A 71,158-nucleotide genomic window follows, 5' to 3' on the forward strand; every position below is an offset into this window, starting at 1 on the left:
CTGACTTAGAGAAGAAGTGGAAGAAGGGGGAACCTCCATTAGCACAGAAGTGGATGGTTCTAACACAGGAACAGCCAGACTCCTTTCAGCTGCCTCTAAGTACTCAACAGCCTGTAGAGAAAGACACATTTCTACTCTAAATAGGAACTGGATTCTCCAACAAACCGGACCTAGAATAGTACTTAATCAATGTTTATGTAGTTCAACAGGTAACATTTAGTAGCCCTTGTTTAGTAACATTTTGTATAAATATAAAAACCTCAGGTCTGTGAAATGGTTTTTTTTTTTTTTCCAAATCAGGCTTCTATTTTTTCACAGCATCACAGGTAATTACAATTTTCAAGCTTCAAATATTCCATGTGATTAGACAGAACTGTACAGAAAGAGTCAGATAAAAAATTCAGTGAGATTAAATAGAGTTTGTAAAAATTGATTTAGGACATTTGTGTGCCCTTGCAAACAGTGCATGGACATTTGTGCAGCAATCAGAACAGTACAATCTTTCTAAACTCAGATTTCAATTTTCATCCCATATTTCTTTTAATTCTAATCCTGGGAAATACTTTCAAGTTTTGATTTCTTGATGTAATGTATTTTGTTACATATACAGTCCACCTGTGTATTTTCAAACCATTTTAAAAATCTGATCAGATTTAGCATGATGGTACCGTCACAGAATCTGTAGAAGCCCTGTGTGCAAGATTAATGTTGAGATCTCTAGTGCACCCTTGTGAAAAACCAGTTAAAGACAGTTTTTGACTATGTTTTAGTGAGATTTCCTGCAGGCTTGGGATCATAACCATATAAGAAAGTAGCTGTTATTACAAGGATGGTTCCAAGGAAAAAAGACACTGGTTGGCACAAAACCTCATAGCCAAAACAGGGTATCAGTGTTGATAACATTATAGACAAAGATGTTGCAAACCCTTTTAAAATATCATCCACGTACTTAGTGGATGAAGAAGAAGAAGGCACTTACAAGTGTCTGAAGAACAACTATCCTGGTCCACTGGTTATATCCCTGAAAAAAATCCGTTCTTTGACACCAATTCTCCATCATAAATGTATACAGCCATTAATCCAACTGGACTCCCAGACAAACCAAGCGCAGTGTTTCTTATCCATACTGTCTAAGATTTTCTCAAAATAAGCACCAGCAAAGCCACTTGGAAAACATGCCGAGACAGTGGAGGATGGCCCAAGTGCTTGGGCCCTGCACCCCATGGGAGACCAGGAGAAGCACCTGGCTCCTGCCTTCGGATCAGCGTGGTGCGCCGGCCGCAGCACGCTGGCCGCAGTGGCCATTGGGGAGTGAACCAACGGCAAAAAGGAAGACCTTTCTCTCTCTCTCTCTTACTGTCCACTCTGCCTATCAAAAAAAAAAAAAGAAAGGAAAGGAAAGGAAAGGAAAGGAAAGGAAAGGAAAGGAAAGGAAAGGAAAGGAAAGGAAAGGAAAGGAAAGGAAAGGAAAGGAAAGGAAAGGAAAGGAAAGGAAAGATGCCAAGAACTGCCATGAGGCCGACAAACTGAGAACAGCTCAGAGTTCCTGGGAACCAAGCTCCTGAGAATCTGCGGGCACTGAGCAAATGCAACTCCCATCATCAGAATTAGCAGGGAAAGCCGCTGGCACACACCTCATTTTTTACTAAGCCCAGACACAGAAAATACGCTGTTGTAAGACCTTTCAGCTGATACGTGACCTGATAAGTAGCTGCATCCAGATTTGACAGAGCCGCAGAGAATAAATTATTCTGAAGAGTAGATACCCCTGATGGAGTAGCAAGTTCAAGTGTTCGCAGGGGCTTATTAAGAATCCCATCGTGTGCTGCGCCTAGACTACGTGTGTTGTCTTTGCAGAAGCTCACCAATAACCCCTGCTGTGGAAGACAGGGAATGTGGGCCCTCCTCTTTTAAAGTCCTAGAATAACTCATAGTTAGAACCAAACCAGTTGTCTGCAAGACCAATATTCCCAGGGAAAGGTATTTCAGGTTGGCAGACGTTGTTTTATCTCCATCCAACTTCCACGCAGCTCCTTGGGCTGTGCACGCTGGGGGCCCCAGCTCAGCAATGCTGGGGGGACCCAGACTCCGCCATGACCGCTGACCCGCAGCGCTGCCTGCTCCCGCCACATAACTGCTCTTAGTAAGTGTAAAGGTGGCATGCTCACGGATGGGAGAGCCAAGAGACAAGAAACGCACCAGCCAGCTATCGCCGCCTGATAAGCCATCCAAAGCTCAGAGGCATACACCACGAGTGACTATTATTACCACACGCCACTGCGGAAGCTCCACTCCATGCCACCGGGCTGCAAGGCCCCGGCAGGAGCTAAGTGGACGCTGCTCCGTCTGTCTTTGTTTCCTTGGGGACCTGCAGCTTCCCAGTGCCCATCTGCATGGCTATGATGGCCAGAGAGCAAGCCCATTGCAAGCCTTCACTCAGGTCAGACCACTGGCTACTCTGAGTCCCAAAGTCAAGTCCAGCATCAATGGCATGGGGCAGTATGTTCTGTCCACAGTGGGAGAGAGGGGGAAGAAAAACTTAATGAGAAATATTCCCAACCCCAGCAGGCACCAGAGAGGGGAGACTGAGGCGGCCTCCCATGGCCTTGCTATGCCCAGTGAGGTCCAGACACCGGCAGCATCCTCAGGGACTCAGGTCCCCCTGTGCACCTGCTGGGGGGGGTGCATCATCACAAGACTCCCCAGCTGACCCATATGCACACGCAGCGCTGGTCTAGCTGCGATCACGCCCGAGCAGGGTCCTGAGGCTTTAGGAAGAGTTAAGTGGATGGAGAAAGGTGATGAGGGCCTCGGGGAGGCAGGTGTGCGAAGGCCCTCGCTGGAGCCAGGGGCTGCAGAGGTGGGCAGGGGTCTTAGGTGCCCACAGGGCCAGACATCAGTGAGCGCTTACAGACTGCACCACATTTTCCTGTTAATCCACCATGCACGGTCTACACCGCTCTTCCCTGCCCTATCCCATGCCTGGTAGCTCCCCGGCACAACCACCCCTCCTACCCCCATGCCTGTGAAGCCACCCAGACTCAGGGCTTCCTCCTTCTTACCCTAAACCAGGTGCTTCCTAAAATTTCAGAATCCAACGCTCTGCCAGCATCTACCGGGGCCAGCTCTCCGGGGTGCAGTCCTGCAGTCTGCACGTTTAACAGGCTGCTGGGGTCCTCGTGCACATGAAAGTCTCAGCACAGCACGAGGGTCCCTGGCGGGTCCAGCTCAGCTCTGCCACCTCCTCTTTCCCTTCCGAGCTGCCTGGCAAGGCCCCTCCGGCTCCCCCAGGGCAGCCGAGCAAGCCGGGATGTTTTTGTGAACTGTGTCCTGCATTGCACCGTGGGCCCTTCTCATCTCAGCCTCTGACGTTTCCATTTCTGACACCTGTGACCCACCCGTCTTCCCAATCTAATACATCATGGGGTTAAATCCCATGTCAGTCCCCCATTGCTTCTTGGAATAACAGCCTGAGTCTTCCAGAAAACTCCCACAGCATCCTGCATCCAGGTTTGGAGGGTAGATTTTGTGTGTCAGCTAGACTGGGCCCTGGGGTGCCCAGAGTTTTCCTGTGCGTGTGTTCTTGGATGGCATCATCATCCACTCGTTATTTATTTGAGAGGCAGAAACACAAAGAGAGCTCCAACCCACTCATTCACTCTCTAAATGGCCGAAACAGATAGGGCTGGGCCACGCCCAAACAGGAAGCTGAAAACTCAACACAGATCTTCCCCATGGGTGACGGGGCCCGATTAAGCCATCACCTACTGCCTCCCACAGTCTGCATGAGCCAAGCAGAAATGAAGCACCACAGCTGGAAATCAAACCCAGGATCTCCGATATGGGATGCAGGTGTCCCGAGCAGCATCTTAACCACTAGGCCAAAGCAGGTCACTTAGCAAAGCAGGTTGCCCTGGGGCCTGTGCTGTGGCGTAGCGGGTAAAGCTGCTGCCTGCAATGCCAGCATCCCATACGGGCGCCAGTTCAAGTCCTGGCTGCTCCACTTCTGATCCAGCTCTCTACTATGGCCTAGGAAAGCAGTAGAAGATGGCCCAAGTCTTTGGGCCCCTGAACCCAAGTGGGAGACATGAAAGAGGCTCCAGACTCCTAGCTTTGTATTGGCACAGCTCCAGCAGTTGTGGCCATTTGGGGAGTGAACCAGGGGTTGCAAGATCTCTCTCTCTCCCTCCCTCCCTTCCTCCTTCTCTCTCTCTCTTTCCCCCATCTCCCCCATCTCCCCCATCTCCCTCTCTCTCTCTCCCCGTAACTCTGCCTTTCAAATAAATCTTTAAAAAAAAAAAAAAGGGCAGTGCTCTTCCCAGCCTGGGTGGGCCTAATCCAAACCGCTGAAGACTCAAATGTAACAAAATCCCGAGTACCTCCACAAACCAGGGAGATCTCCTGCCTGCCCGCTGGAGCCCAGCCAGCCAGGCCTGGGATGCCAGCCTCTTCCCGCCTTAGAAGCTAAGCTGGACTTCCACTCTCCTGCGTCTTGAGCCTGCTGGTCTTTGTACCGGAACTTACACCCCCAGCTCTCCCGGGTCTCCATCCGGCCGCCTTTCACCCTGCACACTGGGGAACATCTCCATCCCCATTCCCCCACGATCCAGTTCCTATCATGAAGCCTTTTCCCTCTGCGTCCTCGTCCCACAGGCAGAAACACAAAACCCTCACCTGCCGTCCATCAACAGATCATTGTAAAACGGTCCCGTCAATGCGCCTTATTTTCCAGGAGCAAAACAACTGCTATTTGGCCCTTTACATCTCGAATCAGGCACTCCTCCAGCAGTCCTCAACTCACTTCCAGGACTTGTAGAAAGTATGCGCGATGACCACACTCAGTGTTCTTAGCAAAACACAAAACAACAATGAAACCTTAACTTACCTGATTCTCCCTTTTCGTCCGGATGCTGACAAGCTGCGGTGGGTGTGCTCTCCTGTGTGCGTGGGAAACACCTACCTGTGTGAACTCCCTCGGGCCTCGCGTCCTCAACAGCCAACCGACCACCTCTGAATCCAGGTTCCTTAGCCGCGGACTCCGGCAGGCCGGCAACAGCCCGAGTCCGGCTGGTTCCGTGGAGCCGTGTCTCCTGCTCTTCAGTGCACGTGTAGCAAGGGCGCCCAACGGACTGCAAAGGGGCCTAAATTGAGTCTCCAGGTTCTTGCCTTTTACTTAAAGAATTCTAATTACAGGCCCAAACATGGCATGCAGTGTGATTAACTTTATTTACAAAGTGAGAAAGCACACAGGCTCATCAGGGCTTTATTTAGGGAGAAAGGGGACAAAGAAAGGGAATGACCATACCCGGCTCCGTGCATCCCGAGTCCACGAGGCAAGCGTGGGCTTCGAGCGCCCTCGCTTTTTATAAGCTTAGAAAACCAGAAGTGCTTACGCGGTACCCGCCCCCCATGACCCGGATAAGAGGCGGTACTTTCTGGGGAGGGGTCCCCTGATTGACAGGTAGATGAACATGATAACACAAAACTAAGAGGGTGTGGCTTCCAGCTCATGAACTTAAAATTATCTAAGCTTCCCCACATCAGAAGGATCCGTTCTATTCACAGCAAGTCCCATGCTGTAGGGTAGAAACCCAGACACGGCTCCACAGCAAACCCCTTTGCTGCAAGCTGACCCGGCGTGCCAGGGCAGGGGTCCCCTCAGGAGAAACCAGGAAGAAGCAGAGCCAAGAGCTCCCCTGGAGGGGGTCACGTTGCGTTTTCACAACTCCCAGCACAAGTGTAAGCCAGAGGTCATTTGCTGGAGTCGGGGAGGCCGAAAGAACCCAAAGCCCAGATTTCTCTCATCTCCGAGCTTCTGCGACAATTGCCTACTGCTGACAGAGCAAAATCCTACAAATTCCAAATCACCCAGGAAGAAGGCAAAGTCTCGTATCCGTCAGAGAAATCTTAAGTTCTTAAAATGTATTCCAGAAATGCAGCTTGCTCTCCCTTTCAAGTGCACGCACTGGAGATAAACAACAAAGCTTCGCCAAGTGGGAGCTGCCTGCTCCGTAATAACCTATTTACATGTAACTGATCTGTCCCACTTCGCCAGAGTAGAGTACAAAACGAGGGCAGAGCCCTTTTTAATATGCAAGTTAAATTACTGTGGGAACACAAATTGGTTCAACCTTTTTGGAGGGCAGCTTGATAGTACCACCCAAAACTTGAAATACACTTACCTTTTAATTCAGAAATTTTACGTCTAAGAATCTGTCCTACCGATACACTCGCACAGATCTGTAAAGACCTAAGCGTCAATTGTGCTTGTTTCATGAAAAAGAATCGGGAATGATTTCCTCTCCAATTAATGGGGAAGTGGTTCAAACAAATGTGCAGGCATAGTCATCCTGGTCCCAGAAGATCCCCCAAAACAACTGCAGAGCGACAGAAGAAAGTCAGCAGACCACACAGGACAATAGCATTCACCTTGCAAAATGCACTAAACCAAGGTGGGCGTTTGGGGCAGCAGCTGAGGCACCGCTTGGGACACCCGCATCCTCCACTGGAGTGCCGTCCTCCACTGCACTCCCGGGCCACAGCAGAGAGCTGGACTGGAAGAGGAGCCACCGGGACTGGAACCCGGTGCCCAAATGGGATGCTGGCGCTGCAGGCAGAGGATTAACCTAGTGAGCCACGGCATCGGCCCCTATAACCATGTATTTGTCTTACCTGTGTCTGCCTAGGTCTCTGTATGTCTGTACCTAAGCGTGTCCGTATCTACATCCAATCCACATCTGCAGCCATGGCTGTACACCTGCAGCTGTGCCCACATTTGCATAAGCCTGAGGGAGGAACATGGCCAGGAGACACGGCGAAGAGGAGCTTCTGCTGCTGACTCCGAATGCGCCTGGGTTGACTTTTTCCATCGCTTCGTTTATTACTGGTGCAATTTTCAAAGCTCAAAGACCCGAGGCCCACCGTGCCTCTCAGGGAGGAGGCCTGCCTTCCTTTGCCAGGGCTACTGTCTCCACCTGTTTCCAGCTGCTGTATCTGAAAACCACAGACTGGGTGATTCAGAGAAAAAGGAATGCATTTCTCACAGCTCTGCAGGCCGGGAAGTGCAATGTCAAGGTGCTGGCGTCTGCTGGGGGCCTCCTGCTGGCTCATCCCTCGGCACGAGAGATCCTGCTGGCGGCTTAAGTGTCCAACACATGAACTCCTGGGGAATGTATGCTGTGGTCAGTGCTGACCAGGGTCACAGCAGGGACACTTGTGTGGCCTGTAGAGATCTGGACCCCACCGCCAGGGCCAGCTGTGTCCCCTAGAGGAAAGCACAGACAGGGCGTGCTGAGCCCATGTGGGTTTCCTGGCTCCTGAAAGGAGCATCCAAGTGGCCACTGGCTTCAGACAGCTTCCGTGTGTTTCTCGGGCCCCCGAGAGCAGTGACAGAGCCACTGACGAGGACCTGGACCTCAGAGCTGGACCAGAAAGACGATGCTTTGTTGCCCTGAATGAGCCAAAACCCACAGCCCAGAAGGAAGCAAGGGCATGTGGTCTTGCCTGGGCCTTGGCACACAGGTGCCCCTCAGCAGGAACTTTGGCACCACCTGGGCAGAGGAGCAAGTGGGGACCCCACAGCCAAGGGCAACTGCCCACCAGCCCGTGTGCCGGGGTCCAGCCCGGGCAAGAAGCTTTCCTGACCTGCCCACTGGGGTTTGTGAGCTCAGAGCTGTGCACACAAGTGCACAGCGTGTGCACACCAGGGACACAGAGGGGACAGCCAGGGAGCTGGGGTCGTTCCCCACCAACTCCTGTTGATGGCTGATGCAAGGGCGTCCCCTTAGGGCTGCCAAAACAGAGTGGCATGAACCAAGTGACTTAAACAACAGAACTGTATTGTCTCCCAGTTCTGAAGGCGGTGGTTCAAGATCAACGCTGGAACTCTGTGCCATGCCCAGCCGCTAGCTTCTGGTGGCTTGCTGGCCATCTTCGGGCTCCGTGGCTTCCAGCTGCGTGCCTCCAATCTCCACCTTCGCCTCACATGGAGTTCTCCCTGCATGCATGTCTGTCTCTCTGTCCAGACGTACCCTTTTCATAATGACACCAGTCACCTCGGCGTAGGGCTCACCCTAACTTGATCACCTGCGAACCTCCTGGTTCCTATGAAGTCACGTGGACAGGCACAGGGTTAGGATCTGAGAGGACGGAATTCAACCCACAGCTCCGCCCTCCCCAGCACGTCCAGCCACGCAGGTGCACCAAGGAAAGCCCAAGGCAGAGCTGCAGGAGAGAGCAGGGCCTTGCGATGGAGGATTCTGGGACCAGGGCAGGGACACCTGCTTCAGCCCCTGCGCTCAGACGGCGAATTCTGCCTGCGCTTCCAAGGCAGAGCAAATTGGGTGGAAGCTGAAAAGGCCTTCAACCTCGCCAGCACTACCACAAGATGAAGAGTCCTAGCTGAAAGCCCAAAGCCCAGGGCTCACTGCGGCCACGGCTCCGGCCGGCTCGGCTGCCAAGTGGTTACGGAACAGCTGAGCCGCCTAATAACGGGAAGTGCCTCCGAACAGCCCCGCAAATCATCCCATTAACAGTTGCTGTGAGTCTGCGGCTCAATCTGCGTCGTGCTGGGCAGGCCATTAGGTTAATCAAAGCACAAGAACAGCTCGCCATCTACTCTTAATTAACAAAGTAGGTCCCGCTGCCAGCTCAGCAAAACGGAGAGCTGGCCAAGGACCCTCGGGGCGGCCAGAATGCTCAGAGCACCCCCACTCCCATCCGGGAAGCCGTCAGCCCCAGGGACCGCCTGTCCTCACCGTGCATGGATTTGGAGAGCTCCAAGACAGCTCTTGGTCCCACAAAATAGCTGCCATCTCCCCAGGGTGGTCTGTCTGCACCCTCCCCACCTCCGCCAACATACACGCTCCATCAGATGACAGCTGTTTTCTGTTGGTCCAAGACGGAGAGGTCGCCCGGGACGCCATTCCTGCAGGACTCAAAGCAGGACTGTTGGTCACTCTAGCTCCATGAAAGCAGAGACTCGGCCTATTCTGTCACCTGCCACATCCCCACGGCTCACGCAGCGCCTGGCACAGAGAATACCGTACACACCAGCCCTTGAAAGAAAACACGATTGAATGAATGAGTGATTGAGTCTCTTCCAATCCTACAAGCAGCCTGGGCCAGGGCCAGCACTGTAGCACCGAGAGTTAAGCCACTGCCTGTGATGGGCGCCGGTTTGAGTCCCGGCTGCTCCACTCTGGTCCACCTCCCTGTTAATGAGCCTGGAAAAGCAGCAGAAGATGGCCAAGTGCTTGGGCACCTGCCACCCACGTGGGAGACTCTGAAGAAGCTTCTGGCTCCTGGCTTTGGACTGGCCCAGCCCCAGACATTGAGGCCATTTGGGGAGTGAACCAGCAGATGGGAGATCTCTCTCTCTCTCTCTCTCTCTCTCTCTCTGCATATGTGACTCTGCATTTCAAATAAATAAGTAAATCTTTATTGAAAAAAATAGACAGCCTGGGGTACGTTGCTCTAAGCTCAGCCTTCTGCACACAAGTGAGCTGGCACAGCACAGGGAGCCCTCTGTTCCTCAGGGTGAGTACGAGGAACCACAGTGCAGGCATGACTCAGCATGACTCAGCAATTTGCTTTTCCACTTCACATGGAGCACATCTCGTCTCAGGTCAGCCCGTACAGATCCACCTCAGGGCCTTTCACGCCTCACGGCGCTCGGTAATACTGCATGTGCTATCATTTATTCTGTTATCAACCCGCTGTTCAAGTTGCGTTTCCATTTCCCTCCCAGGACGCACATGCAGCAATAAAGACCTTACACACATTTGTTTTGTTTGTATCAGGATAGATTCCTAAATGTCAAGGTGAGTTTGGGCATTTTTTATTTAAACGGACATCAAGGCTCACTGGATTTATGAGAAAGCAAAAAAGATCACCCTAACTGTCAGGTTAAAAATCCAGTAGCCTGGGGCTAGAGCCGTGGCATAGTAAGTTTCGCTGGCCACCTGCAACGTCAGCATCCCACATGGACGCCAGTTGAAGTCCCGGCTGTTCTACTTCTGACCCAGCTCTCTGCTATGGCCTGGGAAAGCAGTAGAGGATGGCCCAAGTGCTTGGCCCCTACACCCATGTGGGAGACCTGGAATAAGCTCCTGGCTCCTGGCTTTGGTCGGGCCTAGCCTCAGACATTGTAGCCATTTGGAGAGTGAACCAGCAGGTGGAAGATTCTCCCTCTCTCTCTAGCTCTCGCTCTCGCTCTCTCTCCATCTCTCCCTCTCTCTCTGTAATTCTGACTTTCAAATAAATAAATAAATCTTTAAAAGAAAATCCAGCAGCTTGGGGTGGGTGTTTGCCATAGTAATGAAGCTGCCTCTTGGGACGCCCCATCCCATATCAGAGGATCCGGGTTTGCGTCACTCAGCAAAACGCCCAATCCAGCTTCCTGCTAATGCACACACTGGGACGAAGCAGTGACTGCTCAAGTACTTGGGTCCCTACCACCCACATGGGAGACCTGGGTTGAATTCCAGGTTCCTGGCCTGGGCCTGGCCCAGCCTCTTGAGCAAATGGAAGATTCTCTCTCTCTCGATCTCTCTCTCTCTCTCTCCCCACTTCAGCACTCCCCAGGGACGTGTAAAATGAGACACTGATTGTTCCTGGGGGATGCAGAGGGGACTGTGATGTGGTCCCATCTATTGGAAGCTCATGGGAATGGGACCCATCTGAAAGGAGCCAAGAGCCACCATAAAAAAAATGGGGCTCCTGAGACAAACCGTTCCAGAGACGGCCTTGGGAAATGGGGAGTAAACCGGTTCACAGAGAAAGCAGTCAGCTACTAACCAGAGATACACAGAACACCTGCCTTGTAGATAAGCCCCTTCCCTACGCTTGCTCAAGGTTAACAAAGAAAGCTGCAAGGCACGTAGCAACCTATTCCTCTCTCCTAGAGACCCCCTCCCCTAATGTATCCCTTTGACCTAGTACTTTTCCACCGACATTACCACTTTTAGACTGCCATACAAGGCCTGCTACTGAAAATTATCCAATGAACTTACGCCAGCCTATAATATGTTAATTTTGTGGTTTTGCCCTTTAAAAGCTGTGTGAGATAGCTGCTCGGGGCTCCTCTCGCTTGCTTGCTGCTTGCAGCAGTAGAGGGCCCATTTGTACAAATGAAATAAAAATTACCTCCTGTTCTATTGCATCGTCTGGTCCGGAGTCTGTGTTTCTGGGGTCGTCACAAGAGGACACCGCTTTTGGGGTCCTACACCATCCTGCACAAAACACCTGCCAGGCACCAGGGTGCCCCAGGAGCATCCAGACACAGGACATGCACACACCGCCCCCACTCGCTGTGGGAGCCATTCTGCAAGGGAGGAACGGTTATCTTGATTTTAATAGAAGAGGACCTTTGGTGTGTCTGGTTTAAGGTCAAACAATCCATAACTGACAAAGCTGGGACTTGAACTTGAGTCTGTCTGACTTCAAACCACTTCCCACAGCACCAACAGGTCTTGACCTTGGCTGTGTTGGAAGCATCATGGCTACCTTGGAGCTTTACACACACACACATACACTCTCACGCTTACACACTCACACTCACACACATACTTCTCACACACACACACACACTCACACATTCTGATCTCATGCCCCACTCAAGAGCATGTTGTCATAATTGTCCTGGGATGTGGCCTCCACATCGGAGCTTTTAAAAACCACATGAGCAGCCGGCATGGCACCAGCATCCCATATGGGCGCTGGTTCGAGTCCCGGCTGTTCCTCTTCCGATCCAGCCCCCTGCTATGGCCTGGGAAAGCAGTAGAAGATGGCCCAAGTCCTTGGGCCCCTGTACCCACATAGGAGACCCAGAAGAAGCTCCTGGCCCCTGGCTCCTGGCTTCGGATCAGCCCAACCATGGCCATTGTAGCCATTTGGGGAGTGAACCAGTGGTGGAAGACAACCCCCTCCCTCTGTAACTCTACCTCTCAAATAAATAAATACAATCTTTAAAAAGGGGGGGGGGGGCAGCGCCACAGCTCACTAGGCTAATCCTCCACCTTGCGGCGCCGGCACACCGGGTTCTAGTCCCGGTTGGGGTGCCAGATTCTGTCCTGGTTGCCCCTCTTCCAGGCCAGCTCTCTACTGTGGCCAGGGAGTGCAGTGGAGGATGGCCCAAGTGCATGGGCCCTGCACCCCATGGGAGACCAGGAGAAGCACCTGGCTCCTGCCATCGGATCAGTGCGGTGCGCCGGCCGCAGCACACCGGCTGCAGCGGCCATTGGAGGGTGAACCAGCAGCAAAGGAAGACCTTTCTCTCTGTCTCTCTCACTGTCCACTCTTCCTGTCAAAAAAAAAGATAGAAAGAAAGAAAGTGAGGTGCTTCCAATGCCAACCCAGGCTGGAAACAGGGCCGGGGTTCCCAACATGAGGGTGAACTTGGTGCACCTGGAGGACTTGTTAGGGGCTGGCTGCTGGCTCCAACCCCAGACTGTCAGCTCCAGGCCTGGGAATGTGCATTTCTAAGAAGCTCCTGGGTAATGCTGATGCCGCTGGTACAGACCCCACGTTGTGAAAATTCTGCCCGGCACCAGGGCCCTCACGGTGACCCTGTCTCCCTCCCATGCTTCAGAGGGGGACACAGAGGACCGTGAGGAAGCCCACCCACTAGGAGAGCAGAGGCAGTGAGGGCCCCCACACCTTGCAGCTCTCCCTCGGTTTTAGCGACTGAGAGGGCGTCATGTGTGGGTCCTCAGTGCCCAAGCCCAGCCCAAATGACATTTCCTTCCTTGTCGGTATTTGTCATTAACACTTTCACTAAAGAAAGCCCTGACTTTTCTTCCTATCAGTTCTATAAACACCCACGCAGTAACCAAAAGGAGTGGTGGATAAAACACCAGTAACTCCAGGATGGCCATGGCATTGTCATTTTCTGCCGGCTCCTGCAAAGGGCCCCCCTTATCCAGCGAGATCTGGGCAGCTCACCAGGGATCATCTCAGCCACCTCCCAGCATCTCCCTGGCTCCCAGGCGCCCAGACACCCAGAGGAAAGCGATCCCCTGGCACCCCCTGCTGGATGAGTTGGGAATGACGGGGAACTGGAGCAGGTGGAATTTACAGACTTTTCTCTGGTCCCTCTGACTCACCAGCAATCCCTGCCTCCCCTCCTGTTAGATGCAAATTTTCCCGGAAGCCGAGCCAGCCTCTCCAAAACCACCTGGGACTCTGCAATCTGCCTGCCACAAGAGTTCACGGAAATGGGATTAAAATATACGTTTATTCTGTGCAAAAAAATTTGAAAACCACGCATGCGAGTCTTCCAAAAGTTCATGAGCAAAACATATGTAAGCAACGGCCAGCGCCGCGGCTCACTAAGCTAATCCTCCGCCTTGCGGCGCCAGCACACCGGGTTCTAGTCCTGGTTGGGGAGCCGGATTCTGTCCCGGTTGCCCCTCTTCCAGGCCAGCTCTCTGCTGTGGCCAGGGAGTGCAGTGGAGGATGGCCCAAGTGCTTGGGCCCTGCACCCCATGGGAGACCAGGAGAAGCACCTGGCTCCTGCCTTCGGATCAGCGCGGTGCACCGGCCACAGCACAGCGGCCATTGGAGGGTGAACCAACGGCAAAGGAAGACCTTTCTCTCTGTCTCTCTCTCTCACTGTCCACTCTGCCTGTAAAAGAAAAAAAAAGAAAGAAAAAGAAAAAGTAAGCATGGGTTTCAACTATTTGCGCCAAAATAGACATTCTCATTTCCCATGAACTTTTTTTGATTCCCACAACTGTAGCTGAGTGGCAGTCACTCAACACCTCAATCATTCATTCACCGGCACCACAAGGAGCCTGGCTGTGCAGGAGGCATCAGACATGGGGACATTCGGTTTAATACAGGCGTTGGCAAACTACAGCTCCAAAGCCAAACCCACCTCTCCGTGCTTTTGTATGAACACAAGTAAGAGTGCATCTGACATCTTAAAACTGCTTAAAAACCTAAAGAATTATATGTTTTTAAATATTTATTTATTTATTTATTTGAAAGGCAGAGATACAAAGAGAGAGAACTTGAGAGAGAGAGAGAGGTCTTCCATTCGGTAGTTCACTTCCCAGATGGCTGCAATGGCCGGAGCTGGGCTGATTAGAAGCCAGGAATCAGGAATTTCTTCCAGGTCTCCCATGTGGGTGCAGGGGCCGCAGCACTTGGACCACCCTCCACTGCTTTGCCAGGCACATTAGCAGGGAGCTGGATTGGAGGTGGAGAAGCCAGGAATGGAACCAGCACCCATATGGGATGCCGGCACTGCAGGCAGAGGCTTACCCTTCTATGCCACAGCACCAGCCCCAAGAATAATATTTTATAATACATGAAAATTCCATGAAATGCAACCTTAAGTGTCTGCATATAAAGATAAAAATCTTTTTTGTCTTTGTACAAAGAGTTTACTAAAGATCTTTACAGAGTAGCATCCAGACTCAATACAGCTGCTGTGAAGACCGGCCAGGGCTTCCCACCCCTCTGCTCCAAGATGGGGCAGTGGGCAGGGCACCATCAGTGGGTTGCACAAGGCTTGCATGGTGGTCAGGCAGGCGCTTCTGGGGCTGATCTCACACTCGGGTCCCAGGCAGTGTGATCTTCACTTGGGCGCCCGGCACGTCCTGTCTGAGCAGCACAGGGCACACGGCGGGGTCAATGTAGGGTCCCCAATGTGGGTCATCGGGCCATCAACAAGCCATGGAGTTAGCCCCCCGTCCTCGCAGCCCTTGGCTCTGCTTTCCATGGAGAACCAGGCCCTCCCTGGAGCTGGTAATGCGAGACTCTGCCTGGGTGGTAGCACACACACCTCCTATAGCCACCTCTTCAGCGTAAAGGACACCCTCTGGGAAGCCAAACCTTCACCGGTCCTCCTCGCTGAGGACGGTTGCATCCTGGTGGCTAAGGTAAGGATTTCTGCCCTGGATGGTGCAACTCAGACCTCAACTCCAGAGCAGGGCCAAAGTCAGGAGCCAGGAGCTTCTTCCAGGCACTGCTTTTCCAGGTGCATTAGCAGGGAGCTGGATCAGAAGTGGAGCAGCCAGGACTCGAACCAGTGCCTATATGGGATGCTGGCACTGCAGGTGGCAGCTTCACTCGCTCCGCCACAATGCTGGCCCCCAAGGCAGTGGTTTTTAGTGTCCTCCGTGGCCCTCAGAGGCCAGGTGGGAATAGGAAGTCACCACCAGAACCGACGGGACAGCCCTGCTCATCTCTGCTTCCTACACTGGCCATGCCATAAGATTTTGTTTGGGAATGAGGACCGCACTGATAAGAAAGCAAGTTTGGAGGGGCCGGTGCTGTGGCGCAGTGGGTTAAAGCCCTGGCCTGAAGTGCCGGCATCCCAGATGGACACCGGTTCTAGTCCCAGCTGCTCCACTTCCGATCCAGCTCTCTGCTGTGGCCTGGGAAAGCAGTAGAAGATGGCCCAAGTCCTTGGGCCCCTGCACCCATGTGGGAGACCTGGAGGAAGCTCCTGGCTCCAGATCAGCTCTGGCTGTTGCGACCATCTAGGGGGTGAACCAGCAGATGGAAGTCCTCTCTCTCTGTCTCTACCTCTCTCTAACTCTTTCAAATAGAAAGAAAGAGAGAGAGAAAGAAAGAAAGAAAAAGAAAGAAAGAAAGAAAGAAAAAGGAAGAAAGAAGAAAGAAAGAAAGAAAGAAAGAAAGAAAGAAAGAAAGAAAGAAAGAAAGAAAGAAAGAAAGAGAGAGAGAAAGAAAGGGAGGGAGGGAGGGAGGGGAGGGAGGGAGGGAGGGAGGGAGAGAGAGAAAGTTAGTTAGTTAGTTAGTTAGTTAGGAGACAACCAATGGGCTGGGCTGAGTCACCCTGGCTGGTTCTGCGACCGGGACCGAGACAGAGACTACATGTGCTTGGAGTAGGGTCCACCCCACCGACCTCATGCCAACTGATCGGTCTCTCTGCAGATCCTGTCCAAAATACCTCCAGGGTACCAAGGACCCTGGGTTCAACACAGAAGTCTGGGGCAACAGCACCCAGCCCAGGCAGCGTCACCCACTCCTGTCTCCCATGGGGCTCATCGGGAGGGAGAAGAGGACACGCACACAGGAGAAAGTGCCAGGGTCCATGCAGAGCCCAGCTGTCAGCGGCAGGAGCAGGCGGTGTGCACGTGGCGCGGCAGATCCTCTCCACCACATTCCGGGCACCTGGGGTTCACTGCGTGGGACTCAGCACCACAGCCACGGGGTAATGGGAGAAAAGCAAGGCCATCAGGCACGGGGGCTCGCCCACGCACTCCGTGAGTTATCCATTCATCTCCCCAAGGGGCACTTCAGGGACGCTGGGCTGCACTGGCTGCCGGCTCCCTCGTCCTCTCCAGGGAGAGGCTTCCGCAGGCTCAGCCTCCCGATCAGTGCCACCGTACTGCACAGCACCTGCCTCCCGTGATTCTGATGTGAGGGGTCTCAGGGAGCAGCTGAGAGCGCTCTAGCGGCCGAGCAGGGCACTTCTCCCGTGATCCCAAATGCTGATCTGAGATCGTGGGGTCTGCCTGTCGCTAAGCTCGCTTGCTCACTCCTGCATCACCAGCAAGCACTAAATGACAAAGTCCTCAGTTGTCGCTGGGTCTCTATCCCAGCCCTGGGCCCCTCGCCCTCGCCCACCTGGCCTCTCTTCTCATCCCCACCCCAGTGAGTAGCCAAAGCTCAATGCTCCGGCCCCGCCTCTCTTGCACCTACTACCGGATTGGGAGCCCTCTGGCTGCACTGCCCTTGTCATCCTGCAGGGGGCCACCAAGGAACACTGGGGTGAGGATCGGGACAGGTGCAGCTGCCTGGGCTCAGCCGTGTCCCCCAGAGCCCCGCCTCCTTGGAACTTCCGCATATGACCTTGTGTGCACATAGGGTCTTTGTAGATGTCATCAGTCAGGGTTAGATGACCAATGACTTAAGAGAAGAGGGCAGTTTGTAAACAGATACAGAGCCTCACGCAGCAAGGGAGGTAGGGGCTGGAGTGGAGCAGCCACAGGCCAAGGAACGCCCAAGACCAGGGCAGCACCCCACAAGCAGGAGAGGAACAGGAGCAGACTCCCCAGGAAGAGCCGACCCTGCCTGCACCCTAGCGTCAGACGCTGGCCTCTGGAACCCAGACGGAGCGACCTCTGCTGTTTTCAGCCACCCAGCGTGTGTCCTCCATTATGCAGCTCCAGGAGACGAACACAGGGTTGGAGAGCAGGTGCAGTAAGAGGAGAGGACGAAGCCAGCCCCAGACTTCTGACACCCAGGAGAAGAAGCCTGGGGAAACTGGCCAGGTGTAGGTCCCAGGGACGCGCGCGCGCGCACACACACACACAATGCAAATATGCAGTAGATGCTTGCTCACTTAACCCTCACAAGCTCTGTGTCTCTGTTCTGGGCTGGAAGAAAGCTCCCACCCCCGAGCACAGGGTGGGCAGAAGGCAGAGCAACACCTGCCCGTGCTCAGCACGACAGGCAGGCGCCAGGGTGACGACATGGTCTGAGGGTGTCTCCCCAAGGTGCAGTGCTGGAAACCGGGTCTCCAGGGTGGCCGTGTGAGAGGCGGTAGAATCTGTCAGAGGTGGGCCTGCTGAGTGCGCCAGGAAGCAACTGATGGATGGGTCAGTCAGCCCCTCTTGTCTTTTTTTAAAAGCTTATTTGAAAGGAAGAGCAACAGGGTGGGGTGGGGGGAGATTGTCCATCTGTAGTGAACCTCTTCTTTATAAAGGACCCAGCCTCGGGAGCTGCATCTGCTGGAGCAACAGGAAAGGGACTGACACAGGGGTATAAGACACAGCTCTGGGAGAGCGAGCGGAGGCAGCACCTGGCGCCGCCACTCCTGTCTTCAACCTCCTGGCGGTTCCCACGCCGTCTGCAGCATATGGACTCATGGCCAGTGGAATTTACTTTCAAGATTTTAATAAAAAGGAGATCTGGTGTGAGCTCCTACTAATACCCCCAAAGCAGAAGGCTCGGCGCCCTGAGAGTTACTCTCCCTTGCCCAGCAAATCACACAGGAGACAAGCACAAAGTTCTGATGTTCAAAGTCCATTCCTCCTTCCCCCGGGAGAGGGCTTCCCCAGCGGGGAGAGAGAGACAACTTCTGCTCAACGAGGGCCACGCCCAGGACCGGGGTGCAGACATTCCTGGAGAGGCAGCGTCTCTATGCAAAGAGCCACGCTGGCCCTCATCACAGCCACATGCATGGAGAGCAACGGCCACGCCTCCTGCACCTGCTCATCCTCCCAACGCCAGTACAAGGCAGGCGCTAAGTCGCTATGTTGTCCACACAGAAGTAAACACAAGACATGAATGTGAGAAGAATAAAGCATCAGATGGTTTAAAAATAATGTTTATATATTATTTATATATTTAAATTTAAAAATATATATCTCGGGCCAGCGCCGCGGCTCAATAGGCTAATCCTCCACCTAGCGGCACCAGCACACCGGGTTCTAGTCCCGGTCGGGGCACCAGATTCTTTCCCGGTTGCCCCTCTTCCAGGCCAGCTCTCTGCTGTGGCCCGGGAAGGCAGTGGAGGATGGCCCAAGTGCTTGGGTCCTACACCCCATGGGAGACCAGGAGAAGCACCTGGCTCCTGGCTTCCGATCAGCACGGTGCGCCGGCTGCAGCGCGCCGGCAGCGGCGGCCATTGGAGGGTGAACCAACAGCAAAAGGAAGACCTTTCTCTCTTTCTCTCTCTCTCACTGTCCACTCTGCCTGTCAAAAAAATTAAATTAAAAAAATAAAATAAAAATAAAAATATATATCTCATGTAGTTAATGCTAACTTTTGTTAGTTGTTTGTTTAAAAAGACTTTTTAAATTTATTTGAAAGGCAGAATTACAGAGAGAGGAGGAGACACAGAGAGAGAGAAGTCTTCCACCTGCCGGTTCACTCCCCAAATGGCCACAATGGACAGGGCTGGGCCAGGCCAAAGCCAGGAGCTTTTTCCCAGTCTCCCATGTGAGTGCAGGGACCCAAGCACTTGAGCCACCCTCCGCTGCTTTCCCAGGCACGTTAGCAGGGAACTGGATTCGAAGGGGAGCAGCCAGGTCTCCAACCGGAGCACATATGGGAGCCGGAGTCGCAGGCGGAGGCATAACCTGCTGTGCCAGCACGCCGGCCCCAGTGTGGTTATTCTTTACATGTTGAGGGGGAGCCCCCTGCTCTTACCCTCTCCTTCCTTTCATTCGTTGGTAATGAAACTTGCAGTGGTTTTCTTTCTTCCACGAGGCTGTCCACGCTGTCTTTCTTGGGGCTCCTTAGGAGTGGACGCATTGCTCCAAGACCAGCACTGTTTGTGTTTTATAGGAGCTGATCCTGAAAGTCGGACAGGATCTTAGAAACCTCTGTGGGCCAGCATGGAGGTTTGGCAGGTAAAGCGAACACCACCAATGCCAGCATCCCATATGGGCGCCTGTCCGTAACCCAGCTGCTCCACTTCTGACCCAGCTCCTTGCTAATGTGCCTGGGAGGAGACCTGGCTGTTGCTGCCATCTGGGGAGTGAACCAGCAGATGGAAGCTCTCTCTGTTACTCTGCCTTTCAAACAAAATAAATCTTAAAAAAAAAAAAAAAAAAAAAAAAAGGAAGCAACAAATCTGTGTGCCAACAAACCCTGCCCAGACATGAGGGGAACAACTGAATATTTGCTAACTGGACGCCCAGGGGTTACTGCAGAGCACAAGGCTAACCTGGGGCCACCGGCTCCAGAGCAACGCTCAGACATGCCCTGTGCAAAGGGCTAACGGGATGTTTCGAAAGGCTGGCTTGCAGGCGGGGGCAGTTAGCTCCGTGTGTGTAAACACGCTGCTGAAAAGAATGTTCTTCCAACTCATCGCCTATTGGCAAGGCTGAGCCTTGTCAGCTACAACCAGTAGACAGAACGGAGCGCTCAAGGGATATAGGGTTTCTAGTAGGCTTAGCTGGTTACCATCAGGCCAGTTTCTTTTTTATATAATCGCTTGCAATGAAAAAAAAAAATGAATGACAGAATCCTGATCCGTTTTCTTTCCGGAAGAACTGGTCTCTCCAGTCCTTACTGGCATGAGGGACAGCCCTGTAACTTGATGCTAGAGGGGTGCTGACCAGGAGCTGCTCCTGCAAGCAGCAAGGGCCCCCTACCCCCCACAACCCACTCCTCCAGGGCGTAAGACACTGAGTTCAAGGGCAAGTAACAGACGCCGAAATGACAGCAACCCACGTGAGAGAAAAGTGCATTTTTCTGACTTAAAGAAAATTCGGTATTAGGTAGTCCTGGGGCTGGCATGGTGGCTCCAGGGTATCAGGGAAATGAATTTCTGTTCTGTCCTTAAGGCTTATTTGTTTGAACAGCAGAGCTCCAGAGAGAGAATCTTCCATCCTCTGCTTCACTCCCCAAATGGCTGCAAGGGCTGGGGCTATGCCATGCAGAACGTGGGTGCAGGGGCCCAAGCACTTGGGCCATCGTCCACTGCTTGCCCAGGTGCATTAGCAGGGAGTTGCATGAGAAGTGGAGCAATCAGGACTCATTGGGGATGCCAGTGTCGTGTAACCCTCTGTGCCACAACGCTGGCCCCGTAAATTAATTTCTTTTGTTTTCTTGGTCCACCACGCATGCCCTCATGTCCCAGCCCAGGGGCTCCATCCCTAGCTACTACCTCCAGAGTCCAGCTCTGTGGAGGGCAGAAAGGGGAGCAGGGCAACACCCCCAAAAAGCTCCAGACACCACTTTCACTCACGTCCCATTGGCCAGTATAGAGCCTTGGGCTGCACACAGCTGCCAAGGAGGCTGCGCAAGTTACAAATCGGGGGACAGCGTCTGCCGATGCGCACCCTGGGAGGCAGCAGGTGACAGCTCAAGTGCCTGGGTCCCTGCCACCCACAGGGAGACAAGGATGAAGCCTCTGGCTCCAGGCTTCAGCCTGGCCCAGCCCTGGCTAGTGTGAGCATTTAGGAAGGGAACCAGCATATGGAGATGTTTTTCTACCTCTCTCTCAATAAATCAGAGAAGTGCCTCTTTGAAATGTTTTCTGCTTATATGAACAGCAGAGAGACACCTAGGAAGATCTTTAATCCGCTGTTCAAGAGCAGGAAGCTGGAATCACAAGCAGAGTTAGGAAGGGGACCCAGGCTACTCTGACAGCGGAATGCAGACATCCCAAACACCAAACACCTGCTCCGGGATCTCTGTTGCTTACCATCTCCCACCAGGGGAGTCTGCCACAGGTCCAGGAGTTGCAGATTAAGAAATGCTGTGGGGCCGGTGCTGTGGTGTAGCGGTAAAGCCACCGCCTGCAGTGCCAGCATATGGGTGCTGGTTCAAGTCCTGGCTGCTCCACTTCCCATCCAGCTCTCTGCTATGGCCTGAGAAAGCAGTACAAGATGGCCCAAGTCCTGGGGCCCCTGCACTCACATGGGAGACCCAGAAGATGCTCCTGGGTTCAGATTGGACCAGCTCCAGCCATTGTAGCCATTTGGAGAGTGAACCAGCGGATGGAAGACCTCTCTCTCTGCAACTCTGCCTTTCAAATAAATAAATTTAAAAAAGAAAAGAAATGCTGCCCAGAAAGCCCCTAAGGAGCTTGACCTGAGGCCTCTCCAAGGCTCAGTGTAGCGTGATGCTCTCAGAGGATTCCAGAAAATGAGTCCTGTGTGCAGTAATGAGCCCCCTCCCTTGGGCAGGAGCCCAGCATCAGGCCAGGGATGAAAGGGTCAGGTGCCCTGTGGCCCAGGAGCCTCTAGATGGCAGTGTCCAGCCAGAAACAGAGCCAGCGGCCGGCCAAGGGACCGTCCAGGAGGGGAAGACACCAGCAACAGTGCTGCTCTCTAGGTCAGGAAAAGCCCAGGGACCATGGCTCCCCAGATTCCCCCACGTAGCCCAAATATTGGTACAGCCAGGCAGGGAGCCAGCCACTCCCTTCTTGTCAAGAAAGGAGGGCAATCCTTCGAGGGTCTGACTTATCAATGGCTAACACTGATTGAACACTCGCTGCCATCACAGTTCTCCCCAAATCAAGACCATACTGCTGCAGGCAGGCGCTTGGTGCACCCTGCATCCCTATCAGAATGTCCGGGTTCAAGTCCTGGTTCTGCTCTGGATTCCAGCTTCCTGCTGATGCGTGCCCTGGGAGACAGCAGGTGATGGTCCCTGCCCTGTGCACAACCCAGATTTGAGTTCCAGGATCCCACCTTTGGGTGGCTCTAGCCCTGTCGCCAGAGGCATTTGGGGACCAAACCAGAAGAAAGGAGATCCATCTCTGCCTTCCAAAATCATACTGTATTTATTTCTCAGTGTATTGTATGTCCCTACATCTTGACATCTTCAAGAGTATGTATTTCATTTTCCAATGAAACTTGTGTTTAATCGATTCCCTATCATTAGGTTTTTGGGTTCTTTTGTCCATGCCAACAAATACTACATTTTACATTGGCACGTAGGAATCATTGTCTACAATTTGATTATTCCCTTGGAATATATGCTTAGACACAGGGTTATAGGATTGAAAGCCCAGGCCATTTTCAAAGATATGGCCAACTTATTTTCCGGGATGTTTTCACATCTCTCAGGAGCACACGTGAGAAGGAGCATCCGAGACTTCCCAGCCCTGAGGAATGTCCATTTCTCCCTCCAAGTGTGTATCGAAACTGTCTCTTGGTAAAATATGGCTTTCATAAAGGCTGAACCATTTTTCATATATTAGTTGGTCATTTGTATGTTCCCCACCTCCATAGGACAGAGAGATACAGACCTCCCATTGGCTGATTCACTCCCCACACTCCCCCAGGTACTGCAACAGAAAGGGCTCAAGTTGAAGCCGGGAACTGAACCCAGGGCTCTCACATGGGAAGCAGGGGCCCTACCACTCAAGCTGCCGCCTGTGGCCTCCCAGGGTGTGCAGCAGCTGCCGTGGGAAGCAGAGCCAGGACGTGAACTGAAGCGCTGCAATACGGGACGTGGGCGTCTTAACCACCACACCAAACACCGACCTTTGCCATTTATAGTTTTACTTCCGAAAACTCCCTGTTCATATATTCATGTTTCCTTTTCAGCACATTACTTATTCCCATGGAAGAACTGTGTGTGTGTGTGTGTGTGTGTGTAACACAAACTTGTCACACTTGTCACACTTCCAATTTTCTTTCAATTTTGCTTACATTGGTGATGAACAAAAGGTTACATTTATGTTCACAATCTTTTACTTTCAAAACCATGGTCCATTACCATCATCCTTATAAGGTTAAATATTCTCACTTTTCCTGCAAGTTTACAAGTTTTATGTTTCACAGTTAGCTCCTTAATCTCGATTCTTGATGCAGGAGGTGACATCCTAACAGTACATTTTTGCCTCAACTTTTCCACTCTCATTAGTTGATGAACCCATGCCTTTCCTGTGTCATTTCTTGATGCAATACTAACTTCTTTTTTCTTTTTATTTTTATTTTTCTTACAGGCAGAGTGGACAGTGAGAGAGAGAGACAGAGAGAAAGGTCTTCCTTTGCCATTGGTTCACCCTCCAATGGCCACCGCGGCTGGCGCGCTGCTGCCGGAGCATCGAGCTGATCCGAAGCCAGGAGCCAGGTGCTTCTCCTGGTCCCCCATGGGGTGCAGGGCCCAAGCACTTGGGCCATCCTCCACTGCCTTCCCGGGTCACAGCAGAGAGCTGGCCTGGAAGGGGGGCAACCAGGACAGAATCCGGTGCCCCGACCGGGGGACTAGAACCCGGTGTGCCGGCGCCGCAGGCGGAGGATTAGCCTGCAATACTAACTTCTTCTACAGGACAGACTATCTTCTGGAGTGTCTCAGCTGTTTCACTTTTATGCTACCACCTAACTTGTAACTATTACCATCTTATTAAGTGTAACTTCTATGCTTAATATCAAATTTTTATTTTAAGATTTATTTGAAAGGCAGAGTTACAGAGAGGTAAAGGCAGAGGCAGAGAGAGAGGTCTTCCATCCACTGGTTCACTCCCCAGATGGCCCCAACGGCCAGAGCTGCACGTATCTGAAGGCAGGATCCAGGAGCTTCTTCCGGGTCTCCCACGTGGGCCATCTTCTACTGCTTTCCCAGGCCACAGCAGAGAGCTGGGTTGGAAGTGGAGCATCCAGGACTAGAACCAGCACCCACATGGGATGCTGGTATTGCAGGCAGCGGTTTTGCCCACTAGGCCACAGCGCCAGCCCCTCAAAATTTCTGATTTAGTCTCAGCTGTGAATTCTTTCAACTGAACATAGTACTTCTGATAAGCTTCCCCAAAAATCTCTGGCTTTGTAACAGAATTACAAATTAGACGACCAATTAACTTGGGAAGAATTAACGTTCAAGTGTGGAAAGGGTGTAGGAGAACAGGTATGCACAGACACTGTGGGAGGGCAACATAATTGGCCTTTTTGGAAGGCAATTTGATCATTTCTATTAAATTATCTTTAAAATTTATTTTATTTGAAAGGCACAGTGACAAAAAAAGAGAAACAGACTATCTTTCATCTACTGGTCCACTCCCCAAATGGCCTCAAAAATGGAGACTGGGACAAGTGGAAGCCAGGACCCTGGAACTCCGTCTGGGTCTCATGCACTTGGGCCACCTGCTGCGGCCTTCCCAGCCACCTTAGCAGGGAGCTGGATCTAAGCAGAGCAGCTAGACTCAACTGGCACTCCGATATGGAATGCTGGTGCTGCAGGCAGGGGCTCAACCACCTGTGCCACAATGCCGGCCCCTCTATTAAAATGTATGTGTGCTTTCACCAGGAACGTCCACTTGCTACCTAGAAATCCTACACCTAAGACAAAAAATGCACACTGCGGCCTAATTAAACCAAACGAGCCCACCGGAGGCTGGTTCCTAAGTGACGGCGCAGCCAGTCCCCGCACAACTCGCAGAGGAGCAAAGGGCCCCGGATTTGACGTTCACTGGGGCAAGAGCAAACTGCTCAGGAAAGGCCAACACTGATTCCATCTGTATTTTTAAGAACTACAAATACCGGCCGGCGCCGCGGCTCACTAGGCTAATCAATCCTCCGCCTTGCGGCACCGGCACACCGGGTTCTAGTCCCGGTCGGGGCGCCGGATTCTGTCCCGGTTGCCCCTCTTCCAGGCCAGCTCTCTGCTGTGGCCCGGGAAGGCAGTGGAGGATGGCCCAAGTGCTTGGGCCCTGCACCCCATGGGAGACCAGGAAAAGCACCTGGCTCCTGGCTTCGGATCAGCGCGGTGCGCGGGCCGCGGCGGCCATTGGAGGGTGAACCAGCAGCAAAAGGAAGACCTTTCTCTCTCTCTCTCACTGTCCACTCTGCCTGTCAAATAAATAAATAAATAAAACTACAAATACCCCCCCCACACACACACACACACACAGGAAATGGTCTAGAGCAGAGATCAGCAAAGCGTTTTCCATGATGGACCAGAGGGCAAAAATGTTTTGGATTCCTGAGCCAAGTATTCAGCTCTGCCACAGCAGCACAAAGGCAGCCGCAGACAATACATGAACAAGTGTCTGTGTGCCGATAAAACTTTATTTACAAAACAAGCAGTGAACTGAATTCGGCCCGGTTCAGAAGCGATACACAGCAAGCCGATACCAGAAGCCCCTCTGAGGAGAGAGCCAGAGCTGGGGCCTGGGGTGACTCGGGTAGCTCACCCCACGGCAAGTGCTGTTCCAAGACCTTTCCAAGTATTAAAGTCATTACATTAAGTAAGCCTAGCAACAACCTGAAATAGAAACTATCACATGGCCCGCGCCGCGGCTCACTAGGCTAATCCTCCTCCTTGCGGCACTGGCACACCGGGTTCTAGTCCCGGTCGGGGCGCCGGATTCTGTCCCGGCTGCCCCTCTTCCAGGCCAGCTCTCTGCTGTGGCCCGGGAAGGCAGTGGAGGATGGCCAAGTCCTTGGGCCCTGCACCCCATGGGAGACCAGGAGAGGCACCTGGTTCCTGGCTTTGGATCAGCGCGGTGCGCCAGCCGCAGCAGCCATTGGGGGGTGAACCAGCGGAAAAGGAGGACCTTTCTCTCTCTCACTGTCCACTCTGCCTGTAAAAAAGAGAGAGAGAGAGAGGGAGGGAGGGAGAAACTATCGCCATCCACTTTTTACAGATGAGGAAACCGAGGCTGGAGAAGTTAACTGGGTTCCCTTAAGGCCACACAGCTCATTAAGAGCTGCAGCATTATTTTGTTTGATCCTGCTGTGTTCTTTACCTGGTGTTACTATTTCACTTAGTGCAGGAAGAAAAAGCATAACCCCCCCCCTTGGAAAAATGCATACACGAGAAATGATGTCCCTCTCACGAAACACTGCATTTACAGGGAGAGACTAAAAACCAGTTAGATGACCACGGGACACTAGAGGTCACACTTCCCCCTGGGTCACAGGCAAGGAAACGTCACACGGGGAGGACAGGACTTCACTCACAAGAATCCCAAGTCCTCCCTGGCCGGGCAGCCTCAAAGAAGCCACTCGACGCCTCTGGACATCAGCCCGTTCACACGTGGGAGGGGCTGTGCAGGTGAAGCACCGTGATGGCGCTGGCACCGCACCTGGGGCTCTGCATAACCCTCTGCAGGTCCTGAGACACAGAGGCTGGAGCCCACGCCGCACACGGCCAGGGCCTGTCTCCTGCCCAAAGCCAGCAGGAGGATCGCGGCCCCAGGTGGGATCCAGGGACGATCAGGCCAAGGGCACCACTAGAGTCCCAAGAATGGCCAGATGCTTAGGCTAGCATCAATTCTCTGCTCCCTGAATGCCCAATCCAGAACCCCAAGTCCAGGACGGCCAACAGGGTCCATCTTTAACAGGTGAGGAAGGTGAGGCCCAGAAAACTCAAGAGCTGGTTCCGAAGGCAGGGCATCCACCCATTCTCCTAGGCATCCTGACCCCAGGGAAGCCAAGACTAGCCCTGTGCACAGACCTGCTCGGCTGGGCTCAGGGGTCCTTAAACAGAATTCACTGTTGTCCTGATGCGGCTCTGCTCACTTCCCTGCCCAGCAGGCATCTCAGGGTGCAACACTGCTGAGCAGGATTCTCAGTTTGAGCAGACCCTGCTGGTCCTCACAGCCCAAATGGTCCAGGAAAGCAGACCAGGCACAGGGTGTCAGGGACAGTAGTGGGTCCTTGGGAGAGCGAGGAGGCACCGGGACTGCAGCAGACTCCCTGAGCTCAAAGCCTAACTCCAGTCTGGTCCAGGCCCACATGCCCTGCCCTGGGGAACTGTCGCTTTAAGACTGGCGGGGGCGGACCCAGCCGTTCCCAGGGAGCTGCTGGGGTAGTTGCAGTCTTCCACATTCCACTGCCCAAACAGGAAGTGATTCACCCAGCAGGAATGTAGGGCTCCCGGCCTTAGATGCCCCGACGAGGGTCAGGCCTTTGTAGGTGTGGGGAGAGCTCAGCCTTGCCCACACCCCCTGAATGCTATCACTGAGATGGTGTTCACCCCACTGACCAGGCTCAACCAAGTCCCAGGCCGCATGCTGGGAGCCAGCTGTCTAGGAGGCAGTCCTATCTTGGGTCTGAGATCTGCCTAAGTTCCTACAACTACACAGTCTCCAAACTCCCCGATTTTGAACCCAAGGAGCGTTCACCAACACCTCCTGGACCGGACAGAAGCCAGACACCTGCGCTCAGATCCTGGGCTGGCAAACCCTTTGACCCCCGGTCTTCTCATTCCTTCATCCCTTCAGTCGAAGATTTTCCTCCATCTCATTCACCTTATCTGCAAGGCAGACCAGGATCTCCCACCCACGGACTCACTCCTCAAATGCTCACAACAGCTGGCTGAACTCAATCTGAGCCTCCCCCGTGGCGGGCAGGGACTCCAGTTCTCAGGCCTCCCAGGACGTGCACCAGCAGGAGGCTGGACTGGAAGCAGAGCTGGGACTGAGCCCAGGATCTCAGGTGGTGCGGTTTTTTTTTTTGTTTGTTTGTTTGTTTGTTTTTGTTTTTTTTTTTTTTTTTTGACAGGAAGAGTGGACAGTGAGAGAGAGAGACAGAGAGAAAGGTCTTCCTTTTGCCGTTGGTTCACCCTCCAATGGCCGCTGCGGCCGGTGTATCGCGCTGATCCGAAGCCAGGAGCCAGGTGCTTTTCCTGGTCTCTTATGCGGGTGCAGGGCCCAAGGACTTGGGCCATCCTCCACTGCACTCCCTGGCCACAGCAGAGCTGGCCTGGAAGAGGATCTACCAGGAAAGAATCCGGCGCCCCGACCGGGACTAGAACCTGGTGTGCCGGCGCCGCAAGGCGGAGGATTAGCCTAGTGAGCCACGGCGCCAGCCTCAGGTTGTGTCTTAACTGTGGCAAGTGCCCACTCCATCCCTTCACTGTTCACTGTCTACAGTACGCATGTAGACACGGCCCTGCAGGAAAGCCAGCCTGAAACTAAACCAGTAGAAATTCTGAGACACAAGCCGAAATGAGGGGCAGACAAGGCGGGAGAGGAGGGTCAGAGGACCCTCTGAGAACAGGACATGGAAGATGGCCCAGCAGCTAGAGGACAGACTCTTCAAAGAAGGTCGAAGGCCATCCCAGAGGCAGATAAAACAGAACGCTGCCGTGTTTCTAGAGCCCATAGCTGGAGACCCCAGACCCTGCTGGTCACGCTGCAAAAAGGAAATCCCATCACCACTCCCCCCACCAAGAACCCAAGCCTCAGCCCTGGCCCTCCCCAGCAGGTGGGCTGAGCCAAGAAGCCAGTGCAAGGATGTTAACCAAGCCTCCAGGACTGTGTGGGCAGCTCGGGCTTCAGGGGCTGGAAGGAAAAGCAGTGAGAGATGGAGCTGCAGCAGGCCTGGCAGGGGAGTAGATTCAAAACAGGACTGCAGGGGCCCACGCTGTGGCTCAGCAGGTTAAGCCATGGCCTGCAGAGCTGGCATCCCATATGGGTGCTGGTTTGAGTCCCAGCTGCTCCGCTTCCAATCCAAGTTCCTGTTAACGTGCCTGGAAAAGCAGTGGCAGACTGTCCAAGTGCTTGGGCCCCTGCACCCATGTGGGAGACCCAGATGAAGCTCCAGGCTCCTGGCTGAGTCCTGGCTGTTGCAAGCATTTGGAGAACAAACCAGGTCACGGACGATCTCTCTCCTTCTCTAACTCTGCCTTTTACATAAGCAAACAAATCTTCAGAAAGGGAAAAGAAAAAAGAGAAAAAGGATTGCATTGGGCTGCTTTGACATCAGGTCACAGGGAGCTTCGCAGGAGTCGGTCACCCGTAGTGCTTGTGCTATTCATGGGTTACAGCTGGGGCAGGCAATCAGCCCAGGTCCAGGACAAACCGAGAGAGGAGCACCATGCAAGCCATCCCTGCTGTCACCAGGCTTCCCACCAACCTCCCCACCCCACCCTCTCCTCTCCTCCAGCCCCTCCTCTCACAAGGGCAGCACAACTGGCTCTCCCCCAATGAGAAAGTGGAGATAATGCCATCTGTGATGATTAGCAATGCCACTGAAGGTTTACACAGTACTCACCCGTGGCAGGCGCCCTCCTAAGTGTTACAGGCAACATCTCATTTCATCCTTCAACCCTGCCAGCCTCACCTGCACGGATGGGGAAACAGAGGCAGCTGGGCTGAGCGGAGCGAGGCGTCGTCAACAACCGCTATGTGCATCGGGTTTCAGGAGCGCAAGTATACTTACGCTATTTTTTTTTTAAAACTAGGTGTGGTCAGTAAACACTTGACTGGGCAGGGAGATTGGGGGTCCACAGGAACACGGGGAGAACACTGCTTCAGCCATCAGAACCGCGGGTGAGCTGGCGAACAGCAGACGCGCCTGTGGGCCCTCGGTCTGCTTTCTGTCGTGTCGGTCGGCCTTGACTGTGGCCCAGTCTCCCTGCAACAATTCCAGGCTCACTGCACGTCACATCCATTAGACGCTCAGGACCTCACATGCTCCACCCTGCGCAAGCCCCTTCTGTCCCCCAGACACAAGCAGTACTCACACAACTTTTAAACAAACGGGGGTACACGGTGGTGGGACTCGATCCCTCTCCCCAGATCTCTGGAGTCAGTTTGAGTGTAGGCAGGGAGCCCAAGAATCAGGATTTTTAAACCTCCCCCAACCAGGGAAACACAGCCCTACCAGGTTCCGGAAGCTGCTGCCGGGTCACTCCTGGTGAGCCATGACTCACCACCACACCCTGGGGCCTTGTGGGTGCCAACTTCCTCCTGCCAAGCCCAACCAAGCACCCTGCCCCAAAAAACCCGCTGATCATGCCTGGACTTCCTCGAAGCCCGGGGGCCTGAAGGTGCGTGGCAGGCAGCCCGAGAGCAGCTGCCCTGAGGACGAGCTCTTTCCAGCCGGGTGACGACCATGAGGACCCCATTTAACGGTGAACCACATACCATGCACCATCCCTGGCAGGGTCAGGGAGTGGGATTCTCACATCTCACTGATCCCCAAGGCTGCTCTTACCCACATCTCAGAGTTCTGGACACACTGCAGACCCAGGAGGAAAAACGAGGATTTTGTGAAAACCCAGAAGACTTTTCCAAGCCACCTTTAATCTACTTACTCATTCACGAAACATCCCCAGTCCTGAGCTGGTTGCAAAGTCAATGCAGCAGGTGACACAGGGCAACTGGTACCAAGAGTGCATCGCACACGGTGACAATGGCCTTCTGAGTCTCGCTTTGGTTACGTCGTGTGTTGCATAAGGGTCTTGGGGGAGGCAGGTGTCTGAGACAGACGGAAATGAGGAAGTCCACACAGTGCCGTGAAACACTGACAATAACCTAGGAGGCCCCAGACAACACATCAAAACCTCCTGGTTGTTAAGATTCCTACAGGGGTCTGCATTGTGGTACAGCAGGTGAAGCCACCACCTGCAATGCCCCAAGATCTCATATGGGCAGCACTGCTCCACTGCCAATCCAGCTCCCTACTGACGAGCCTGGGAAAGCAGCAGAGGATGGCCCGAGTGCTTGGGGCCCTGCACTCATATGGGAGACCTGGATGAAGCTCCTAACTCCTGGCTTCAGCCTAGCCCAGCACAGGCCACTGCAGCCATTTGGGAATGAACCAGCAGATGGAAGATCTCTGTTATCTCCCTTCCTCTCTGTGACTGCGTTTCAAATAAAATGAACCTTCTTTAAAATTTTTTTTTTCTAAGTACACCTGGAAAGTGACACAGCCACTGGGATCATGATAACGACTGTGGGGAAAAGGGGCTGGGAGGTAGGGGGAATGAACCTCTCCCACAGGGAATCAGCCTTGGCGCCACTCCAGGAGGAGCAGGGAACTGGTGGTCTCAAATCTTTCCTCAAAGCTCAAAGGGACAGCGGCACAAGCCTGGATGGACCGACAGAGGACATCTGGATTATGCGTCCAGAAGCAAACAGTGCCGAGGCCACTGGGCCCCCAGGTGCTGAAAGCAGCCCTGGAAACCAGTGGTGGCTGGCTGCCCCAATACCCCCAAACCTCCTTCCTGCAAAACCTGCCTGCCGAAGCTCTCAAAAGCAGCTCCGTGAATGAGCAGAGCCCTACACACCTCCAGCAGCTTAAAGAACATGCCCACCAGAGCTGAACCAAAGCAGCACCCCAGCCCTCACACCAACTGCCGTCTTGTTGCAGGAACTGCACTAAGCACAAACACATCAGCACCCAAACTCCCTCAACCAGAATGTGGCGTGGCTCCCCTCCGAGGGCCAAGCACTAATGAAGTGAGGTGGCCACACTGCTGACCCATCACATCCTCCTGGGAGGCGTTAGACTTGAAGGTGCAAAGATCTCGCTCACACGGGGACAAGTGCTTGCTCTGAAAAACAGCACATGGTGGCACCCACAAGTTTGACCACATTTGTTACCTGGTCTCAAACCGCCACAGGACACAGTCCATCAGTCCATTTTCAAGATGAAAATGTTCCAGTTTCCCCCAACACCACTCCTAAAAAACCATCGACCAATCAGCTATCCCAATGGCTAAATCCACGAGTTTTAGCACAAAGATGGCTTGTCAGGTTAAGCTCCAACTCTGTTCCTGGGTTTTACCTTTGGAGAGGGTGAAGAACGGCAGGACAAAGGGGCCTTTCTGGGGTTGGCGCTGTGGTATAGCACGTAAAGCCGCAGCCTGCAGTGCTGGAATCCCATACAAGCACCGGTTCGTGTCCCGGCTGCTCCACTTCTGATCCAGCTCCCTGCTAACATGCCTGGGAAAGCAGCAGAGGAGGACCAACTGCTGGGCCCTGCAGGAAGCTACTGCCTCCAGGCTTGTGGATTGGCCCAACTCTGTTAGTGGTGGCCATGTAGGGAGTAAACCAACTCTGCCTTTCAAATAAATAAAACCTTTACAAAAAAAAACAAGGAAGGGAGGGTGTGTGTGTGTGTGCTTCTGAAAAATGCAGTGTCAATTTCTCAACACACAGTCCACTGATGTCAATGTGCCCAACTTCCAAGGAATTCGAATCACTAAGTATCACATTTTTTTCCTATTATGCCTTTTTCAGACGATTAAATTGAGCCCAGGTGGCAAGCTTTCTCAGATTCCCAGAGCTAGTGAGGTCAGCATTTAAACTCACGTGACACCAAAGAAATCTCCCTTCACATGAGTGGGCAAAAATGGCTTCTGTCTGCGTGAAGTACAGATGGCCAACACTGGCAAGATGGGGGGGGGTGTGGGGGGTGGGTGCGCAGGCACTCTTGGAAGCATGCGGGGGTGGGAGGGGGGTCACGTAGCAGGGCCTGCCAGGTTCTTACACATGGATTTCTCTGAACTGGCCACTTCATCTGCAGAAATTTATCCCACAGAAACTTCAACCGTTTCACTACCACTAATTATGAGCAGCCGGACCTGCATAAAGGCCCATCACACAAAGAAATACCACTCAGTCACAACATGTACATACTCACTCTAACCTGCAGACAGTGTGTCACTTCACGTATTTTAAGAGCACAAAATCAATACCAATAAAAGAGACTAAACATCAGAAACTTGGAACGGCATCAATGAAGCTTCCTGTTCTTGCCAAGAGCCATAAAACCTGGGTGGAACCCGAAAACCTGCTCCTGTCAGTTTGCTCTTCTGAACTACAGCGCAGCTCAATCCCAGAAGGTGAAACACTGATCTCGCCATGCCAAAACCACCACATCCAGTGTGCCAGTCAGCCTCGGTGTCGGGCCTGCTTGTCTCTCCAATACTGTCCCCGTTAAAACACCACACACCTCAGGGCAACTGCTGTGGGTCATCTGGGATGCCACATTCCACACTGAAGTGCCCGGGATCAAATCCGGACTGCCTCCTGGGAGGCAGGCGTCAAGGACCCTCCACCACACGGAAGACTCAGGAGTGGCTGACCCAGGAGTGGCTGGCTCCTGGCTTCAGCCTGGCCCAGTCCCCGCTGTTGCAGGCATCTGAGGAGCACATCAGCAGGGTCCTCTGTGCTCGCTCTTTCAAACACACACGGGATAAGGGCATCTAAACTATCAAAGTTTGACAGTTTCCAAGGAGGCCACGTACTATAAACACGTAACCAGAGCAACCTGCTTTAACTAAATCCACGGATCTTGTTTTCTTCATTCCAAGAGTCCAGACCATCTCTCGGAGATTCCCAAGGACACCTCACCACTTGGTCTGATGGATACAACGCCAGGTTGTGACAAACCTCACAAAATGAAATCCAAATAATCTGCTAACAGTTACCACCCTACCTCTCATACCAACAATGTAATGACTCTGGTCACAACCACTTTCTAAAAGTAACCGTGCTGACCACATCCCCAGCTCAAGGCCCCTTTTCAAAATCGCAGCTCCCAGGCACTGACGAGCCTCCGGGCGGGCCAGCCCCTCTTGCTGGAGAGGAGGCCAGCCTTGCTTTCTACTGGATGGAAACCTCCAGGCCACTCAGACCCAAGTTTAATCAGTTCAACCACCCTTGGGAAAAAATTTACAAGACTAATTCGTTTTTAAAAGCCTAAACTTCGTTTTATTTCAGATGTGATGAGCAAAATAGCAGACAAGCCCCATCATTTTTTTTGTTTGTTTTTAATGATTTATTCACTTCATGATTTAAGTTGTGTATCACTACTCCAGTTGGGTAAACCACATTGAAGAACTGGACTGCAGGTCTCTGGATTCAGCCAAATGCTCTCCAGCAACTTTGCTCTATAAAATATGAAACATTATCATTAAGTTTTTAATACTTCCGCCATGCTCAGAACGCCGCTGTGTAAGGATGACTCAGCCAGCTCACGCCACGTGAGGCAACAGGAGCAAAACTAATGAGCTGTGGTGAATCAAAGAATCAGACTCCAGTTTACGACAAAGAAGAGGTTCTGTTGCCCCCCTCCCCCCATGTTAAACTGCTGAGTTTTAGAATTCAGCCTGCACTGTTCAAGAGACTGAAAACGTCAATGCTATTTTTTAAAAAGTACCACACAAGTATGCTATCTTAAGTGATTCACTCTGTATCTAAACTGGTATAAAGAAACGCTTCAAGAACTCTAGCTGTCAGAACTAAGTCTTCCTAAGAGAAATCAATTCCCTTTCTGCCTGGTGTGTCCACACCAGAGAGCTATGCGGGAGGGGGTTCCTTTAAGCGGGAAGTAGCACTTGAGATTAGATGCAATGGAAAACAAGTAACAAATGCTAAAGTTTTTAAAAAGTTTAATGGGGCCAATAAGGCATATAAATTGTGTTCTGGCAGACATTAAGACCTGCTTTCTCTTACCAAAGAAAATGGCACATGTTTTATCAAAATTTGACAATTGAGAGTAAAGGGTACTGAGATTAAGCTTCAGAGCACCAACTTAAACAAAACAACCAAAAAATTAGTAACTCAACCTGGAAAGAGGAACTAGAACGAAGGCATAAAGGGGAGATTAAATATGTATTCCTCAATCTCAAAATCCTGCAGGAGCAAGCGTTCTGGCTGCTTCTGAGCAAAGCGTCACAGCGAAGCCCCAGCCCCAGAACCGGAATCCCAAGGACAGATGAACAGACAACGCCAGCACACTTCTTGGTGTATTCCAAAGGGAGCCTTCAGAGTACCGCACAGGCGCGTCCGTCTCAGGTCAAAGGAAGGATTGCTTTAATTCTTCCTGCTATTATGTTCAAACCAAAAAAAATTATCCACATTGCAAAAATTTAGAAATACCTCACTTTCATTCCTAGTTTCAGTATGGAATTCACTTCTTTAAATAAGGGCTCTATCTATAATGGTTACAGAACTTCAATTCACACATATCTAATATTCCATTCACGTCTCACCCAGTCAATGAATATTATGGTTAACTTAGCAAAGTTTCTTCACAGAAAGGTATTATTAAATAGCTGAAGAAATTGCAAACTTTAACAAAGTGCTGTGAGTAATTACCGGAAAAACCCTTACACTGATTTGCAATGGTCATTTAAGGATAAAAATAGGAAGTAACTGATCCTGGACTACAAGTTTGCAAGGAAACATTTTTCACTGTCCTACTTGATATATAATATAATATGATAGAGTAAATTACAGTACCTGGCAGGCTGACATCAGTTCTTCATCTAAAAAACACTATCATTCAGTTCAAGGTATTAAAAATGAAGATGAAACATGCTCTAAAACATTGTAGCTACAAGAGGTCTTATATTTACTCAAAAGAGGAATCTATTCAGAACTTCTATTTAGGTTCACCTAACATCTAGACAACCTCCATGCGATTTGATCTTTTCCAGAATGATTCCAAACTGCACTTCTTAGGAGAGGTGTTGGAAGATGGGGCGAGTTGGGTTTTGCTCTGTAAGTTGCAATCACATTAGGAGATAAGACAGACCTTGAGTATCTTCCATCTGTGACGATGGAAACTGCACTCAATAGGGCGTCCATGAAAAATGGCAAACAGGGTACGAAAGACTAGAATCCCCCCTCCCCCCAATCCATCTCCCTCTAACACTGCACCAAAAGAGAGAGCCCACTCTCCAAGCTCATGAGCTCTCTCAAGGTCACCTTGAATGCAGTCTACATGTTTACATTTACCATAAGGAAAATACCCTGCATAGGAAGTAGTACTTGTCATAAAACTGAGTATTTTAAGCCTACAGGGTGAATCTGGGGGCAGTTCAGTAATATTGCTACCTTTAGAGCACTAACACACACAAAGTGAATCCAATAAAGTTCTGTGTATTAAGTATTAGTTGCATGACCATCATAGCACCTCTTTACATCACACAATCACCAGAATTGAGACTGTTTTGAAAACTGAAAACTGGCACAGTCCACTAATTAAAGTTGCACACTGTTACACAGAATCAGGTGCATGGTACAGTGCTGCTGCAAGAATGGAAGCCTATCGATTTGACGAGGAAGCCAAATCATGTTTTTAGATAATTTTAGGTACCTGGCAATACTGTTGAAGCAAAATACTCAACACAGCAGGAAATGGACCAAAAGGAAAAAAAAAAAAAGCATCTATAACCAAATAAACATCTGATATTTCCTTTCCCTTTGAGAATAAATACAGTTAAGGTCACTTTTAGCCTTGGAACGGATATATGTTTGCCTATGATGATCTTGCTAACAACTACACGACATCTGATGTCCTCTGCTAGGATTACAGTTTGAAGAAAGCCATGGTTACAAGAGGCATCTACTGGAAATACCTACAACTTCCTTTTATGGCAACCACTACAGAATTCACTTGTCTTAAACAGTGAACAAGGGAAGATGGCCTCATGTTTCCTTTGCAATAATCGTATATGTTGAGGATCAAGTGGCTTTCAAGCAGCATGGTGGGTGTGAAAATGTCTGCAGTTTAGATCATTCTGTTGCGTTTATGGGTTGGTGAGTCTGTAATGACATCGCCACACTGGGCTGAGGTACGCTTTCTAGTTCCACCATTGTCCAAGTGGAGTGCCATTTCTTCTGATATGAAAGTGTTCAAATCGACATCATGGAGTCCATTTCTCCTTCGACTAGCATTCGATCCACTGCTTACATGTGTAGGAGAGCCTGGGGTACTCGAACGCACGCTTATACTAGCCATTGCACCACTAAGACCTAGGAAGAAGAAAAAAGGTTTTAGAGTTGCTCGGTTAGTCGACCCTTTTGAAAGCAACCCACTTTATTTTCCATGTTGTCACAGTGTCAGAAGATGTCTATTTGCTTCGTAAGGGGTCACCAGTGAGCAGTTACCGTTTTATTTGGGGAAAACGAATCCTCCAGCTTTGACAGGTCTTCTTGGTGATACTACCAGTTGATGAAGGCTTACTATGTGTCAGGCACCGTGCTGGGTGTCCAGTACACCATGAAGCTCTCCCTCCTACTCTACTAACACACACCTACTTGTAGACAGTTCAAGGATGAGGACAGAGGGTGCTTGCTCTAAACTGGGCATTCTAGTGACCCAGGGTCACCACTCCCACGTGCCGTATCTGCGTGTGGTGCTCAACAGAGAGCGACATCTCCAGGCCTGAGTGGGCTCCTTGAGACCTCCCCTCTACATAAGGTAACCATGTAACTTATCGCCCAATCCCACTGTCAAGCCTGAATAGGGGCCACTGTTCAACAATTACACCAGCACGTTAGGGCACAAAGTGGGTCTGCCCTGGACAGACAGGGTTACATGAGCAGCCAAGTGGACTTGCTGGGCACACATCCCTTGCTGCAGCCTAAATCACTATTCTCTCTCAGAGGAGGGAAGGCAAGGACAGTGCCGATCGTCTCACTGCTTCACTTTCAATGTTCAAGAGTTATTAAATCCACCCAGCACTCACAGTTGGACTCTTGAACACCTTTAGGAAATCAGCCTTAAATTCTACTCCTGAATGTTCAGGATAAACCCCTGAAAGGCACGATCGGGCCAGGAAGCACAGACCATCAACTTTGAAAGTCTTCTATCACTCGCAATGGATTTTCCGCCTTAACTCCCCCTACACTATTCTAGCCTCAGCTAGAGATCGTTGCTAACAAGATTTCAATTATCATCTGGTAAAAATCAATGTTTTCAAGAACAGGAGTCCTATCTCTACATTTTAAAATAGGCTCACAGTATGATTCAGTGGGGGCTCACTCTAATTTTAGAGCCTAGTTATATGTTTAAATTTGAAAGCTAAGTGCCTCCTACCACATGAAATCGGCTGAATTCCCCCTAATACTGCTCCTGCTCCGCAAGTAGTCTATAGACAACGTGCTCAAACCCCAGGCCTTAAGCACCGACCTCCCAGCGTCTGACGGTGTTCGCTGGCCCGAACCTCCTCCTGAGCTGCTCCGGGCACCCTGCACAGAAAGCTTCCCCTCGCTGCTCTCCCGGTAGCAGTGAGCAGTATCTCACTACTCACTGTCCTCCCACTGATGCTCAGAGGAAACCTACGAGGGTCTTCAGCACTGAAGACTACAAGGTTAGTATCTTTAAAAAAAATTTTTTTTAAATAATAATTAAAAACAAAAAGCTCAAATGTCAGAGGACTTCCTATATCGGGTACTATTTAGGTCCTTTTTAAAGCTTAATCCCTCCAAATGCTATGACAATTACAGCACTTCCGTGCTGCAGATGAAAAAAACAAGTTGAAAAGGCTAAGTAATCCTCCCAGGGTCAACAGGCTGTAACTAAGAGCTGGGACTCACTCAAGGAAAACCTGTGTTCCTATTACAGTTATTCTGCCGCCTCTTAAAGCCTCAAGTATTTTTGCAAAGAAATGGCTCCAGGGCCTAGCGTTGGCCTGCACCTCAGGCCTCACCTCTCAAGTCACTCTCGTTCCCTGCCAGATCTGTAGCCGCACCACCACCCCTGGACGCAGTTCCTCCACCAGCCGTCACTTCCTCCAGCACCTCCCCGGGGCGCCTTCCTCTTTCTCCCACCTTTCCTACTTCAGCCTCTTGCTGGCTCTTCCTCCTCTCTGCTCCTTCCTCAGCCACCTGTGTGGGCTCTTATTTTGCCCAACAGGCTGGGTGCACCCAGGGTGACATCCTGCCCCCCTCAGCATCAGTGCTTCCCTAATCGCTCCCACAGAGGCAAACATTTCTCTCAAGGACACACCCAGGTTCCTAACTGCTCAGTGGGCATCATGAACTTAGCACCTTCAGAAACTGTACTGCCTCTTCCCCAACCCACATACGGTTTTCTTTTAAAAAGTTAAAAAAAAAAAAGGCAAAAGAAACATCTCGGGCTGTTTTCATTTAGTGCCATCAACCCTCTCTTCCTGTACAAAGTCTTACCTCTAGTGAACCAACTTAACGCGGTGCCCGGGCCACATCATTCATCGGATTCACTGATTTTTGAAAAATAATGCTACGAGTCCTACCCCTCATGATTGAAATTCCAGGTTCAGCTGTTAATGTTTACTCACTTCCAAGGCCAGGAAACACACACAGGCAGCTCTCTTCACTTACATCATTGCCATCAAACTTAACACTCAACTGTCTCCAAATGCTTGGTTTTTCAAGTCTACCTCAAAACTATAAACTCCTTTAGGGCCATCGTGTCTCTGTTCCTAACCTCCCAGCTCACAACATACTACCCAAAGGTGCCCACACACTTAACTGACCAAAGGTACCCACACACTTAACTGACAATCTGTTCACACTTGCTTCATAAAGCGAAAGGTTCTGAAGTCGTTAATTATACTGCAAATCTGGGACATTCGGCAATAAACTAGGCACTTCAGTTACTAAATTCAGGATCCCCTTTGTCACTAGAAACCACACACACACATACAAAAATTCCAATACACCCCAGCCCGTGCCTTTCCTGTTACTGCAGAGGGTCCCAGGGCAATGGCGAACACTGAAGACTCACAACACAGTCATCAGAAGTGGATTAGGCCCCTCAAGCAAATGCTTACTGCTTCCCTAAGAAAGAAACATTAAGCATCGATTTGGTCAACCTCAAAACTCTCTAGTACTTTCTGGAAAGCTATCTCTTTCCACAGGGTGTAGGACGTGGGTTGCTGACAGCCCAAGTAAAACCACAATGTGCAACACTGCCTTCACCTAGTCTCAACTGGTGAACATCTGTTCTGGGTTCATCTACTTCCTTGTCCCCAAAGACTTCACAAGTCCAAAAAAGAAAAAAAAAGTAACAACCAAAAAAATATGTATTTTTACACATCCCAAATTTTATTTTATAAACCAGTAACAGCTACTAGAAGATGCTTTAGGAAACCTTAGCTAAGCCACATGAACAATCAAACCTATACAAGTACAGAAAATCCGAACATGCTTCACAGCTGAAAAAACTAAGTTGTATGTCCTGAGGGCATACAACTTAATTTCTACTAAAAATACACTTTTTCCAAAGGGCTACAGGAATATCAATTGACAAAAGCAGAACAAGTAGCATGATTAGACAGAGAAGTCTCAACTGCTTAATACAAGTAAAATCAATTTCAAAGTTTCTGTATCAATTTTAAATGATTAGTGCAGGAGCAGGGAGTGGGGGAGAGGAGTAGGATGATTTAATTAACTCTGAAGGCTCCCGCTGGAGCTAACACAAATTTACAGTCCAGGTTATTGGAATTCAAGTTACATGGTAAATTATTAAAATAAGTAGCACAGAGCTATCATTATACTGAGTTCATGCTTAAGGTGATAGAAAAATGCTGTTTGCAGAATTAATTACACGTAATCCGTTTCCCAGTATAGTTAGATCACACACAGGCAGAGAAAGAGCAGACGCCGACGCGGCCCATCTCGCTGCCTCAGACCCAGCAACGCTGACTGCGCTACCTGCTTCCCAAACCCTGACAAGCCCTGGGAGAAAGGGGCAGCCCTGGAGGGAGAAGCACTGTCGATCCATCAGCACAGGCTCCAGCAGCGCACGTTCCACGGAAAGCGGGGATCTGAAATCCCCTCAACTCCAGCCAAGTGGGCAGTACCCTGGCAGGAGCCCCAGGCCCCTGGCCTCCTTGCACTACTATGAACGGGTGTGCAGCACCCCTGTACAAAGCCGGGTTGTGAAGTGCCAGGCAAGCAGCATTTGCAGTGTCCATGTAGTGTTTTAGATGTACCAGGGGAGCTGGGTCACTTAAAAAGAAATTCCACTAGGAAGACCTTGGGAAGTTGAAGGAGATACCACTCCCCACCCCAATCTGTAAATTGTAATACTGAATTTTTATTGAAGTAAAGCACACTAAATCAAACCAATTACAAAGATACACATGTCACACCAAGAAAACATTTTCAGTTAAATGCTGACAGCCCAAAATGCTTTCCATTTTTCAAAGACAGTTTTTAATGCCATGGGAAAAATGCTCCGACGTTGAAAGAAAAAAAGAAAAAAAAAGCAAAATACAGTACCATATATGCAGTATGCTCTCAACTGTAAAATAAGTTTAATATTTATACATTGAAAAAAAGACTGTGAAGAAATGCACCAAACATTGAACTGCATTTAACTCCATGTAGCAGGATAACAAGATACTGAATTTTTTTATTTTTTGGAAATATTCAAATTTTCCAAGAAATGAATATTTGTAAAATCAGAAAATTAAACTCAGATATTAAAATGCTTCTTAACTATCAACAGAGTACTGAATGAGTCCAGGAAACTGGCTCTGAGGCATAGCCACATGGCCTTTTTCACAACAAAAAAAATTCCAACAAAATGTTATTGCAGGTCCAAGACAATTTTGTATTGTGGTATATTAGCAGCTTTTAAGTCCTACCTCCACAAACTTCAGTAGCTAATATCTAATGTTAATACACAGAAAATGCCAACTCCAATGCTATCTCTATTGCCTTAATTGTTCTTATCCTCAGAGGCTATTTTGAACAAAAGGCGTAATTCCAGCCTTCACAAGAAATTTAATGAAGAGTTTTTGAAATACAGTAACAAATTTTAAGCAACTAGAGAGACTGTGTTGGTGCATTAATCTCTTACATCTTCTTTTCCAAGTTAGGTTTCTTAAGACACATTTGACTGTCAAGTAGCTATCAACAAATATCCTGTTATTTCAGGAAGATGCAGGTTGTAACATTCCACAGGCATTGATTAGGCATCTACTGTGTTTCCCTGCACTGCTGGGAGTGTAAGTGTGCTCAGAGCAGACAAGGGATTCTCTAAGTGGGTGACACAAATCCCCCACGAGTCCTTTGTAGGGCATTTCTTTTGCACTATACCATCAGGTCACAAATCCCTCATCTCCACCTCAGCGTTAGCGGTCCAGGCATTTTCCTACATGTTTGGCTGTGTCAATGAAAGGATGCAAGAGAGCCAGGAAAGGGATGCAAAGTGAGACCAAACAGGAATCAGTCTCTGCATATGTACTCAGCATCAACTACTAGAGAATTTTATCAGGAAAGATGTTCTGACAAAATTTGGTAACTTCCATTCTGTATCACTCTGGCACAAACAGGCCAAAGAATATTTTGAACAAAGACAAAAAGAGCTCCAAAAACCTGTGCTCACATTATATAGAAAACCCAACTGGTTCTGGTTACCTTTCATCACAGTATTCCATAAACCCTAGGGAAAAGATGTTGGCTATTTCAAACTTCGAGCGTGACAAATTAGGAATTTGCTTTACTTTTTTTTTTTTCCTACGTAGAAATTCCTATCCAGGGTCGGCAGTGTGATGTAGCAGGTAAAGAAAGCCAACGCCAGCATCCCATATGGGCTCCTGTTCATATCCCAGCTGCTCCACTTCTGATCAGCTCTCTGCTTATGGCCTGGGAAAAGCAGTGGAAGATGGCCCAAGAGTTTGAGCCCCTGCCACTGGCGTGGGAGACCCAGAAGAAGCTCCTGGCTCTTGGCTTAGGCCTGGCCAACTGGGGAACGAACCAGCCAATGGAAGACCTCTGTCTCTCCCTGCCAATCAACTTCATGACTCAGTGCCTAAGAACTCCCCTGTAGCCCAGAAACCTTGTTAGGGAAAAAAAGAAAAAAAAGTGCACAGTTGGGGGTGCTTTCAGAAATGGAGCCTATGAATTCCCAACGTCTCTCCGTCTGATGCCCTAGAGGTTTACATCCTTCAAAGTGGCTAATACTCTACCAGGCCAAAAGCTCCCTGAGCAGCCAACTTAGGCATCTTTTAATCCTCTGCCCTACCCCGGCCTCTAACAGGGCTCCTAACGCCCATTCTGGTCAGTAGCTGGTGGACGACAGAATGATAGATGACACACATTTTATTTTAAAATGACCCCACTTTCTGCAGAAGGATTTAGCTGCAGAAAGCGGAATTTGTAACACCAAATTCAGAGAAAGGGTTTGAGCCAAAAAAGGCTCAGTCTTCAATGCGAAGGAGCTGCTGTCATTTAACTCACAAAAAAAAAAAAAAATCTTTCCCTCAGTTTCAGTTCCATTCCTTTCAGAAAGTCTCCAGTATCCTACTAAATGCTGGACTGAGTTAGACTAAGCCCTTCTCAGCACAAACAGCAGAGAACGCAGAAGGCCTACTGGCCTAACCTGCTTTAAACAAGAACGAACCATGAAGTTGGGAAGATGGCATCTTAAGGTCAAATACCAGTAAGAGCAACGGTTCCCACCAATGCCTACTTTGACACCAGATGCTGTGAGAGAACTGAGTCAGAAAAAGGTGCATACTTTTAAAGAGACCACCAGGCAGGCTTAGCAGGGATAACTCCAAGTACTGCAGTCAAGAACTAAAACAAGCACTGAAACATGGGACAAGAACTAAACACAGGACAGTGTGCATTGGGGTCAGCATCCTACAAAGACCACTTAGGAGATGATCTATGTGAAAGGAAGCTTATGGGGCCAGCGCTGTGACGTAACAGGTAAAGCTGCTGCCTTCAGTGCTGGCATCCCATACGGGCGCCAGTTTGAGTTCCAGGTGCTACACTTCCAATCCCGCTCTCTGCTATGGCCTGGGAAAGCAGAAGATGGCCCTAGTCCTTGGGCCCCTGCACCTGCATGGGAGACCCAGAAGAAGCTCCTGGCTTCGGACTGGCACAGCTCCAGCCGTGGTGACCGTGGCGACCAACTGGGGAGTGAACCAGCAGATGGAAGACCTCTCTGTGTAACTCTTTCAAGTAAATAAATAAATCTTAAAAAAAAGAAAAAAAGAAAAAAAGGGAGCTTAGAGTAAAAAGCCATCAAAGTTTCAGGTCTGACCTGCCCTCCGGCTCTACCTCCCAGAACTCAGGTCCTGGCCTCAATCCAGACCCTATTTTCCTAATTCGCACAACAGTCCTAACTCAGAATGAGGAGACAGATTTCTATTTACAGTTGTCCAGACATTGCTTGGGCTTGGGCAACCCGATGCAAATCTTTCACCAGCCAGGTAACTCTGTGAATAGGAAACAAGCTCTGGATCTTAGCAAGTAATATTCAAATAATTTTTTAGAAATTATTCTAAATTAGCTCTCCCCCTAGAGTGATGTCTGTAACTAAAAGGAGAGGCAAAAACAAGGTTTGGGATCCTGGGCACAGGTTCTATTTCTAGTACTGTACACAGGCTAAGAGGGCACTCAGGACTGAGAGCTGACCGGCTGACAGCCTGTACACAAAGCCCAAGCACCATTCTCTGCACAAACAGGAGACAGCAGGTCACAAACTATCACCTTCAAGCCTACTTATCCAGATCCACCGGGAGCAGGGAGAGAACCCCAGAAAGATACACAGTGTTTATGCATTCTCTGATGTCTTCAGAGGAAAGCCTTGAGACCTTTCCCACCCCATCCCCCAAGCCCTACAAAGCAGGAGGAGGAGAGAAACCCTGTACCTACAAACACAGAAACACAGTGGTTAAGAGGATGCATTTCGGAGTAAAAACAAATGTGGATTATCTACTCTATGCTTACTAAAATATTCCACCTGAGCCAAACACATCTTCCTTCATCAATAAAAAGTGTTACAACTGAGCAGGTATGAGGATTTAACAGAACTTTCCTTGGCACAATGCTGATACAAAGTAAACAGTAAAAAAGTAACCCTAGTAATATATCACACTCTCAGCCCCACCCACACTTCAGTTGTTCTGAGATGCACCGAGGACCACTAGGTACACAGGTGATACTTTACCCTGAATGTAGTAATTTGGGGATTGTAATCGACAAGGTTAGGTTCTCCATGCCCATTATGCGTTGCGTTTGTTCATTTTCAGAGATGCTAACTACATGGTAAACACAGAACAAACACACCTATACTAGATTCTTGGGCCAGGTTTTGTTAAAGCCAAAAGAAAAAAAAGACAAGTCCTCCGTTCTCATGTAGCCCTGGTCAACTGGAAGGGAGACCCATGGAAACAAACCAAGTGGGACAGTGGCACAGAGAGCAGGGCAGGCTGTGGAGAACAGACTTCACAGTGAATGCTATAGGGAAACCAACCAGCGAAGTGACAGAATCAAAAAGATCATTCCAGTGGTCTCATCAAAGAAGGACTAGCAACTGACTGGGGCAGCTCAGGACTGGGAACCACAAGCAGAGAGGAGGTTACCCTGAGCCCAGACACCTCCTTCAGAAGGCCAAAGCCACGGCCAAGCTCACTGAAATGGCCCTTTCTGGGGGCCAGTGCTGTGGCACAGCAGGTAAAGCTGCCGTCTGCAGTGCCAGCATCCCATATGGGCGCCCATTCGAGTCCCAGCTGCTCCACTTCCAATCCAGCTCTCTGCTATGGCCTGGGAAAGCAGAAGATGGCCCAAATTCTTGGGCCCCTGCACCAGCTTGGGAGCCCTGGGAGAAGCTCCTGGCTTAGGATCAGCCCAGCTCCAGCCATTACGGCCATTTGTGGAGTGAAGCAGCCATGGAAGACTTCTCTGTCTCTGCTTCTCTGTAAGTCTCTGCCTTTCAAATAAATAAATCTTTAAAAAAAAAATGAAATGAAATGTCCCTTTCTGCTGCAAGAATATCTGATGTACCACATTCAGGAAACATTAAAGTGCGATTCAAATCCAGAATCTACCAGGCCAACTGAGGGGAAGACCATGTATTTATGTTGCTGGAGCAAAAGGATGATGAGCCCAGCTGAAAACTGCATGTCAGACAAACGCCTACAGAGCACCTTGCGACATGCCTGGCAGTCAGAGGAGAAGGTGGAAGGGAGAGAAGATCCCTCAGTGAAGTGTGAGTGAGATCGCCCCTGAAGGGCCTGCAGCAGGCAGCAGCTGGTTCTGGAATCCTGGGGAGTGGAACTTAGGACAGTGAGAAACCTAAGGAAAGCATACAGGAGTTGAAGTTACAGCGGAAGAGGAGACGAGGAGCAGCTCTAAAAGAAAAAGGACGACGTGAGGAGGAATAATCGAAAAGACTAGCAGAGAACCACAGATGATGTCTCGTCCATCTGAAATAGCACAAAAACCTCCCAGGTATCAGTTTAGCTACGTTTCCCATAATATTCTCATGTTAAGAATTTTAAAAAGGACAGAAATCGATTTAGCACAAGCCTGTGTGCTTCTTTTATTTCTGAGTCTAACATCCAGATAAGCAGGTCCCAGAGCAGGCACAGAAATACACAGCAGGGTGCAGACAAGTGTCAAAATAAGCACTGGATTAGCCTCGGCCTTGCGAACCAGTCTATCATCATCAATTCTTCGTCTCTCTCGCTAACCTGGGCCACAAGTCCAAGGAGGCAACCACCCTCAGTGCATGAAATGATCAAGTCTGACATTTTTTTCTCCAAATAAATGGTTTATTTTACACATCTATGAGTGTGTGTGTTTTTTAGGGGGATGGGGTGTACTAGTAAGATGGGTTTTCAGGATTAAGAAAAAATGTGGAGGAAAACTTCCTCATAAGGAGGCAGGACATAAGGAATGTGGTATTTGATTATATGAGCATACTTCACAAATTCATGGGACACACATATCATGAATACATGCATGGATTTTTAATTTTTTATACCAAAATAAACTTCTTTTAATTCTGTTTTTCCGTGAACTTTAAGCACCCATGTATGCTCAAGTCTGACTCAGCATACCGATTCTCTCACGTCCCCTAAATGCCAGAATTTAGAACTTTCTTACCAATGGGCAACTCCAAAAAAACCTCAATCTGAACTCACACTTCATAGATTTGGCTATTCAAATTATACTCAAAACTGAATTCTGCCACAATATGTACCCTAATTAAGATGTTTCTAAGTAACAGTTTTAAAAGACTGCCTTAAATGTTTTCACTTCGATTTGCAGACTATTCAACAAATCAGATCATAAGGAGACTTAGTTAAAGTTAGTCACTAATCTATATAACTTTTTAGTTTACAGTGCCCTATTACTACAAATCATTCAAATTATTTTCTTTAAATATTTTAACCAAACTACCATTTCTCAATACCCTAACGTTCTTACAAACCACCAGAGCACAAAACTCAGCATTACTTGTTTCTGTAGATTCTCCATGGGATCCTCTATTACTTTACCATCATCCCGTTTAAACTGCATGAATTAGAGGTATGAACCCTGATCAGAATACCACACTGGATTGGTGCTACATTATGAGTGTCCTGAAGGGAAATATAATTTTTTTCTATACAAAGTTTTCCTTTTTAAATGCTCATAATTTAAAAGTCAAAATTATAAACAGTAGCTTCCTACAACTGTATAATGAACTAAAACCCCCAATGGTCAAGAAAATAATAAGTCATGGGTTGACAGATTCAACTCAAGAACATGTAATGGGAGTTAAAGGACAGTCATTTCTCATGTAAGGACGGGGCTGGCTGCCCTGTAATACACTGTTGCATCAAGATTCCCTAATAAGCCTGGCCTCTATGCTTGTATACTCTTCTCAAATACAGCAGTATAACACAGAAAGATACTTTAGTAAGAGTATGGAATGAGCCATAAATTCACTTGATGATAAAAATCAAGGACAGACCACTGCATCTAACAAAACCATGCACTAAAACTGATCTGACAAACTACTTATATCTCTACTTTTCCAAACTTGTTCAGGGGAAAAGATGTGAAACTAATTTAACAGGAATTGATCAAATTCACTGCCACTGAGTTCCTAAAGTTCGCCAATTTAACTACATTAGAAATAGCATGCAGTCTTATGAACTGCATCCCCAAAACACGGACTTTCTTCCAATAAACTTTCTTGTTCTTGTCATAAACTCTCAATCAAAAAATTAAAAGCAAAGCAAAACCCTTTTCCCAACTCCATGCTTTGATGGGGGACTTAGGAGAGAATCAAGGTTTTCCCAAGAGAAAAAGAATTTCCATGGGCATTAATTTCAATGATACAGAAGTTCTTTACACATATTCCAATACTTTGACTACCAGGCTTTGTTTTGGATGATCTGCACTCCAGTCCAGAAATCTAACAGGTCCCATCATCTCACTCACTACTTATACCTTAGTTATCTGCATGACTGAAGTTCTCATGTTGATACCTATTTTATTGGGTACATTTTTCTACATTAAATCTTGTACACAGAAGGCCGATCTCCCAGTTCTGCTTGGAAGTCTGAACTGGAGAGCAACAACCAACAGACTCATTGCTCACCACCCTCCCCAGACTTCTCCAGTGATACTCAAACTCCTCAGGCAAAAATGTCTTCTGGTGACAGGTCTGGCCTGGGGAGATGGTGTTGAGCCTGTCCACAAGCTGCACCTCTTGATGGTCCTATCAAAATAGGACAGACCTAAGGGACAGCAGGCTAAACCAAAGTTAGTAATTCTTCCATCTGACCTCTTTCCCCTTGGGTCATAAACACATCTACAACCTACTGGCTAGACTAGGGTGTCAAAGGCAGTACCTATTCCCAAGAGAACTAACCTGAGAATTATGTCTTACTTGCCTGTCATGCATCAGGCTCTCCAAGCAATTACAGTTTTTAAGACAAAGGAACTTCCTGTGACTCAGAGGAATATATACAATATAGAAGGGTAAAGCAAAAACTTCTAACCAGTGTTGAGAAAGATTCTGTTATCGTCACACCAATAAGCTCACTCTAACTCTCTAACAGCATTTTAGGATGGCCTGCTGACAGTCAGAAACTGCCCCCATTGAATTCTTGCCTTACATTCTACTGAAACATTTCTAGAGGAAGTGTTTACTAGAATGGACAAAAGACAGACAATAAATCTGGACCTAAACCTAAACATGAAAATGGGTCCACAGGCACACTCTTAACCATTTTTCCAAAGAAATATGTTTAAACGGCTTTACCATGCAGAGCTATGGCTTCCCGGAAGGGTTGCAAATCAGTCTCTACAGATGAGCTAGTTTCCGTTGAAGTAGCTCGGTTAGGGGACACTACAGTCAGTCTTGGGGGAGCTCTAGAGTTTCGTGGTGGAGGAACCTTTCCACACAGGAAGCTGATCAAATCTTCTCTACGAATAGTTCTTCTGCGTTTTTTAACCCAAGCCAACACATCCTTATTGCGTCGCTGATAGCCAATCTGAATTCCAATATCAAAACTTCGCTGATGGGTATCCACGCTTTCTGTTAGAAGGAAAAAAAAAAAGATAAAAGATACATGATGATCATTACAGCCACACTGGATTCTCTTCAAAGATAACCGTCTTACAAGTTAACCAAGATGAATTATCATGATGTGTAAACCTGTGAGGCCTCTCAGTCTGCAGTATTGAGCTGAATGAAATGCATTTTGCTCATCTTAGAAATGGTATACAGGATCATTTAATGGTCTAAATGCAGTTTACACATGACAAAGTCCTAGAGCTTTTCTTGTTCTTTCAAAAACAAAAATTAGAAATAGAGCAATAACCTGCTATATTTCACCTAATTTAGTTTAATAGCACTAAACAGCTAAACTATCAAATGTTTACTGGCATTTTACTAGCTTCACCCAAGAGGTTAGGTCTTCCTGAGATAGTTTCCATTGTCCCCCTATCGCCAATAGGGAGACTGAGGTCTTGAGAGGGCAATGAGTAACTACCAGAGTCATAGAACATATGGAAAAGCTGGACTTTGCTCCACAGCCACACTGTTCTCTTCAGAAGAGTGATATCATCTCATGAATTCTCAGAGCATCAACAGATGACTAAAGGATGCATGAGCCTCAGACATCGCTCCCCTGCTTTTATGAAGTCATTTTGGAGATACAATCCTACCGACAGGTTCAGCACACCAAGAATTAGGAACACACCAAAGGCAGCAGTAAATGTTTCACAAATAGCCAAGCAAAGCCCATTCTGATAGACGACACCAAAACTAAGTAGAGTTTCAACAAAGTGCTTTTCCATCCATCTTCCTGGGTATATTTTTATTCTGTTTCCAGGTCTCAAAAGTTTTTTGGAACTCATACACAGTCCCACCATACCTTGCCTCAAAATTTCCAGACTGTACTTCCTGTGTATCTTGAACCTGAGTTTCTAGTAAAGTGATCCCTGTCCTTTAGCGGTTTTATGTAGCTGAAAAGTCACTACAACTTATTTTCAGTCAAGCTGCATGCTAACAGAAAATCACCAGTATGTCTTTATCCCTACATCTTTAAAAACAACCCTTATGTAACACAAAAATACATCTCCTGGTTCTGTTTTAATTCCTTGTCTGTCACATCGTAAGTATTCTGAAAGAGGAGTAATCATCAGGCAATGAATAAAGAGCTGTGCCCCAGAAGACAAGTCACCCAGATGCCGGAGAACCATGAGCCAAACCCATGTCCATGCTCCAGAAGACAGCAACGGGCAGCAACACACAGTGAACTTTCCAACAAGGCCATCTCTCAGCAGATGAGCAGTCCATACCGCTCAAGATTAACAGAAGAATGCAGAAGTCATCCACTGTGGAGCCTTTTCTCTTAAATAAAACACTTGAAAGTAAAAAGGCCCAGAACTAGAATTCCAAATCCCACCTGAGAACTTGTAAGGGCTCACACATCTTCTCAAGTAAACCCCATCAGAAGTTTGAGAAGCAGGGGGTAGCACTTTGGCGTAACAGGTGAAGCCGTCGCCTGCAATGCTGGCATCACGTATGGGCACCAGTTCGTGTCCTGGCTGCTCCACTTTCGATCCAGCTCCCTGCTAATGGCCTGGGAAAACCAGCAGAAGATGGCCCAAGTACCTGGGTCCCTGCTACCCAGGTGGGAGACCTGGAAGAAGCTTCTACTTTCAGCCTGGCCCAGCCCTGGCTGTTGTGACCATCTGTTGAGTGAACCAGTGGATAAGAATCTGTCCCTCTCTCTGTGGCTTTCAAATAAATCATTAAAATAAGTTTGAGAAAGAGTATTCTTTTTTTAAAGATATACAAAGCAGCTCAGGAATGAACTCATTTCTACAGGGTCTCACCATTAGAACAATGGTCAAGTCACAATGTAAATCGCTCTTTTCATTTTTCATTTCACCACAAAGCAAGCAAGCACAAACTCCATTTTAAAAGTAACTAACATTTAATAGGATATCGATGCTCAGTGCTTTCCCAACTCCTGGGGGTAAAGGACTTGAATAAAGCCTATCTCAGAGGATGGATAGAACCAAGACGTGATAAGCGGTGTTGTCTAGACCTCAAGTGACTTAAAGAACTGCTGGCTCCAAGTAAGCCTACCCCATGGGACCACGGAAAAAGCAGATAAACATAATGTGTGAACCCAGAAGCAATCTAATTGTCCTTAAATGGAGCTCACAATTGGATACAAACGTTTTGCTTCCAAACAGAATGAGGAAATTCCACTTTTCAAGAACCAAATGGGGCTGGCGCCGCGGCTCACTTGGTTAATCCTCCGCCTACGGCGCCGGCATCCCATATGGGCACCAGGTTCTAGACCTGGTTGCTCCTCTTCCAGTCCAGCTCTCTGCTGTGGCCTGGGAAGGCAGTGGAGGATGGCCCAAGTGCTTGGGCCCTGCACCTGCATGGGAGACCAGAAAGAGGCTCCTGGCTTCGGATTGGTGCAGCGCGCTGGCTGTAGCGACCATTTGGGAGGTAAACCAACGGAAGGCAGACCTTTTTCTCTAACTCTAATTAAAAAAAAAAAAAAAAAAAAAAAAAAAAATCAAATGGATGTGGGTCCACAGCTGGGAAAATAAAAGGAAAAAAGTTCAAAAAACAAGTCTGAAGCAGGCTTGGATCAAGAAAGGTCAAACAGGAAGGTAAAATACACACCTGGCAAACCAGACAGCAAAAAAGAAAAGCTAACTGGATACAAAATCCAAAAGCCAATGGTAAGAGGGTGGTTTAAAAACCAAACGAAAGGGCTAAAATCCTGGGAACGCTGAGCATGGCCAAGTTTTGCTCTGTTTGAAGACAAGATGTTCCAACAATCCGACTGCAAAAAGCTGATGCTGTTAGCACAATCTGAACATTAAAGAACTCGGTATTCATTAGTGGACTGCTTCAGATGGAAGTTAGACCTAAAAGTTGTGAGCCTCTTAAGCCAATCATTCCACTTCAAAATTTCTCACAAGTCTCAACACCAGAGCCAACAGCAAACTAAAAATCAGTTATTTTGCAAACAATGACTGACAGACTACAAGGTACAGGAAGAGAAAGGCAGATACAAAATGCAGGGTCTTTAAGAACAACATCCTTTTCAGTACCTAGGTGTAACAGCATATTCTGAAAGCTTCTAATTCCAATTACAAGTACTTTAGCACCTCAATTAATCCAATCTCAGTTACTTTCCTAAATAACTAAGTCTCATGTTATACTGAAGGGTTTGGGGCAAGCATTGTGACATAACAGGCATGGGGACCTGCTCAAGTCCCAGCTGTTCCACTTCTGATCCAGCTCCCTGCTAGGGTACCTGGGAAAGCAATGGAAGAAGGCTTCAGTGCTTGGGTCCCTGCACCCATGTGGGAGACCAGATGGAAGTCTAAACACTTGGCTTCAGCCTGGCCCACCCCTGGCTGCTGAAGGCATTCAGGAAGAAAAGCAGTGAATGGAAAGTATCTCATCTCCTCCCCCACCTCTCTCTTCTATATTTCAAATAATTATTGTTCTTTCAAATAATTTTCATGGAAAAAATTTTAAAATTTTGAAAGGTTTTATTCATGCAACAGTTAGAGATGTCCCATGTTTCATGTTTTTAGGTAAGCATGTGAAATTGAATTCAACAGAGTTTAGAAGGCTAGTTCTTGGCCGGCGCCGTGGCTCACTAGGCTAATCATCCGCCTGCGGCGCAGGCACACCGGGTTCTAGTCCCAGTTGGGGCGCCAGATTCTGTCCCAGCTGCTGCTCTTCCAGTCCAGCTCTCTGCTATGGCCCAGGAGTGCAGTGGAGGATGGCCCAAGTGCTTGGGCCCTGCACCCAGAAGGAGCCACTTGGCTCCTGGCTTTGGATCAGCGCAGCGCCAAAATCTAGTTCTCTCACCACCAAGGGGCAGGAGGGACAATAATCATACCAGTTCTAATGTAAAGACTTAAATGCAGGACTCTCCAAACCACGATACACACAATATTAGATTGCACTATTTATAGTTCTTTGATACTCACAAAACTTTGTGACTTAGCCAGAGCAAGTATCCCAATTTCATAAACAACAAACTGAGGCTCAAAGGATCTTTCTTATCCAAAGTCAGCTAAGTCACAACCCATTTCTTCCTTGGCAGAAAAGCAGATGTCTCTTATCCTCTTTAGAGAGTATACGAAATGTAACAGCACACTGCTAGATCAAAACGTCTAAAGACCACCACTAATTACAAAATATTTCATCTTAAATTTTTATTATCAGTCTGCCAAAGGAGAAAATTAATATTTCATCAGGATTGACTCTCAGCCAAAATAAAATAGTTTTCCAATTGTTTTGAGAAAATAGTTCCTATGTATTTCCTAGGCAATTAGCGTCCAAAAATAAGTGCTATCTTCCCGATCCTTATATATCTATTTGTTCTTCACCCAGCACACAAAGCAAATGCTTAAGAACCATGAGGGAGGGAGGGAGGGAGGGAGGGAGGGAGGGAGGGGAGGGGAGGGGAGGGGAGGGGAGGGGAGGAAAGAAAAGGAAAAGCCGGGGAGAATCACAGCAGCCACTGTTGTGGCAGCCTGTCCTTTAATCCCACCGTCCCTTCCCAAAGGGGTAGCAGACCCCGTGCTCCGAGGGCCCTGTGGCCATGTCTGCCCAGGGAGTGGGTCTGCACACCGTACCTGGCTGTGGCACAGGTGCTCAGGAAGCAAGTGACCCTATTTTGGCCACAACTGTACAAATCATTTCAGGTTCTTCTAAGATTCAGTGAGTGGCCCTACAATGAGGCCTACAGCCATTCTGCCAACAGAAATCACCCTAAGAACAAAATGCAGCACACACACAGAAAGAGAACTCCTGGGCAGGGAGCCTGAGCCCCTGAAATAAGACAACCCTACCTGCAGCACCCAGAGTTGGACAGGAGTCCACTCGCATTCACACCACCACAGCAGCCAGGCCAGCTCTGTCTCCAGCCAAAATCCTTCACAGAAAGTTCTACTAAGTGATGCTCTTCTATAAAAATCAAGAAAGAAGATTCTACAACTGGCCACAGTAAGTGACTGAGACTACTGCTTCTAATTAAAGGTGAAGAATAAAATGTAAGGCTACAGTTGCTAATTGTAATGCATACTTTGAACAAATCTAATTTAATGCATATTTTGAACAAAGTCTCAAAGCTCAGTAATTTTTGCAGCCGTCAAAAACTCCCTGCCTTTCTCTCCAGATACAGCATGCTTCTTCTGACCACTGTCTATGGACCATCACCCATCACTCAGCCCACACACTTTCACTATGTTCAGTTCACCTTCAGCTTACACAGAAGCATAAAATGGACACTCTGAAACTACATTACTTCCCTTCATTTTAAGCACTGCCCAGTGAGAAACATTTTAATATTTCAAACTTGACCAACACAATCAACACTGGCGTGCACTATACACCAGGCACAAACTAACCTTATGCTATAATTTGTGGGTACGTATTAGGGTAACCCTTTACAGTTAAGTAAACAAACAAGTGCAATGATGCAGTCCCCAACAATACAGCTAGGAAGCAAGAGAGCCAAGTCTGAGCGCTAGACAACCTGGCAGGGGTGGGTACTGCGTGGCACAGTGTAAGCTACGGCCTGCAAAGCACGCATTCTTGAGTTCTAGTTACTCCACTTCCAATCTGGCTCCCTGCTAACACGCCTGGGAAATCAAGTGGCAGAATGCCCAAGTACCTAGGCTCCTGCCACTCCCGTGGGAGGCCCGCATGGAGATCCAGGCTCCTGGCTTCAGCAGCTGTGGTCATCTGAGGCATATCCCAGCAGACTGAAGAGCTGCCTCTCCCACTCACCTAACTCCACCCCCCTTACCTTAAGGCACTGCTGGAGGAGACACTGCAGGGTAAATGCTATCCAAGACAACCAGAAGTGGGTTTAACTGAAGCATTATCAAGAGAAAAGCTCAACACCAGCAGAGCTCCCAGCAATGAATGCTTCAACTGCATTTTCACAATGCCAAGTGAAAGCAGTAAGAGCTGAGAAAGAACAGCTGTGGGGAAGCATGGGCGCTCCCCTGCTGCTGAGGGGCTGGGCACCAGCGCCCTTCCCGGGCAGGCCACAGGACTACCTCTACTGCCTGCCTTTCCTCCAAGCAAGCAGCCTCAAGCAGGACTTTCCTGCTGAAGAACTAGGAGCAGAGAGCGGAACCAGTCGCCCAGAGAAACGGGAGGTGGGTTTCAGAAGCAAGCAGACTTCATCAAGCATTTCCCAGGTAAGCATCAACCCAGGCTGGTTAACTTTCCACTTCTTTACAGATATGAAAAATCGTTAACAAGCCAGGGACACAGCTGAATATAAAAGCAACACCATCCTCTTTGACCTTATCAAATCAAGAACCAGGAATCGGAATTTTTCTTTCCCTTTCTAAAAAAAGGAATCCCAAGTCTGACCCTACGACGGTGCACCCCACTTCCTTGTTCTGTATGCACCAAGACCCCACTTACATTCCCTTCCAAATCCCTCCACATTCAAATCGAACCAACTGAAGGCTCCACTTTTCAAAAGCCCACTGGCCCCTGAAAGGGACCCTCTCCTGGGTTTTTACCTCAACTGAGCTTCTTGTGTGCTCATTTTAGCAGTTATCAAGCTGGCACGAGTGCCGAACCCTCCCCAGTCTGCAAAATGACCCATTTTAGCCCTCTACACAGTGCTTTTCTACACCAAAAACAGGCATACGGCCCACTTCAAGGATCCTCCAAAAATCTTCCCCTCTGTAAATTATATTGAAAATTTAAATGTACCACTATTTAAAGCTAACAGCACTTGTGACACTATCTTGCTAATTTTACTGGCTCTATTTAAGGTAACCAATGAATCCTAAAGCAGAATGCCTGTGCTCTGAAGCCCCCCACCCTGGGAAAAAGGAAGTGTGGGGATCTCCAGGGCATCACCAGGCTCCTGTGGGCAAGGATACAATGTTGCCAGACCACCAGATTTCACCAAACACAACTTAGCATTTCCATCAGCTAGAACAGGATGTTTCATTCCACTGACACAGGATACAAACTGTAACTAGTTCACACTGACAACTTGGCATCTACATAGTCTTAGCACCACTTGATGTTTATTCAAAATAAATGCTACTCAAATCCCCTAACCAAAGAAAACTACAAAATCCCAAGGATTTCCAAATAAGATCAAATTCAGGATTATTTCAGAGCTCACTCTGAGCCCATCTTCTAATACCTAAGAAGAGTCAGTACCAGAGAAGCAGCCTAATTCCAAAGGGACACATTCTGGGTACACAAGTCAGGATGGTCGTACTCGTACACAAGCTCAGGCTAAGAGCCTGGACACTTGAAAACACTGAAAATGGATTGTTTTCCCCCTCAAACAAAAGTTAACTGCAACAAAACAAAATGACAGAATACTCCACAATAAAAAAATTAGTAACTGCAATGCAAACTCAATAGATCTCAAAAAATACTATGCTAAGTAAAAGAACCAGACAAAAAAGACTACCCCCTGGTACCAGGACAGCTTGCTTTATGAGGCGCCACAGAGAAAGAAAAACTGTCCATTGTACAACTAGATCAGTAGCTGCCAAGGGCTGGGTTGGTGGAGGGAAGAGATTCTACCTGTCACTTATCAAACTGTACATCCCAAGAAGGTGATTTTACTCTGTGTAAATTGTACTCCAAGGAACCTAAGGTTTTTAAAAATTTGAGCTTAAGCACTAACTCTAAATCCAGAGCCGCTCCAAAGAATTCCCAACACCCTCAAGGACTCAGGAATCAAGATGTAAGATACTCAGCTACATAAAATCAAAGCTGACCACCAGCGCCATTTAATTATATTCCCTTTGCTCAGCAAGGCTAGAATGCTGGGTCCTCATGCCCTAAAATTAACATTCCTGTTCACCAGATTCAGTTAAAACAGTTCTCATGTTACTGCCCCCCACCAAAAAAAGCCCCAGAAGTTCACTCAGGACCTCTCAGGACAAGGCGGTTATTTGTCCTACAGATGCTGCCATGGCCTGCTTCAACGAGTCTGACGTTTTCCAAATTCACAATTTCCTCTTACCAGAAGCTCACAGAACTGGAAAACATTTACTATTTTTATAGGTTTGCAGTTAAACTCGAATCCTATTTGTATAGAAACCTCATCAAATAGCAAACCCAAGTTTCCAAATCCCCAAAATCGGAAAGGCGTAAAATCTCAACCCGGGGCTTGCAGCAGAACACAACAGGTTGCGATGCTTGCTTACAGACCTTCCCGTGGCCAGACAGGCCAAAGGAGCTCCAGAGAGGCGCCGCAAGACACAAGCCCACCCACGTAACACCCTAGTCACAGATTCCCTGTTAACAGTACACACCACAAGGTCGTTCTGAAGAAAAGCATTTGCTAAAACGGCTGAAAAACAGTGCTAATAAGCGCAGATGATCCCAATTAGCAAAACTTCAAAGCCCCTAAGGCTATCACACTGCCATGCCCTAAGCTGCCGAACTCAACCATCTCTCCCTTGAGGTCTGTCCCACCTGGTTGGTGCCACAAATTTTAAGAAAGAAAAAAAAAAAGCTTCTTTCGCTCCCTCGATGCCTTTTCCAAGGAGACGCAGTCCCACCTCGTAGCTCGGGGTTCTCAACCCGGGCCTGCCTAAGACTTTGGCGTTGGTGAACGGTGGGTGAGGGTGAGGGTGAGGGGGCCGCCCCGGGCCCTGCAGGGCTCACCGGGTGCCCCTGTCCGCCCAGACAACCACAAGTGTCCGCAGCAGTGCCTTAAGTCCCCGGGGCGTGGGGGTGGGAGTGTCGGGGTGTCCAAGCCACCTCGGGGTCGCCGGCCGGACCTCCACTGCGCTCGTCACGGTGCGTGGCGTCTGAGGTGGGCGGAAGGCACACTCAGCTCGCAGGGCCTGCACCTGCCCCGGGTCGCCCGTCCCCGCGGCCGACAAAGCAGCAAGGTTATCTTTACCTTTGTAGAGGTTGGTCACCGCGGTGGCTGCGTTTTGGAAGGGGACCCAGAGAGAAAGTCCTGGCTGCTGACACACTCGGTCTGAGAACAAAAATAAATGCAAAACAAAAAAGAAAAAAAAAAAGGGAAACAGGGAGAAACACGAACACACACAGACAGACAGAGACAGAATGTTATTTGGGCGTCAATCACTCCCGAACGGCCATATTAGGTTTCGCCATTTTGTTCAAGGGTTTCGGGCTCCCAAACTGAGTGGGAAGACGCTAGCAACGGGGGGTCGCGGCGGGGCGGGAGGGAGGGAGCCGCGGCGGGAGGCGGCGCAGCCCGGGCCGGGGCCGGACGCGGGGAGGCGCCCCCTTCGCAGACCCCGCCCCGAGGCCGGCTCCGGGGCACAATAGGGCCGGCCCCGCGGGCTCCCTTCGCCATTTTGTGACTTGGGGGGGCCCCTGCTCGCCCCTCCCCAGCCGTGGCGGGCGGCAGGCCGGCCGGGCCGGGGCAGCGGGGGAGCCCCCGACCCCCTGCGCGGACCCCCGAGTCCGACTGCACCCCCGCGCCGGCGTCCCCCGCCCCCCGGGGGGCATCCCCGCCCTCGCCGCCGTTTTCCGGGGAGGGGGCGGCGGGGCCCGCCCCGACGACGCCAGCAACCGGGCCCCCCACCCCCAGCGCCCCGAGGCCGCCGCCCCCCGGGGTGGCCGCGCAGGCCCGAGCAGGCCGGGGCCGGGGCCGGGCCGGGCGGCGCCAAGATGGCGGCGGCGGCCTCACCTTTGTAGAGCTGGGCCACGGCGGTGGCCGAGTTCTGGAAGAGGTGCCACAGCTTCTGCTGCTTGTGCTCGGGCTGCGCGGCGGCCGCCGCCTCCTCCTGCAGCTCGGGCGACAGCTGCTCGTCCTGCTCGGCCTCGGCCAGGCACTGCCGCTCCCACTTGGAGAACCAGTGCTCCGGCCCGTGCTCCTGGATCTCGGCCTCGCCCTCCTCCTTCCGCTCCTCCATCCTCCGCGGCCTCCCGCGGCCTCGCCGCCGCCGCCGCCGCGTCCTCGTCAGGCGGGGCCCCCGCGGCAGCAGCGTCGTCGTCGAGCGGCCTGGCGGCGGGGCCCGGCGGCCGGCTGCGGCTCCTCGCGGCGGCCCGGGCCTCCTGCGCCCCGCCGGGCGGCGAGCCCCGCCCCGCGGCCCCGCGCAGCCCGGGACGACCCCCCGCCCCGGGCCCGCCCGCCCCCCGGCCCCGCTGAAGGTCGCCGCGGCCCGGATGACCGCCGCCGCCGCCGCCGCCTCGCCTCGCCCGCCGCACGGCGACTACCGCCCCCCCATTGCGCAGGGCCGCCGCCGTCGACCCGCAAGCCCTCCGCGCAGACGGGCCAGCGCCGCCGAGCCCACTCGGAGAACTGAGCCGCGTCGTCGTCGCCTCCGCCGTCGACGCCTCTGCGGCTCTAGGCCCCCGCCCTCCCCCGCCCACAGGCTGACAGGAGAAGCACCGCCCCCTCGGCCCCAGCTCCGCGGCCCGGTTGGGGCGCGCCCGCTCCGAGGGCTCCCATTGGTCCGGCCCGACCGGTTCCGCGTGCCGGCCCCTGAACACAGCGCGATGATTGGCTCGCCGGCCTCTCTGCCTGACGTAACCAATGGGGCGGGGAGAACGGCGTGAATGTCAGGAAAGATGAAGAGGAAGGAGGAGGGGGGAGGAGCTGACAGTGGAAGCGTCCGAGCCAACCGAGCGGGGGTGGGGCATGCGCACTTGCGGGCTGGCCCAGCCGCGGGGCGCCTGGCGAGCGGTCACGTGACCCGCCCCGCGCCCGCACCCCGCGGGGGCTTTTCGGGCGCTTCCAGGCCCTGGGGAGACGCTAAGCGGAGTCCGGCAGCGGCGCCGCGGACGCGGAGGGGCGTGGCGGGTGGCGACTCGTTTCTCCAGGCCCTGGGGCCTCCGAAGGGAGGAGGGGAGTGGAGAAAGTGGGGGGCGGGGGGAGCCCGACTCGGGGCTAAGCTTGCCACTGCCGTGCGCTTTGGCGTCTCTTTTTTTGAAATGTCCAGTCCCAGTCGCGGGTCAGCACCCGAGGAGGGGCTTGCGGGGTGCGAGGCCGTCGAGGCCCGGCCGGGCCTGCACGCGCGCCGCGGTGCCCCGCACCTGTCCCCGCAGGCACACTCCGGGCCGCGTGCGGCCGCCTGCGTCACGCCCCGGGCCGGCCTTGCTGCTGCCCCGCCGCCGGCGGGGGTCGCCGGACCCGGCCTGAGGAGAGGGCGGCGAGTGCTGAGGCGCGACCCTGGGGGCGCCCGCCCCGCCGACGGACGCCTGCACGCAGCCCCCCGCAAGGCCCCTCTGTGCCTCGGCTCGATCTCCGGGAACCCTGTGCGGGGACCCCCCCCTCAACCCCGCCACGACGACCCCCTAGAGGGGTGCGGGACCCCCCTCGCCCCCGCCACGACGACCCCCTAGAGGGGTGCGGGACGCCCCTCGCCCCCGCCACGACGACCCCCTAGAGGGGTGCGGGACCCCCCTCGCCCCCGCCACGACGACCCCCTAGAGGGGTGCGGGACCCCCCTCGCCCCCGCCACGACGACCCCCTAGAGGAGCGCCCTCCCGCCGTCGCCTGCTGTTCCTGGGGTGTTAGCACTATCCGGAACGACCCGTCTCCCTTTTCTTCGTGTTGAGGGGTCTCCTCGCACCACAAAGATTGAAGGCAGGGGTCTCGCTGGCCCTTTCCTGGTTGAACCGAGAGCGAGCCAGGGGCAGGCGGGCGCTTTGTATGGTCAGCATTAGGAGCACCGGCTAACCCTACCAACGCACTATTGATTTATGTTTGGGGGGGAGGTGGCCGCTGCTCACTAGGCTAATCCTCCGCCTGCGGCGCCGGTACCCCGGGTTCTAGTCCCGGTTGCTCCTCTTTCAGTCCAGCTCTCTGCTGTGGCCAGGGAGTGCAGTGGAGGATGGCCCAAGTGCTTGGGCCCTGCGCCCGCATGGGAGACCAGGAGGAAGCACCTGGCTTCTGGCTTCAGATCGGCACAGCGCGCCGGCTTTTGGGGGGTGAACCAACGGAATGAAGACCTCTCTCTCTCTCTCTCTCTCACTGTCTGACTCTGCCTGTCAAAAAAATAAAAAAATTAAAAAAAAAATGGATCACCTTCAGTTGTTTTTCACAGCAAAAAAAAAAAAGTGGTTTTTTTTTTGTTTGGTCCAAGTGCATTTTATGTATCAAAAGATTTATCTATTTGAAAGTTACAAAAAGAGAAGTCCTCCATCTGCTCTTTTACTCCCCAAATGGCCACAGCTGCTGTGGCTCAGGCCAAAGCCAAGACGCCCAGACTCCATCCAGTTCTCCCTCATGGGTAGCAGGGGCCCACAGGTGCATTAGCAGGGAGCTGGATCAGAAGTGGAGCAGCTGAGACACACTGTTCTGGTATGGGATGCTGGCCCCTGAGTGGGTGCTAAGGTTTCCTGTGAGAAAAGACAATGTGTCATATGGCCTATGTCCTAAATGTGATTTCAAGGACAGTGGGTGGACGGGGAGCAAGGGATGCTGATCAGTTAGCCTCTGTGGCTGAAACTAATAGAAGACTCCATGTTGAAACCTCCACTTCAGTCCTTAAGTCTGGAACTAGCCGGGCCACCACACCCTAGAGACCTACAGGCTTTACTGTTAACCCCAAGCAATACAGAAATAACAACTGCTTCTCCTTAGGGCTGCCCTCCCGTCGCAAAGTTTCTCCTGGCTGCTTGGCTGTAGCCAGTGTAGGTTCACCTGGCCCAGAGTTTATAAAAAATTGTTTCCAGGGGACTTTTCCAAATGCTACCAAGCCCTGCTGCTAGTGGCTGCAAGAAGACGTCCCAGGGCCTGGGCCTCTCCGTTTCAGGTGTGCACCTGTTATGGTTCCCTAAGCCCTTCTACTTCACAGATCCCTTGGTCTCAAGAGTTTTGGCTTAACATCAGTAATCAAGAGTTTTCTGGGGCCTGCCGAGGTCTTAAATGAGTGTCTCGCTCTCTCGCTCTCTTGCTCATTCCCTCACTCCCTCACACTCTCACACACACGCCTTTGGGACCAAGCCACTGCCAGGTGATTTTTGTTTTTATGATTTGTTTATTTGACAGAGTAACAGAAAAAAACAGAGATCCTCTATCTGCTATTTCACAAATAGCCACAACTGTCGGGGCTGGGCCAGGCAGAAGCCAGGAGCCTGGAACCCCCACTGGGCCTCCCACATGGGTGGCAGGGTTTCAGCAATGGGGCCAACTCTACTGCCTTCCCAAGCACTTTATTTTTTTAAAAAGAATTAATTTTTTTATTTGAAAATCAGAGTTAGAGAAGGAGAGGCAGAGAGAGGGAGAGAGAGAGGTCTTGCATTCCACTGGTTCACTCCCCAAGTGACTGCAATGGCCAGGGCTGTGCTGGTCTGAAGCCAGGAGCCAGGAGCCTCTTCCAGGTCTCCCACACGGGTGCAGGGGCCCAGGGAGTTGGGCCATCTTCCACTGCTTTCCCAGGCCACCGCAGAGAGCTGGATCGGAAGAGGAGCAGCCGGGACTTGAACCAGCACCCATATGGGATGCCGGCGCTGCATGTTGGGGCTTTAACCCTCCATGCCACAGCACCGCCCCCCCCCCCCAGCACTTTAGCAGGGACCTGGATGGGAGTGGAGCAGCCAAAACTGGATATTGGATGCCAGCTTCAAAGGCAGTGGCTTACCCCCCTGCACCACAGTACTGGCCTCGAAAGTTTTTGTTTTTGCTTTTGTTTTTTTAATCTTTAACAGCGCTTAATAAAACCTAAGCAACATTCTCACCCATCAGCACACAGTTGGTGCTCACAGCTGGGCTGTGAGAGTAGTGAACAGCAAGTGCCAAGTACCAAATGCCAAAGTCACAGGTTGGTGGGGGGCGGGGATGAGAGGGTACTCCCCAGGGGTGACAGTGAGGGAAGTATTTCCAGAAGAGGAAGCATCCCGGCCAGGCCAGAAAGCTGGGACAAGGCTCCCAGAGGGGACAGACCCCACAGGGCAGAGGGACACAGATTTAAAGGCACAGAGGTGAGAAAGGCTTTAGGAACCAGAAGTGATCTGGTTTGATTTGAATCTATTCTCTTTGAGCTGATGACACATTGCCACCTTCGATAGCTTTCTAAATAATCATATAGGTGTTCCCAGTAATTATGCTAATAACCTTGGTGCAAGTTACTAAGGCTCTCCAAGATTCGTAACTGGAACTCCTGCCACTGGCTCTCAGAGTTAGATGAGGCTAGGTAGGAAAGAACTGAGTCCCACTCACGGTACACGGAACCACCCCGTGAAGGTGCTGTTTGGGGTCCAGTGTTGTGGTTCAGCGGGGTGAGCCGCCACTGGCAGCACTGGCATCCCATATCAGTGCCAGCCGTAGTCCTAGGTGCTCGGCTTCTGAGTCGACTCCCAGCTGCTGTGCTCAGAGAAAGCAGAAGACGGCCCAAGTGGGAGATTGGGTGGAGTTCTGGGCTCCGGGGCTGAGCCTGAACCAGCCTTGGCCGCTGGGGCCATTTGGGAAATAAACCAGTTATGGGAAGATCTCTCTCTCTCTCTCTCTCTCTCTCTCTCTCTTCCAAATAAATTAAAAATATATTTTAAAACAACTGAAATGTGATCCCTGTTAAACATAAGAGTGGGAATAAGAGAGGGAAGAGATGTATAATTTGGGACATGCTCAAGCTGACTTGCCCCAAATGGTAGAGTTAAAAACATACCAGGGGATTCCAATTCAATCCCATCAGGGTGGCATGTACCAATGCCATCTCACTATTCCAAGTGATCAATTTCAGTTCACAATTGATCATAATGAAAGGACTAAGAGTCAAAGGGAGCACATAAACAAGTCTAGTACCTGCTAACACTAACCGATGGAATAAAGGGGAGAGTGATCCAACATGGGAAGTGAGATACTCAGCAGACTCATAGAATGGCAGATGTCCTAAATAGCACTCTGGCCTCAGAATCAGCCCTAAAGGCATTCGGATCTGGCTGAAAAGCCCATGAGAGTATTTCAGGCATGGAAAGCCAAGACACTCTGGCAAAAGATCTCTGCGAGTGAGATCCCAGTGGAAAGAACAGGTCTTCAAAGAAGGAGGTACCTTTCTCTGAAGGGAGGAGAGAACCTCCACTTTGACTATGACCGTGTCTAAACAAGATAAGAATTGGAGAACTCAGAGGGCTTCCATAGCCTTGGAAACTCATGACTGGAGCATAGGGAGACTACTGATGCCATAGACAGGAGTGTCAATTGGTAAAGTCAACAACAGGAGTCACTGTGCACTTACTCCTCATGTAGGATCTCTGTCCTTAATGTGCTGTGTATTGAGATTTAATGCTATAACGAGTACTCAAACAATATATTTCACTTTGTGTTTCTATGGGGGTGCAAACTGTTGAAATCTTTACTTAATGTATACTAAACTGATCCTCTGTAAAAAAAAAAAAAGAAAAAAGAAAAAGAAAAAGAAAGAAATTATCAACTCCCAACTTGACTCTCACTGGGATTAAACATGACAATAGGTCTGATCTGATTTCATCATCATTTAAAAAAATCATTTATTATTTTTCACTTTATGTTTCTGTGTGGGAGCAAACTGTTGAAATCCTTACTTAATGTATACTAAGCTGATCTTCTGTATATTAAGATAATCAAAAATGAATCTTGATGTGAATGGAGGGGGAGAGGGAGTGGGAAAGGGGAGGGTGTGGGTGGGAGGGACGGTATGTGGGGGAAGCCATTGTAATCCATAAATCGTACTTTGGAAATTTATATTCATTAAATAAAAGTTAAAAAAATATATTTTAAAACAATAAAGCCTAGCTGGGAAGGTACTCCCAGGTTAGCCTCCAGCTTTGGATTTGTGTCTGTATGAGTCACGATACATATGACAGCTCTCAGTGAAGATCTGGACACTTCACGGCCACTTAATCTGACCAGATTTAGGGGCCCAAGAAAATGTGGGTTAAAGCACGTTGTGCTTTTTCAGCACCTTCCAGACTTTTAAATAGGTACACATATATATATATATATAAACATTTTCTAACGTGATAGAGACTTTGCACAGCTTGCTGTGACGCCTACCTTTTGTTTTCCACTTCATAACATATCGCTAGCATCACTTCCTCATTGCTTCTTATTAGCATCACATAGCACTCGCTCTGTAGCATCGGTGCACCAGAACATACTTCAGCAGCCTGCGACTATGGGCATTTAGCTTGTGTTCAGTATTTGAATAGTACAACAGTGAGTAGTCAGCAGCTCTGTGCCTTGTTCATTTGCCTTCCTTGGAGAGATTCTGTGTGGTGATATCACTTGAACCAGAGGTTTTCCATCCTCTGGTTCACTCCCCAGATGGCCACAGTGGCCGGAGCTGAGCCAATCTGAACCCGGAGCCAGGAACTTCCTTCAGGTCCCCCAAGTGGGTGCAAGTGTCCAAGGACTTGGGCCATCGTATGCTTTTCCCAGGCCGTAGCAGAGAGCTATCTGGATCCTAAGTGGAGCACCCAGGATCTGAAACACACCCACATAGGATGCCAGCACTACAGGCGAAGGCTTTACCCACTACCCCACAGTGCCACTCCTGGTGTCTTGTTTGTTTGTTTGTTTTTTACCGCTGTGTAGTATTCCATGGTGTACATATCCCATAATTTCTTTATCCAGTCTTCAGTTGATGGACATTTAGGTTGATGCCCTGTTGTAGCTATTGTGAATTGAGCTGCAATAAACATGGGGGTGCAGATAACTCTTTTATTTGCTGATTTCATTTCCCCTGGATAAATTCCCAGGAGTGGGATGTCTGGATCATATGGTAGGTCTCTATTCAGATTTCTGAAGTATCTCCATACTGTCTTCCACAGTGGCTGTACCAGTATACAGTCCCACCAACAGTGCATTAGGGTACCTTTTTCCCCTCATCCTCACCAGCATTTGTTGTTTGTTGATTTCTGTATGTGAGCCATTCTAACTGGGAGAGGTGAAACCTCATTGTGTTGTTTTTTTTTTTTTTTTGACAGGTAGAGTGGACAGTGAGAGAGAGAGACAGAGAGAGAAAGGTCTTCCTTTGCCGTTGGTTCACCCTCCAATGGCCGCCGCTGCAGCCGGCGCACCGCGCTGATCCGATGGCAGGAGCCAGGATCCAGGTGCTTTTCCTGGTCTCCCATGGGGTGCAGGGCCCAAGCACCTGGGCCATCCTCCACTGCACTCCCTGGCCATAGCAGAGAGCTGGCCTGGAAGAGGGGCAACCAGGACAGAGTCCGGCGCCCCAACCAGGACTAGAACCCGGTGTGCCAGCGCCGCAAGGTGGAGGATTAGCCTATTGAGCCACGGTGCCGGCCTCATTGTGGTTTTGATTTGCATTTCCCTGATGGCTAGTGATCCTGAGCATTTTTTCATGTGTCTATTGGCCATTTGAATTTCCCCTTTTGAAAAATGCCTGTTAAAATCCTTTGCACATTGGCTGGCGCCATGGCTCAGTAGGCTAATCTTTTGCCTGCAGCACTGGCACACCTGGTTCTAGTCCCGGTTGGGGCACCGGATTCTGTCCCGGTTGCCCCTCTTCTAGGCCAGCTCTCTGCTGTGGCCAGGGAGTGCAGTGGAGGATGGCCCAAGTGCTTGGGCCCTGCACCCCATGGGAGACCAGGATAAGCACCTGGCTCCTGGCTTCGGATCAGCACTGTGCGCTGGCTGCAGCGGCCATTGGGGGGTGAACCAACGGCAAAGGAAGACCTTTCTCTCTGTCTCTCTCTCTCTCTCTATCCACTCTGTCAAAAAAAAAAAATCCTTTGCACAATTCTTAACTAGGTTGTTTATTTTGTTGTGGAATTTCTTGATCTCTTTATATATTCTGGTTATTAATCCTTTATCAATTGCATAGTTTGCAAATAATTTCTCCCATTCTGCCAGTTGCCTCTTCACTTTGCTGAGTGTTTCTTTTGCAGTGCAGAAGCTTCTCAATTTGATATAATCCCATTTGTCAATTTTGGCTTTGATTGTGTGTGCCTCGGGGTCTTTTCCAAGAACTCTGCCTATGCCAATGTCTTCAGGGTTTCCCCAGTGTTCCCTGATAATCTCATGGTATCAAGAGATGCCTGGCTTTGATACCAAGTTCTGACTCCCAGCTCCCACTTCCTGGATGTCTCAGACTGTATTCCTGCCACCCATGTGGGAGACCTAGACTGAGCTGTCAGCCCTCAACAGTCCTGGCCATTGTGGGTATTTGGAGAGTGAACCACAGTGGATCAATCTCTCTCTCTCTCTTTCCCTCTTTCAAATAAGTAAATAATTTTTAAAAGATTAGAAAAGTTAAATAACACCAGGGTACTTCAAAAAAGTGGGAAATGTAATTAAAATATAAGTTTATTGTGCTACAAAAAAGTTTTTAAATTCTTTTTTTCATAATAGCAATTTTCCATGAACTTTTGAAGGTTCCTTATATAATAAGCACAGCAAGCCAACAAAAATAACAAGGTAGAGGTAGGCAGTTGGCACAGCAGGTAAGATGCCACATCCCATATCAGAATGCCTGGGTTTGAGTCCAGCTCTGCTTCCAAGTTCAGTTTCCTGGTAATGCGTACCCTGACAGGTAGCAGATGATGACAGAAATATTTGGAATCCTCCCACCCACATAGGAGAGCCTATATTAAGTTCTTGGCTCCTGGCTTCCAGTGCAGTTCTGGCTGTTACAGGCAGTGAACCAGTGGATGGAAGATCTCTCCATGTCTCTGTCTCTCTTTCTGAGTCTCTCGGTCTTTCAAATAAATTTTGTTAAAAATTTAATATTGGGGCCATGGTTGTGGTATAGAGGGTAAAACTACCGCCTGCAATGCTGGCATTACATATGGGTACTGGTTTGAATCCCAGCTGCTCTACTTCTGACCAGCTCCCTGCTAAAAGCCTGGGAAAGCATTAGAAGATGGCCCGAGCGTTCGGGCCCCTGCCACCCACATGGGAGACCCAGATGAAGCTCCTGACTCCTGGGTTCGATCTGGGCGATCCCTGGCCATTGGGACCATTTGGGAAGTGAACCAATAGATGGAAGATCTCTCTCTCTCTTTCTCTCTCTCTCTGTGCCATTCACGTAAATAAAGTAAATCTTTTCAATGCACCCTGCACTTGGCTCTACTGGCAGCAGAGTGTGAGAAGTGCAGTTTCACACAGAACACAACTTCCCACTTTGCTGGCGTCAGGCACTGCTTCAGAAACCAGACACGGCTTCATCTTTGACAGCTGGCTCAGGCTTGAAGATTTTTAGTAATGAAGGCTGCTCTTGTTCTCCACCTAATTCAAACACAGTTTAAGAAGCGTCTGACCCTGACCTTCTTCTGTAAGTACATAATGTTGTCAGCCATAGATCCATGAAGGAATGAAATTGAATTGCATAAATGCTTAATCTCCAATAAACATTTTTCAAAAATCACTTATCTCCTTGACTGCCATGACCCTAGCAATACATGTCTCTCTTTCACCTCTCAGAGTTTCTGAACGCTGAATTTTGATAGTCTTACGGTCCCGAAGCTGTCACTTAACAGCTTATCTTATTATCCACATGGACCTTATTATCAGTGGCACTTGGACTGGCAGAATGTTAAAATGACAGCGCAAGACAGGTGCTGACTGCAACCAGCAACCACCAGATAGAAGATCTTGTTCATGCAAAGACTTCCAACAAAAGCTGCCTCAGTTTAAAGATCAACCCTCCAGAGATTCAGAATCCTGCTCTCGGTGATGTTGTTGGAATGATCCACCTGTCAAGCAGCACCCGATTACGTAATCACAAGAGCAGCCATGCAAATGCGGCTCAGTCTTTTTTTTTTTTTTTTTTACAGGCAGAGTGGACAGTGAGAGAGAGAGAGACAGAGAGAAAGGTCTTCCTTTGCCGTTGGTTCACCCTCCAATGGCCGCCACGGCTGGCACGCTGCAGCCGGCGTACCGCGCTGATCCGAAGGCAGGAGCCAGGTGTTTCTCCTGGTCTCCCATGGGGTGCAGGGCCCAAGCACCTGGGCCATCCTCCACTGCACTCCCTGGCCACAGCAGAGAGCTGGCCTGGAAGAGGGGCAACCGGGACAGAATCCGGCGCCCTGACCAGGACTAGAACCCCGTGTGCCAGCGCCGCTAGGTGGAGAATTAGCCTATTGAGGCACGGCTCCGGCCAAGCTCATTCTTTTTGTAAGTTTCCTTTGTTATCATGGAGCCTTGTTTGTCAAATTGGGAAGGTAGTGTAGACTTATGAAAAACGCATTTAGGAAAAAGATCACAGACGGTTGACACAGTTACCACGAAGTCTCCTCTTCTACAGATGGGGAAACTGAGATGCTGAAGGGTTCACAGTGTGTCAGTGAGACAGCCAGGACTGTGGCCCGGGCACTCTGCTGCCGGGAGGAAGGGGGCCCCGTGTGCTCTTGGAGGGCAGCGAAGACGGCACTGAGAAGTCTTAAGCTCCAGGCCCACAGTCTGATCTTTCAGTGAGCGATAATCTGACCTTTCATCCAGCTGACCTGAAGCCTAGCAGGAGGTCTTTTCCCTCTGGAAAACCCCCCCAAAGACAGGAGGATGGGCTCCAAAATGACCTGAACATTGTTCTACCATATGAGATTGCTCTCAGAATTACATGAGGCTTTTAAAAGGGGACAGGTTCGAGTCCCAGCTGCTCCACTTCTGATCCAGCTCCCTGCTAATGCACCTGGGAAAGCAGCACAAGATGGCCCAAGTCCTTGTGCCCCAGCATCAACGTGGGAGACCCAGATGGAGTTCCAGGCCCCACTGTGGCCATCTGGGGAGTGAACCAATGGATGAAAGATCCATCTCTCTCTCTCTCTCTCTCTCTCTCTCCCTCTCTCTCTCCCTGTCTCTCTCTCTCTCTTTCTCTGTCATTTTGCCTTTCAAATAAATGAAATAAATCTTAAAAAAAAAAAACTATAGGAAATACTGCTAATCTCCTATCTGTGAGACAAAAAATTTAGAAATATCAATGAATCTCAGAGGTTATGGGGAAATGGTAGACTTTCCCAAGCATATCCCAAAACCACACATGCAAAGGAGTTCCATAGCAATATAAACAGTGGTGGAGTCTGCTGGCTCGCTCCCAAGTCCCCACACTCCCATGATTTCCTCACAGTCTGAATTTCATCAAATTCCCACTGTCCCCACCTTAAGGACTACAGTTCCCAGCCTCCTTTGCAGCTAAGGGAGTATGATGAAATGATCAGAGGAAATCGCGGGGCTAGGCTTCCAGGAAAGATATTTAAAGGGAACTGACTTAGCGTGCGCTCTTGCTTGCTGCTTCCTATTTCCTCCTTGCCTGGAGCACAAACAAAATACCCCAGGCTGCAGCAGCCATCTTTGGCCATGAGGGAACTTTAAGGAAGGAAGCCCTGTGGTAAGAATGGCTGACTACAAAGGAAGACGTCCTGGATGAATTGTTTTTAAGTAGAGAATAAGAGGCCTCGACTTTCTGTAAGCAGCTGTGGTCAGATCAGCAACTAAACACGACTCGTTATAGCACCAAATGCTCACAGCAGCGTGCAGACCGCTAAGTGATGTGATGCTCCGTGGTCTAGAGAGACTGGAGGCGCTGGCTTGTTTTCTTCTGCTCCGCTTGTACTCCCCATGTTTGTGCAGCTTCTCTCCATCACAACCACGTGTTCTTCCCTGGCAGGTCCTTGGCCTAGAACCCAAGCTGCAGGTTGCTGCCGGTTCTGAGATAGCACTCAGGATAAGAATGCGGCCGTCACCCTGGCTGCTGTCTGGCCGATGAATCACACGCAGTTAAATGTGTTTTCAGAAATCCTGCCTGTGGCCTGCTCCAGCTGCAGCCGCATTGTGGGTGAGCCACCCGCCTCCCCCCCAAGCCTGGATCCCCGCTGTTGGGCTCCCACCCTTGCTTCTCAGGTCTCCCGCTTCTGACAGCCACACGATGCCAGTTTGCCTGAAAATGCTGTTCTAAAAGTGGCAGAGGCTCAGGGTCAGGGGCCCACGTGAGCGATCATAGCCGGAATAGCTTCTCAAGGAGGCAAAAAGTCTGCAGAACAGAGCCTCACTGGCTGAGCGCTCCTGAAATCACAGGAGTGCCCGAGATTCACGTGCGGAGCTGGGTCTGCAGGTCTCTCTTTCTACCCCCCCTCCCCGCCTTTCAAATAAATAAATAAAT

At 50.0% G+C, this 71,158-nt stretch overlaps 1 protein-coding gene and 2 pseudogenes across 2 annotated transcripts; all 3 read right to left on the reverse strand.

Annotated features, from left to right (window-relative positions):
• Positions 1-277: 277 nt before the first annotated feature.
• LOC149120631 (UDP-N-acetylglucosamine transporter pseudogene) lies at positions 278-1,224 on the reverse strand (annotated as a pseudogene). Its single transcript, XR_016225738.1, has one exon. The product of XR_016225738.1 is annotated as a UDP-N-acetylglucosamine transporter pseudogene (transcript).
• Positions 1,225-14,400: 13,176 nt separating this feature from the next.
• On the reverse strand, positions 14,401-14,926 carry LOC149120632 (small ribosomal subunit protein uS3 pseudogene; annotated as a pseudogene).
• Positions 14,927-34,492: 19,566 nt separating this feature from the next.
• On the reverse strand, positions 34,493-59,463 carry HAPSTR1 (HUWE1 associated protein modifying stress responses). The gene is made up of 4 exons (XM_051847403.3): positions 58,804-59,463; positions 58,042-58,122; positions 48,894-49,169; positions 34,493-36,880 (listed from the first exon to the last, which is right to left on the reverse strand). Exons 1-4 carry the CDS (start codon positions 59,027-59,029, stop codon positions 36,636-36,638), a joined length of 828 nt encoding a protein of 275 aa, XP_051703363.1. The 5' UTR covers positions 59,030-59,463; the 3' UTR covers positions 34,493-36,635.
• Between the last annotated feature and the right edge of the window lie 11,695 nt (positions 59,464-71,158).

This window comes from Oryctolagus cuniculus, chromosome 19, assembly GCF_051225735.1.
Source record: "Oryctolagus cuniculus isolate XC-2025 breed Fujian yellow rabbit chromosome 19, ASM5122573v1, whole genome shotgun sequence".
NCBI lineage: Eukaryota > Metazoa > Chordata > Mammalia > Lagomorpha > Leporidae > Oryctolagus > Oryctolagus cuniculus.

Bases quoted from the DNA above. Each gene is read 5' to 3' on its own strand.
- HAPSTR1 (XM_051847403.3), bottom strand. From the start codon at position 59,029: ATGGAGGAGCGGAAGGAGGAGGGCGAGGCCGAGATCCAGGAGCACGGG. The intron at 49,170-58,041 runs GTAAAGATAACC...TCCTTCTAACAG, and splicing joins GGTGACCAACCTCTACAAAG to AAAGCGTGGATACCCATCAG. The intron at 36,881-48,893 runs GTAAAGCCGTTT...TCTTCTTCCTAG, and splicing joins GGAAGCCATAGCTCTGCATG to GTCTTAGTGGTGCAATGGCT.